The following is a 72,089-nucleotide window of genomic DNA, read 5'->3' as shown; positions in this document are numbered from 1 at the left end:
TGAAGACAGACTGATATGTCTGGATGAGAATCATTGAGGCCGTGACACTGGGAGATCAGATATTGTTTAGACGCTTTTGCTTATGAATGCGGTCTGATGGGTTCCTCTCAACTGAATACATCACATAAAATGAGGATTCAACGGTAATAGAGATGCATTTCATAATATAGGTGTGTATATAATAGATGGGGCACCAGCTTGTTCGTATTAAGAGGCAGGTTTGTTATAAAGTGTACTGACGAACAATACTTCTTCAACGTCTCATTTTCCTCTTACAGGGATGTCTAAAAGTGCGCTCGCATTCGAATACTAAAGTTAGACCAGAGTATCACAGCTTTTAGCTCATTTGTTTTAGAAATGTAGTTTCTTACTGTGTCGAACGTTTCTATGTCTCCCCAGTGAATTTTCCAAGGCAATGTTGATATTTCAATGAAGCAAAACTGAGAACACTATATGGGCCTCCGGAGCGACGCGAAAGACAAACCTCTGAGCTGTGACATTTACAAAAAAAGTCTGACATCAGATTCTCAGTGATGGAATTGTGACGTCGGGTGTCTATGATGTGGTCTTCTCTACCATCTTTGTAGGAGAGACTAGCCTGCAGTAGATTTGTCCTATGCTATTTGCCTTTAATGAAGTTTGATGTAATCTGCAAGAAAATAGCAACGCAATCCACTTATTCAAATCATGTGGCCCAGTAAATGGCTGTTTAGGGAAAAGGACACTCGGCGGTAAACAAACACAAAAACGTCCCGATGTAAACACAGCAAATCTACCAATCCGTGCCGATGGCGCATTTAATCATAAGCGCTAATAGCTTTTGGAATGACTTTGCTAATATGCATTTTACAACTCTGGAGGGAAACATTTTCAGCGGATTTAGTTTAAGGAGAGACGGAAAACTCACATATGTCAGATTTAAAGACGAAGCTTGAATGTGGTGATACAGTTCCTAAATTCCAGTTAGTATCTAAATGCTGAAACTCCAGAGGACCCAAAATAACAGCGGTTGGGTGGGATAGGATGGTAGCGTTTTGACTTCTCTTCTCTACCCCTCCTTCTCCTCCTGTGATCCAGGCAGTGTTTGTACTTGGCACGTTCTGACCGGCCCTGTTCCTTCTCTCTGTAATTGTGAGCATCTGTAATTGAAGCCAGTTGAGCTCAGCCGCCCGTAGTCCTCAGTTCTTCAACCACATCGGGCTCATGAAGGAACTGTGCAGCGCACAGCCGGAAAAAAGAAAAGCATGGAGAAATATCGGAGAAATACGCGAGAGCGGAGAGGGAAGATTGTAACATCCCAAAATGTGATAGCGTGCTTCTTGAAAGACGACGTTGTAAAGGGAAATCTTGAATATTTCAAGAGATGAAATGAAGAAAGTCATGGGGTTTAGAAAACACAAATGAACAGAACTATAAAAAGTAAATGAACTATAAAAGCAACTTTACGATAAAGCAACACATGTCAACAGTTGTCTCAGTTGTGTTCATTTCTTACAAGACATACAAGTTTGATACTTTCGTTTTTTCATTTCTCCTAAAAGAGCAACCACAGAGCAATTACATTTTTCTCCGGGTGTGCCGGCACACCTTTAATGTTTAACTATTAGTTTAATTGAGAAATCTGATATATTATCAGGTTTTTATCTTCTAACAGTGTCATTCATGTGATTCATTTCTTCCAAGTTTGGTCATGTTGACACGTTCCGCAATAGTGCTTCTGAACAGACTTCATTTTAAGACCCAGATTTTACCTTGGATATCACACGTAGAAGCAAAACAAAACAAAACAGAAATGTCCTTAATATCACACATTGGCATTTCTAAATATTACAGGTTTCAAGGGTAAAACCAGGTCATGCAATCTGTCCATGTTGGCAGCTCCAGCGTTTCTGGCTGCTTCTACCATGTGCCGGATGAATTTTCGCCAAAATACAGAACGTGGTTCGCCGAACGGCCTTTGAAGTCAACAACAAAACATGTGGGAAGCGTTTTCTACACCCTTTCAAATGTTTATATGCGTAATTACTTTGCCATCCTGACTATACGTGATGACATGGCCAGTTGCAGTTCATGCATTCAGAACAGAACAGGGGACCCCCATTTGAGACGCCTTCAATACAAAAACACATCATTATACATTTAAACAAAGAAAATTAATGAATCATTAAACATTTTTGGAACTGTTTCTAAACTTAGGTTTCAATTGAATGAATTAATTTGCGCGATGACCTCTCATTTAATGCCGCACGGCGGTATCAGGGGGAATAAAACAACTTTTCATCAAATGTGATGTCTGCTCCCTTTTTATCATGTCACACAGTCCCACGGTGAATCGTGATTTATTACAACTCCTCGGTTATTTGATTTTCCCAGTAAAACGTTTTTGCAGAAGGTCACGCGGCGTCTGAAGGTCGTGATGGGAGACCGGTGAAGCATATTTAAAAGATAACAGCGGAGAGATGCCACACTTACAGTCTATTTATGAGCTCGCCCGGGTCTCATTCAAACTTCATTAACCTTGAGAGGGAATCCTAATGCTTATTGGCGACCATTGTTGTGTCTCGGTTTCAAGTGTTAATTTATGTGAGTCGATTTTAACTCTGGCAAAGTCTTAAACGCTGCCGTAACTCTTTGTTTTATGTGCTGTGTTCTGTGAGATATTCTTCACATTTATGGCACGTTGCATGCCTTGAATGAAGTCATTTCAGTTATAATTGTGCACACATCTGTTCCCATCACTGCCCCCTGCTGGCCGGAGGAACATTATTTCATAACTCACACTCATGCTGCAGCATTAATGTACTGAGTGCATATGGCTGGGAAAACGCAGGGCTTTCAGGGTTTGTTTGTTTTTCATGTTAAACAGCAGCGTTTGCAATACTTCATCCGCTTTCAGAGAGCTAATAGACATTGAATGTGAAATGAGCAGCGCATGTCGAGAATTTATGAGTGTTTCACATTGTAAACTGAAATTGAAACAGAAAGAGGTTGAATCAATGCTTTAATATATACAACTCTTTATCATTTAATAGAAATGTTTCACGTTCTAAACACGCTCCCGGGATGATATTTATTGCATTTTGTTTAGCAAAATAAAAATCATCTTGTGACTCAGGTTTTTCCTAACAATACATAATTACAAAGGACTTACAGCACATGGTTTTTCTCCATAAACTCTTTCTTGTATCCTTGGACATATCATGCAAAACTACATAGAATTGCACATCAAAATAATAATTATATCACACTGTTGGCTTGTCAACAATAACAGCATCTTGTTATGATATTGAAAGTTTGCATTTTCGTATTGGCTTGTTTAAACTATTCGTGTTTTATTCTAACTGTCATTTTTATAACTGTATTTGTTGTCCAAGGTTTTTTTTAACCCAAAATCATGTTTTTTTTGCATTCCGGTTAATAATAAAGTAATCATAACTCTTACACAATAAAACATGATATCATTTTTTTAATATTTCTACTTGTAAACGTAGCTTTGCTGGCACTTTAGCACAAATTGTCAAATGTTCCCTTATTTGTAAAAAGAAAAACGCAACATTAATCTAAATTTTGCGTCAAAGTATGCACGATCTCTGATAAACCCATTATAGCAAAGTAGAGATTGTGATATTGCGCTGACATTTTCAAATAACTCAAGGTTGACTACGTGTATACAATCTAAGTACTATAATAACACACTTTTACGCCAGTCCAGTGTCGGGCGGTTTATTTTTGGGTACATTTCAGATTCCAAGTTTAAACAAAGTCCCCTTCTGCTATTTTTATACCGCCCCTCTTTAAAAGATGCCGTCGTCTAAGTGCCTTCCACATTCCCACCAAATAGGCCCAATGAATTCTGGGGGTGAAAGTAAAGAACACCATTCCAGGTCTGAATTGAACTCATAAAACAAGTGTAAATTTGAAAAGGTTCTCGGAACGACACACAAGCCGACACACAACCAGCCGCACATGGAGATATTCAGTCGCGGTGAACCCCGATGTGAAAATTGATGCCTACGTCCTTGTAATTTGCAGAAGTCACCATAAAAAGCAGGCAGCATGCATGACAATGGCTCTCTCTCTCATTTTACTGCAGGCCACTCGGGCCCCCTGACAAGGGACGCCTTTTTCACCCCAAACCGCTCCACTCGGCTTCCTTTCCACCCTCTTAGAATGCACATCTGGCCCTATAAGCCACTGCAGCTGTTAGCCAAATTATGTGTGCACTTTGGAGGGTCCGAACCGCAAGGAACCGGCGGTCTCTCCTGGCCTCGTGTCTGATGAAGGATCTTATTAAACGACCTTCATTTGCCTCTGTCGCTTATTTTGTATATTATTCCTCCTTTCATCTTCTGCTTGTATACCTAAGCACAGAACAACGTGCCAGGGATAATTAAAAAAAGATTGTTGTCATTGGAAACAAGAGTGGTTATCACTCATTCAAAACTAGCCATTGTGATTACAAGGTGTTGCAATCCTACTCAATTCAATTGGATTAAATGCACATTTTGCACCCGGTGAAAATTGTTATTGTGATCACTTCCCTCAACAAGCCACACGGTTTCAGGGATCATGCATGTCTGTACGACGAAAGAAAGCTCGAGCCGTAACACCGCGAGTAATAAAAGAGCAGAATGTGAAATCAATCAGCTACTGGATGGCGTATCGTCGCTGGTTTATTAGGCTGTAGTTTTCATGCGTGGCTTTATGGCTTTTTGCCATCCTGCGGAAAACATTTGTAAAACTTCGAAGTGCTGCTCAAACAGTTGCCAAGCAACAATTCTTTTTGTACAGTACCCGAACAGCAGGTTGCACAGCATTGTTGTCAGTGGGGTGGTCCTCTGGGAATTGCTTGGGAGCTCAATATTCCACAGAACATTAAAAGAAATACAGCAATAGTCTCGATAGGGTCCGTGAAGATCGGACCCCACTGTGAATTTGTTGCATTTACACATAAACCAAATGTACATCCTTTTTTTCATTAACAGGACTTAAAGTGAACATATTTCTAAATTCAATCGCAGAAAATGTCAATTTTAAAGATATTTTAGGAAAAATAGAATCCCATCAGTTGTGTATTATAATATAAGTATATTTAAATGTATATATTAAATATATTTATAGTATACGAATTGTTTACGTATAAGAATACAGTCTTTAGTTCAGTATCTTTCTTTTGCAATTAAAATGCATGTAATTTATCATATAATGCAATGCATTGTGAACTGCAACAATGCCCAAACATTAAAAAAATTCCTTAAAGCAACTTGAGATATAGACGCTTTCGTCGGATACATGCGCTGAACCAAAGATTGTGTTTGCTAATAGGCCTAATATAACCATTTATTTTATGTTTCATTCATATTCATGTTCATATTTTATGGTGTATCCATTGCATTAAAACCTTTCTTTGCGGAGGTCTACCGGAAGTTCACTTTTGGCCACATGACATGTGTTTATGCTGTTGCCACTGAAACAGTCTATAGTCTCTTGTAATATATGATTCCTATACACATGGCTTTTATATAAACATTAATTCATGAGACGGATACAAGCTTAAAAAGCAGAGACATGATATAACATCCTGCTTGTTGTAGAATTGGAACAACTGTTTTATGTGGCTTCTCTGCGCCCTTGTTAATTAAAACACATGCTGAAAATTACCTGTCACCTAGCAACCACCAGGAAGTCTATATTCAATGAAGTGAAAATAAATAATGCCAGATAAGAGGGCCGTCGTGGGGGCTTATGGGTAATCGGATCATGTGACACGCAGAGAAATGACACGTCAGTCACCGTCTCTAAATCTCGCAGTGTCAAAGGTGGAGCGCGCAACAGTGCCAAATACAGAGAACTGCGGCGTGGCAGAAGAGATTGGAACGCACACACGGAGTAAACAGTGTCAGCAGAATCCACAGTTATTGATTCCACCAGCAACAGCATAATAAGAAAGGACAAATACAATTGAAATAAAAGGTCTTCAGTGATGCTGGCAGCATCTTCCGATCGTCAAAATTGTTTCTCTGTGTTCATGTAACACAACTGGTTAACACCGCATTGGCACTGCAAAGGTTGAGGGTTAGAGAGAATAAACAATGAAGAATCCCATGAGAAAGAAAATCTGTTAATTCTTTCTCCTTGACATCAATGAGAATAAATGGAAAACAAATGATAGATATCTCAGATATTTCTCTTAAGAAACTCTATTAAGGAGATCTTGACAATGTAACTGAGCTCAGATCTGTCAAATCTGCAATGAAAAGTTAATATTATTGAAGATGATATATAATCTTATATACTTGACGACACAGCCGGGTCATTACTACAATTGAAATAACTTTTTTTTTTACTTTTGTACAATAAACATTTTTAATACCGTGTTGTCACTTCCATGTAAAATCTGTGTTCAATTGACAGCCCCATTTTCAGTACATGGTTCTCTTGAAATAAAACAAGATGAAAAAGTTCATTGTGAAACTCAGAAATGTTTCTCGTATGACATCAGGCCATAAACCCCGTTTCTAATTGGAATTTTCCTTTTTAAAATGCTGCATGCTGTTTTTCATCTGAGGTTACCGAAACACGAAAACGTTACAAAACTATTGAGCAAAACTCATGTTTGCGTTCATGTAAAATGACTTGCAGAAGGGGTCGTGGCCTTAAGCGCATGCTTTTGCTCCTAATGTTGTTTTCAAACCGGGTTTTTCTTCCCGTCCTCCGAGCAGCCTGCTTAAATCACACTCTGTCAGATAAACAGGAGACGATGTGAGTGTGAAAGTGTGCAGTAATGAAGTCGTTTGCACTTCTGTCAGTGTGGATGAGTACAGATGTCTGTTTCTGGAGCCATGGACATCTGTAAGGCAGAGAGAGAGAGAGAGAGAGAGAGACAGGAGAGAGAGAGAGAGAGAGAGACAGGAGAGAGAGAGAGAGAGAGAGAGACAGGAGAAAGAGAGAGAGAGAGAGAGAGAGAGAGAGAGAGAGAGAGAGAGAGAGAGAGAGAGAGAGAGAGAGAGAGGGTTGGCAGTGCCAGGTCCTGGCATCACTCTGTTGAGTCTGGCCTGACGCTTGGGCTTCTCTGAGAGCATCTGAATGGGAACAAGCTGCCTGCTGGAACTGAATGAAGCATTGCTTAAAACCCTGAGATCACCAGAAGGCCCTCTGGACTGAAAACGCTCAGATCGTTTTAATACTGATGTTTGATTTGAACAATCCCCTAAGTTTGAAGAAAAACAACAGATCGAATATCTTTAATATCTCAATTATTTCTCCTAGACATCGGTGAGATTAAATGGAGAGCAAATGGAAACAGTCATAAATATTTCAAATATCTCCTTTAGAGTTTCAGAAGAGATCTCAAAAATGTCTCAAACTGAGCTCAGATTTGTCAAGTCCGCAAATCAAAAGTCAATATTATTGAAGATCTCAATATGAACTCAAACATTTCTCATCACGTTTACCCAAATCCACATTATTTGACATCTACATTCATTTTACACCTCCACGCTCTTCATGTGTTTTAACAATTTGCTTTTTCCTCTCAGCAATTTCAGGAGAACAGAAACAAATTTGATTCTTAAAGTTGAACTTCTTTTGTGTTCTGCGGAAGAAAGAAAGTCACAAAGTCACATTTTTGGTTGAGCTACCTCTCCAAACGAAACAGTGAGAGACAACCCTCACATTTCCCCTAATGACTAACCTTCAAGTTATTTTACAGTAAACTGGGATTACGTATTTGAAGAATATAAACACGGGAGGATATAACCCAGCCCCCCGAAAAGTAAGACAAGAGCTGAGTGAGTTTAGAGATCTCAACTTCTACACCAGCTGCTGTTCCCACAAACACACACACATAAGCGCTCAGGCTTGTGGTCTGTCTTCCAACCCATTCAGCCAACACCCAGAGTTCAGCCCACGCCACGCAGCGTTCACGCTCACCGCCGGCAGCCCTCCCTCTGAGAGAGAGACATATGAGGTAGACGGGCTGCACAGTATACCGCTTGGCATCTCTATAGGGAGTATAATCTGTAGTTAACCACAGGTCTGAATACTCTCTCCATACTCTCATAACAGCCCATCTCTGACTCACAGTAGACACACTTCAGCCCTGCATGACCGAACAGCATGAGGGAAGGGCTTGATTTTCAACATTATAAAAGCACAAGAAAAGGAGCATGCATGCAATATATGAATGGATAGATGATAGATGGATAGATAGACAGACAGAGACAGAATGATAGACAGATAGATAGATATACAAACGGAAGGGCCTGCAGCCGGCCGGCCAGACAGACAGACAGACACATATAAGGACGGACGGACGGACAGAATGAAGGATGGATGGACGGACAGAATGAAGGATGGATGGATGGATGACGGACAGACAGACAGAATGAAGGACGGATGGATGACGGACAGACAGACAGAATGAAGGACGGATGGATGATGGACAGACAGACAGAATGAAGGACGGATGGATGGACGGACAGAATGAAGGATGGATGGATGGATGACGGACAGACAGACAGAATGAAGGACGGATGGATGGACGGACAGAATGAAGGATGGATGGACGGATGGACAGATAGATTAAACAGCACTGCACATTCAGATGAGGATTCACTCGAAACACTAAAGCAGAAGTCACATCAACAGAAGGATCATCACAGTCTCAGAAGTTTCTACTAAAATTGCTTAAGTGAAACAAAAATAGAAACAGGGAGAATTTTTTTTCAAGTCCATGAAGAGGATGACCTCCAAAATGACTCGTAAAATGACTGTTGATTGTAGAGGTCAAATAAACTGGATTTTGCTCAATTTGATGAGATGTTTGAGTTCATATTAAGATTTTTAATAATATTGACTTTTGATTGCAGATTTGACAAATCTGAGTTCAGTTTGAGACATTCTTGAGATCTCTTCTGAAACTCTAACGGAGACATTTGAGAGGTTTCTGACTCTTGTGTGAGACACAGGAGACATTTCCTGTGCATTTAATCTCATTCATGTTTTGGAGAAATGTAACTTTTGACATTTGTATGCGCGTTTCTGTTTTTCAAACACTCACAAAAAAGACTTTTGATATATTTACGGTTGGAAATTTACAAAATATCTGTATATCATGACCTTAACTTAATATCCTAATGATTTTAGCATAAAAGAAAATTCTATAATTTTGACCAATTCAATGTTTTGTTGGCAATTGTCACAAATATTCGTGTGCTACTTCAGTCTGGTTTTGTGGTCCATGGTCACAAACAATTAAGAGATTGGGATACAGATCCATTTAAATGCCTTTCATCTATTCCTTCCTTCATATTTATAACCGTACATGTAAACTCTTATTTCTGCCACAGTATCCTCTGAACTTAATAGAAGAATTCATCAGGAATCTTGAAGAACACATGTTTGTATGTTGAGCTGTCAGATGTAGCTCTGCAGTGTTGGAGATTTATGTTAAATGTCTGTGAATCTATTCATTCATTATCTGGGTTTCATTACGGTTACTGAACTCTCACTGCTGTGCGTCAGATCCAAACTACTGGGCCTTAAATACATCCTAATCAAAACCAGACTGAACCTCTGCCCTGCCTGTTTTACAGCAAACATGTCATCTCTTTAGACTGGCAACCTCCCTCCCTCCCTCTCTCCCTCTCTCCCTCTCTCTCTCTCTCTCTCGCTCTCCTTACACTTTTGGAAAAATGCACCCCATAAAGCAGCTCTCTCTAATCTGAGTCCAAAGAACTCATCAAAGCGTGTGGATGACCCGCTTCCCTCTCTTCTCTAAAGAGCCGGCAGTACCTAACACATTCACCAGGAATGAACAGTGTACACAATGAAGAATAAATCTTATATTCTGTTACATTTGATATAATAGTAATGTAATCTATTTGCTTTTTTTTGTAAAGCCCATTACGTCTTGAAGTCACCATGAAATCAAAAAGGAAAATTCTATGTGTTTTACACAGTGTTGCAGTGGTTATTATAAATGGTTTATCTGTGCACACCAAAATGTATTTGCCCTTGAAATCTTCTCTCAACAACAACTCAAACAAAAACCAAACAACCTGTTATGGATGTGGACAGAACCCAAGCGCAGGCAGACATGTGTCGAACAACAAGACTTTATTTCAAAACAAAGACCCTCGATGGGGAAAACATGAACAAACAAGACTGAAAACTAAAACTTCCCACAAGGGGGACAAACCAAACAAGGTCTTAAGAATAACAAACTGTAAATCCACAAACTGAGTCCAGGGAACAGGAACACGGGTAATCCAGACAGACTAGGAAGGGTAAATGTGCAAAGAGTGCAAAATGAACCGACAAGGGACAGAGGGGAAACTGGGGCTTGATAAAGGGAAACACTAACAAGGACTGATGACACAGGGAGAGTGGCCGCAGGTGACATGGATGAAACACTAAAGGAAAGCTAACAGGAGGATTGCACGAGGCAGGTGAGGGAACTGAAACACTAAGGGAAAGATGGACCAGGGCTGGAGACAACACTAACACTAATGGACCGCTAACCGGGGAAACAAGGGGGCGGGACTAAAGGACGTGACACCGGAGAGAGAGCATGGCTTCTCAAACCAAAACAATGCTCTTTCTCCACACAAAACACATGGGACTGACATGATCCTGCCACAAGACTCGAAAACCAAGACAAGGAGAGGCAGGATCATGACACAACCAAACAAAAAGGGAAAGGCTAAATAAAGCCCCGCCCTACGTTTCACATTTCAGAATATATTCTTTATTACATTTAAGTACGGCGATAATGTCAAATCTTATTGGTTCTTGTCTCGTGATAAAGCACAGTAAGACTTCACACGGACAAGTGAGAACCAATGAGATTTGATGTAATCGACATTGAATCCATATTAAACCCCATCTGTGTGTTACCATGGAAATGTGACATCCCTATCAGGCTAAAATATTAATAATATTCTCTCACAAATGTGTTTTTTTTCTTTAGAAGACATGCTGACATCCTCATAAGATACGAATTTATATCATATCATATAAAACTGAGAATATTATGGGGGAATTTTCATATTTGGGTGAACTATTCCTTTATTTTAAAGGCAGAGAGAGAGGATACGAATGATTATTAAAACATTTTGGGTGTCGGAAACTTTGGGGACTTTAAACATGGCTCATCTAATATTATTTATTCAACCTAACCACTTCATTATTATTGGCACACATTGTTGTCTATAAATTCACAATAAACAAATGTAAACATAATGTAGTAGTGTTTACAGTAACTCATGGGCAGTGACCTGTCTAGTTCAACCCTCAAACAAAATGGAAAAATAGTGCCCTGACCATTCCATTGTCAATAGATAGAATGGCCAAATAAATGCTCATGAATCTTGAAAAGGGTGAAAACCAACACTGTGTTGTTTGTTGCTGATGTCAAAGGTCGCGCATCCAATGAAACTCAATGATATTTTGGCACAACACATCTGTCGCTTGGTACACGGCAAAACAGAGACAGACCGGTGCCCACTTTCTCAAAAAAACACACACCGAGCTCGGTTAAAGCAAACAGGCACATCAAACCGGTTCACATGCGGTGTGTAAATATGATAAATAGTTTATGTTTGAATAAAAAATGAATTGTTCAAGTGTTGGGTTGCCATGTGCTCTCCAATTAAGCGTGTTAAGAACCAATCAATAAGATAAAGCCATATTCATATTCATCACAGTGGTTTTGTTTTCCTTAAAACAAAAGTTGCCCGATACTGTAATTCACTGGGATAAATGGATTTGTCTCCATGGAGACGTCTGGCGGGAGTCGTAGCGTAGAGGTATCGCAGCCTTCACCCAAACAGATGGGCGGTGAGACGGCGGGGAACAGATCAATATCCATGTGCTCTACTGAACACAGGCTTCTCTTGTCTGTGGGATCCAAAGCAGCCTGAGGGCCACAGACGCTCTGCTCCATCTCTCTGTGTTTCTCACACACACAACTAAAAGCCTTTGTCTTTATCAGAGATGACCATTTACTCACTGCGGACACGCTGGTGAAAGGGACGCTTATAATGGGGGTTATGAAGAGACCGGCGGTCCTCTTTAGCGGCCACTAAAGGCTTTTTAAAGTCGTGCCCTGATTAATAATCTGACTGATCACTGTGAAGTCGTCTTGAAACAACAATGAAGAACCATGAACGGTGTTAAGTGACTCCCCCCTTTGTGAGAGCTGGTAAATGTACCAACTGTTCTGCTTGTGCTATAGTGAAGTCCAAGATTCAACGCTGAATGTGACGGCAGTGTAAAAGCTGTGACAAGAATCAGATGACCAAAAATCTGATAATGATTATAAATGTGACAACACAAGAAAATTGTGTTTTCACAGTCTGGCTTTTCTCCAGTTTTGACATGAGCCCAATGACCACCAGTAAGCCACCAGTATAGCAACACACCACAATAATACAACTGCATCCAAATACCAGCAAACCCATTGTTATGTAACGCATTTGCATTTAAATGTTGCCATTTAGCTTCAAGATCTTCCAATAATCTTTTTTTTACGTTCATGCATTTAAAAAGGTAATAATAGCCTCAAAATCCACGCACCATAGACATGTATATGAAGGTTTTGGTTACAAGATTAGATGACTCAAAAATCATGTTTTTCATTGTGTTTTATTGTGCTAGTTAGCTGTATTTATTTCAGTTATTATGATTTTGTAAAAAAATCTCATTTTTTAACCAAACTCTATTATGTAGATCCCGCTTAAGCTGCAGTTTCTATGACCCTCTATACGCAAGTCATCCATCATATTGAAACAGTCAAAAGAGGTCTGAAAACACTCAGTGTGTGTCTGCAACCGTAGTTTTAAGCATGTATGAATATAAAATGCGCTTAACAAGGTTTGCTAAGATGTTTTCAACAAAACAACTCAAGATGCAAATATATTTATGAAGTTAGTTTGATACTACTTGAAGTCAAGTGACTGATGAAGCCTCAAAAACTAAAGGGATGTTTTTAAAACATTTTAAGTTTAATTCCTTACGGCGTAAGTTGCTAAACTAATACAACACAAAGGGACAATGGTGTTAGCTAACACGACATTAAAAGTAACTACAGTTTAAAAACCGGTCGTGTGATCAAAAGTACGCACAAATACAAATTCTGTCATCATTTGTCATTTCAAACCTGCATGATGTTTCTTCCACAGAACACAAAAGAAGATATTTTGAAAAATGTTGTTAACTGAGCACCATTCGCTTTCATTGGTTTTGTGTCCATGCAATACATTTACATTTAGTCATTTAGCAGACGCTTTTATCCAAAGCGATTTACAAAGAGTCCGGGAGCAATAAGCGATATGTCATACAAGTGAAGTGAATGGGGTCCGGTGCAGTTCGGTGACCAACTTTCTTCAAAATATCTTCTCTTGTGTTCTGCTGAAGAAAGTCATAAAAGTTCAAAAAGACAAGAGAGTGAGTAGATGATGACAGATTTTGCATTTTAGGATGAACTATCACTTTAATGCATATAAAAAAAACGAAAAGCAACACATTCTCACTTGTGATTGTGAAAGTTCATACTGTTTCTACAAGAATCTATCCAAGTGATTTTTTACTCATTGAAAACTCATTGATTTTTAATGTGAGTGACGGCAGCATCTAAAATGTAAACCATTCCAAGAAAAAAAATGGCGGACAGAGTGGTCAAACATGGCATCTATGTATACATATCACAAACAACTTTGTATTAGCACCTGTCGTACCATTGCTCTTGTATGAAATATCGCTTATCGCTCCCTGAACTCTTTGTAAGTCGCTTTGGATAAAAGCGTCTGCTAAAGGACTACATGTAAATATCAAGGGCTGAAAAGGGGGTCCTGGGAGTGAGGGATGATTTTCCTTATCTTTTATCCCAGACAAAGCCTCTAGATGCTGTGCATATTTCATACACACATTAAGTGTCATTTCATATTATATGTCCCCGACTGGAGTCCCCCCGTGAATCTTGGCCATTTCTACCACATCTAAGCCATGCACACTGACAAATATCAGAAATGCCCCAGCCAAACTTTGGCACACCCTTTTCTACCTATGGTCTGGTATACCCTAATATGAACTCATCCTCAGATACTACATAGGAGTGTGCAAATTTAGCAGCAGTCCTAAACGGTGTCTGTACTGTACTGTACTGTAGAATTGCAATAATACTTCACTTAAAGCGTACCGTCACACCCGTTCTGCAGCCATGATGTAGATAAGAGAGATTTTATGGAGGAGTTTGTTCACTAGTTTGCTTGTGTGGGGGCGTTCTTGGAGAGAGCGTCTATGGGTGAGATGTTGCTGTGAGATAGCTCCAGGCCTGGGTTGAAAAGCCATGGCAGAAGGTCATTAGATTCTGGTTTCACATTAGCATGTGCTGAATGGGATTACCCAGCAAGAGAAACTCAGAGGAGACCAACACACACATACGCACTCACAAACACACATTTACCCTACAGGCTTTGGTGCTAACAGAGCAGCCATTAGCAGAACACTAGCAAACGGTCTAGCTCTCCTCTCAGACTCTTATTTATTGGAATTTTTATTCTCGATTTCTCGGTTTCTTTGCGTCTGTGTGTCCTTAAACTCAGTCTCTCACAATTACTTTATCTACCCTTTCTGTCACAGACACACACACACACACTTTTGTGGAGTTGACGCATGGCTTGAATGTGAATGTTTTGGATAATATTCACCGCATGACTAAAAATGCGGTCACCGCTGACTGCAACACTTTCAGAGATATTCTCCCTAAGGCTTAAAAACACATTTTGACGTAATAATCATCTTGGTTACCTTTTGGCTGCTATTATGATCAAAAGCGTACTCAAAAGTACACATTGATTTATTTGTTATTATCAACTAATATTTGCTGTTATCAAACAAAGCGTTTTTACATATAATAAAAATGGCATATTGATGCTGACCTCAGATGTCCAAATTCGCTGTTTTTCAAGAAATGGAAACAGTGCACTTTCAAAGGATTGAATACATATTGCGATGTCAAAGTCTTTTTTATTGCTTAGATATTTGCGAAACCCAGTGTCAAGGGTGACTCGTAATAGATTTGTTGCAAAAAATAAAAGTCACAAAATATGCAATACTCCTTGGGTATCCAAACGTTTTAAAATCTTAGATTACCATCATTCACATCGCTAACTGTCTTGTACAAGAGCCCTAGATGTTGACCCTAAGTATTGCCCCCTTCAAGCAGCGCCCAACAGGTCATTTTGAATTAGATCCGTCTAATGCATACAGCACTGACCAATCAGCATTCAGAAAGAGAAAATCACTTTATGTCTTCCTGCTGCCGCCACTATAAAGCAATTTAACCCAAGCATGTGATATCTGTGTGATACGATGTAAACAACAGTGGAGCAGATCTGCATTATATTCCTGTTACCATACAGAAAGATTGATTCATCATCAAACACACATCCAGGATGACTGCCAACACACGGGGCATCTGGGAAAACACGGTTAGTGCTTTGAGCACAACTTAAGATTCCATTGATTTCATGACGGAAATAAAATCTCACCCGAGTTTAGAGGGCAAGCTTTACGGTTTCATCTGAGATGAGAACAGATTGCCTGAACTGAATATAAAAACACATCCTTACGGTCATTTATTCTTTACGTCGCAGTGGTTGATCAAAATGTTCCCCCTATTTTGTACTATTCATTTGTGTGAATTACTTTTAATGAGGAAAGATCCTGAGTGAACCTTCAAACATCAACATGGTCAATTCATGAAGAAGCTTCATGCGATGTGTCATCAAAATTTTAGTGTCTTTAAAAAAAGCGGCTGGTCACTCAGGTCACGCAAACAAAGTTATTAAAAGAGCCGAGATGAGAAACTCTACCTCAACACTGCCCTCTACTGACATCAACAGCACATCATAACAACATGCACTTTTGACCTAAACGGGTCCTAGTGAGAAATAATTTCCCCATATCTTATGAAATAAAGTTCATGTACAATGAAATCCTAAGAAAAAAAAACATTTATTAAACTAATCTGTGCCCAATCGACAACATTTACATGATGGCAGCTACAGAAGATTCAAGATTAAATAAGACAAATGACACACCAGCACACACTTTTTCCATTTTAAAAGATATCAGGTACAATTATTTATACAAATTTAAAACGTATATATGAAATGAGAGCTGAGGGTGACAGTCTTAAAACAGCTGTATCTAATGGACTAGCCCGTGTTGGAACAACCCTAAACCTGGGACCGTTTCATCTTTCTGCGCGGCTCCATTCGGCCGGAGGGTCTCGAGGGCCTTTGGGTTTCTTAACTCGGCTGTTGAAACCTGAAACGCAAGACAATGTTATAAATCACCTGACAATCCCAGAAACGCATAACAACACAACGCAGGTTGGGTGGATGAATGTTTTAGATCGAGATGGATCTCGTGTCAAGGTGATTCGTAAACAGAACTAAATACTTCAGATGTGTTTTGCACTCTTTGGTCTAAGTCATCTGGGGTTTTATCATAAACCACTTCTTTATAAGAAACTGTTTAACAAACATTTATTTAGCTCTATTTACTTCTTTTAGATTGAAATATAAGACATTTATATAAACTTGCTGTGGGTGTAAGACCGAGATATACTGTACAGATGACTATTTTAAAATTCAAAAGTTTTTCTGAATTTACTATTTGTAGGTGTGTTTAGGTAAAATGGTCATTTTTGTTTCATTCTGTGAACTAATACAAATATTTCTACCTAATTTCAAATACAAATATTGTTTTTTATTTGTAGAAAATGAAAACTGGAGAAACAGGTCAAAAACAGAAAACATACTCCGTATTTGTTCAGACCTCAAATACAACAGCAATATCTGTACATGTATTTCAAAAGTTCAAAAATGATACTTTTGTGTGATAACCTATTTTTTTATCTCATGTCTTATCATGCTGTCCGTCTTTCACGTTGCTGTTGGATGACTTCACGTCACTCCTGAGGTTAAATTGGGTTGAAATTCAACACACACCGGGCTGGAAGGGCCGCAATACATCCAGAAGTACCGATTAAATGACGTTTGAAATACTCTCTTATTTTTTCCACGGCTCTGTATATTGTGTTACCCACCCAGACTGCCGGGTGAAAACACGTTGCTGGTCTCCTTCACGTTGGCCGTCAAATATTCATAATCCTCATCTATAGAGGAATGACTCTCAGCTGAGAAAAGCAAAAAGTCAGAGGATAAACAACAGCAAAGAGATTTCGGCATACAGTTAAACACATCTGTCTAGAGCGTGTTTTCATAGAAAAACAATATAAACCTAGTTCAGCAGAATAGAAAAACGTCTTCTGTGTAAAATGTACAAACACCAACACAAAAGCGTGTTTTCAGAAATGCAGTTTGTACAGTAAATGAAACAAACTTACTTGCACTTGAAGATCTTGACAGATGATGGGGTGGCTAAGAAAAATAAACAATATTTGATTGATTTACATGCTTTGATGTGATTATCTGGGTTGGACAAAGGCAATGTGCATGAGTCAAAAGTAATAGGATTGGGTTGTTTTTAGTGCATTTATATGTGTTAAATCTTCTGAACGAAAGTGTGATCTCAGCCTCATATCACAGGAAGAGGCAACACTGTTTAAAGATTATGATGTCAATTCCACTATTTGTATATATTAAACAGCATCTAGTTCAATGACATTAGAAATAACTGTAATTCAATTACAGGAGAAATAAGAGTCGACCTTTACTTCATTTTTGAATGAAAAATGACTTCGTAACTAGTCACACCCAACGTGGCAAAACAATATGAGAATTACCAGCGAGTCTCTGTTCTTCAAACTTAACTCCCCTAAGAAAGAAAGAAAGAAAACAAAAAAATTATATAGAAATTATTGAAGTTTTGAATTAAAATGACAACTAATATAAATTGAAAAAATACAAAAAACGACAATGAATTATTATTTTATGTAATAATTATCTTTTATATCTACATTTTTTATATGTACAAGGTATTTCACTTCCCAAAGAGTTAAATCGGTAAAACACTGAAATGTTTCAAGTTACACAAACCAGAGAGCCTGTGAATATAAAGTCACAAAGCAGAACAAGCAAACAAAGAAAAGTGGGGTTTGTTTGTCCAAAATGATCACATGACAAAAGTCCTTTTTAATTTAAATAAGCTTTACCTGGCAATAGCTCATAACCGTCACTGTCAATCACATTGGGTGCCGCCCTTCCTCTCTGATTGGCTGTTGCTCCGTCATAGCCAGGTGTGGATGGTAAAGCGGTGGGTAAAGTCGATACAGGTCTGTTTTTAGGTTTCACTGTACTATAGAGAGCGTTGTTATTGCTCTTATCTGCATTAGCGTTGTCATAGTGATGAACGGTGGGCGGGTGCAGTTTGGGCTTGTTGACCACCGCGTAGGTGTTGTTCATGCTGGTCTGAGGAGGATAAGACAGTCGGGGCTTGAGAGCTGGATTTCTGAAAAGATAGATAGACAAGAAATGTAAATACGTTTTTGAAAATATCTCTTACCAAAGCAATGTCTATGTCGAGAAGAGAGATGGCCTTTTTTTCAGTGACCTAACAAATATGGAGCCCCCAAAAAAGTCCTGGCCGACTATTGTAGTAATAGCAAGTCCTATTTACTCACAAAAACGGGATGATTTATTATTTAAGCTGTTGGGTCCATTTTTGTGTGACTTTAACTTAACAGGGCCAAAGGTTAAAGGGGCGGTGAATTAAGACCTCAATTTAACCTGAGCTTTTGTTATATAAGAGGTGGTCGTATTCTAGCGAACATCCTTTAAGTGTCAGAACTGAAAACGTCAGAACTGAAAAAGATTCCTTTTGTCCGTCCGTTTAAACTTAATTTTAATAAGTTTCATTTTAAGGAAAAACACATTTTTAAAGTTGCTACGGCACATGCACAAAGGGTTGACACCATCCTTTCCAGAGCCCCTCCCACAAATAATTTATAGATTTTAATGACTGATTGATTATTGGTCCTTTTAACTGTAAGGCGGGATCTTTTTCACTGGAGCGTTAAACGTTGCACTTTTCCCCATTCATAGCATCTTGTTAAATGGATAGATCACCCAAAAATGAAAATTATTTCGTCGTTTATACGCCCCGATGTCTTCAAACCTGTATGACTCTTTCTTCTGCAGAACACAAAAGAAGATTTTGTGTAGATCGTTGGTAAACAAACAACATTGGGCCCCACTGCCTTCCATTTTGTGGACACAAAACCACGGAGACATTTCTCAAAATATCTTCTTTGTGTTCTACTAAAGAAAGAGCAACATACAGATTTTATGAAAGTGAATACACGAAGATCATTTTTCTTTAAGGGTGGCTTTAATATCAATGTGACATTTTGGTCAAAGATCAGACACTTGAAGGTCAGGCTTTTGAAACGGCAATTCTCAAGGGTCTAGCAAATGCATACAATAGCAACACGCTAAATATAGCTCGGAACAACACAGAAACTGTGTAGAAATGTCCTGGCAATCATTCCCCAGCACCACGGCGCCGAATTTAGCATCTAATAATATGCTGAACCATGATATTGTCCTTGTGTGCCCATTGCCGGATTAAAAGTACAGAAATGAGCATCTCATAACCAGACGGTCAAGAGATATCACCCTCCATGGCGTTTTATAAATCATGACTCCTTAACCACTTTCTGTAGTTTATCTAGTGGAATAAAGTGATTTTGCTGACACAAAGGAAACGGCGTATCTTGAACATTTTGCCGGGGGCGGGTTGAATACATTAGTGAAGTGTGGGACCATATCTACGTCAGTGTCTAATGACCAACTGTCACCCTTTGCTTTCAATGTTTCTCCTGAAATATGTTACTGACCCACGGGGAACTACAATGGCATAACACGGTGATTTAGGAATGATTAAATGCTTTGTTTGCTCGGTATAATCTCGGCATTAACATTCAAATATTTTGCTCAATCATCATTACAGAAGTCACATTCAGGTGTACGCAATACATAAACAAGCAAACGGCTGAATGCATTATCCCACAGCCAGAAATACAAATGAAGGCAGTACAAACATTATGACCCACACAAACCTTTCCAAAATGACACCAAGAACTCCTCACATTACCGATCGGATCAGATGAGGAAAGTTGAGATTGCTCCCTACAGTGTACGAGACTACATTATGACTACAACTACGCCCCTCACAACCATGAAATGCTAAAGCAAACAGTGTCCGTGTTGCCAGCGTCGGTCTTAACCACAAATGCTTCGAAAATGCACACAAGGTCTTACCTTGGTTTTGGAGATACGGCGACGCTTAGCGATCCTGATTTCTGAGGCTTTGGGGAAAGCGCATTGATGAAGGAGTCCGAAGTGTTTTGTTTAAACGATATAAAAATTAGAAGAAAAGGAAAAACATTAAACACATGCACAGTGTGTGAAGAAGGCAGTTAGACAGAGCGTCCGTGTTAAACTGTTAAACGGAGTGTTTTGCATAGAGGAAGCACACAGTAAGAGTGTTTCCTGCTGAAGTCCGATGCTGAATGTCTTGAGGAAGTAAACCATGATGAGTATAAATAGTCAAAGGCAGAGTTGTTTTAATCACAGATGCCTGCAGTCAAAGCGGAGTCTAATCTTCACACATTTAGACAGTATTTTTTTCAGTAATTGTGGTTACATTTAATGTCTTACCCAGAAAGTAAGACATTATTATGTTTGTTTCAGCAAACATTTACTATACTAGATCATGAATCTTTGATAGCAACAGTTTGTGTTATCATTTACATTTGACTTTTATTACTACAGTGGATCACAAGAGGCAGTTCTCTTTTCATGCAATAAAAGCAAATGGGGATTGTATAGCACTTCATATGCAGAACAACAAATGGACTCAGCTCAGTTTTATTATATGGAAAACTCCAGCATAAACACTTTAATTACATTTCATACGTATAAAGCTTTTTTCAATGTTTTCTCAATATAGGTTCTGAACCAATCGTCAAATCGACTGAATTGTTCAGTGTGATGTACAGTCAAAGTCTGTCGCTTCTTACTTATAGATAATTTTTCCACATGTTTCTATGGTATACTGGATATCTTTAAGGGCGGATGAATTAAGACATGCTTTTTAACCCGAGCTTTTGTTATACATTTACATTTATTCATTTGGCAGACGCTTTTATCCAAAGCGACTTACAAGTACTTGGGAAGAAAAGGATGTGGTACAAGATGTGGTCGGTATACAAGATGTCGGTATACAAGATGTGGTCGTATTCAAGCGAACATCCTTTAAGTGTCAGAACTGAAAACGCCCTTGTTACTCAAATAACAACTGTTATTGACAGCAGGCTCAGTGGAAGAACACAGTCGCTGCATCACAGTCCTTTGGATTCCGACATTAGGAATGCGTGGTTAAAGTTCCAGCACTGGATTTGCGGAGACTAAGATTAAAAAGCAGTGCTGTGCAGTCAATATTGCATTCGACAGGAATGGCGTAGCAATCTTTTGCGAGTAAAACATATCTGTACTGTGCGTCACTATTGCTTTGTTAGAGATCGCTGGATATGTCCTGATAATGTGCAACCTAACGTTACGAATTCACAGAACGCTTCAACTTAGTTTACTATCCAATCATAGCAGTGGGCGTTTACTTCCAAGTCTTCAATGCGGCACACCAATAAAACAGAGCGTTTGTCGAGTTGGCCTCAAAGCCGATTACTTATTGATTTTGATGTTTTTAAATGTAAAAACCACACGAACTTCATAAGTAGACCTCAGACAACAGTATAAAAATAATACAAATGGACAGTTCAGGACACTTAAGTAAGAGATAATGTACAGCCAGGGGGCTTGAATCACACCGAAGGGGCTTTTTGTGCGATAAAAGCCGGCTGCTTGTACTTTATCCCGCATATTACACGGCTACTTGCCACTTGAGAAAAGAAAATTGGACATGAAATGTGAATTTGAAATTGGATTAGCTCATTTTTACTTAATGCCGATCTTTCGTGAGGAAAAGTCGTTTACTTTCTGTCAAATGTCACGAACAAGCATTTTGGTTTAATCATTTGTAAATATAATGTGATATATGTTAATAAAAGACATTTATATTTAGTATTCAGTCAAAATGATCTGGGGAGTTGCTTTTGTGTTGCAATTAATTAAAATGCATCGGATCACTATGCATAATAATCTACAAACAATGTGAATGAACACAACAACAGCTTCAGCAGAAACTTCGCAAAACACAGAATTGATATCACTGCCAATACTTTTGGCCACGACTGTAGTGACGTCTTACCTTGGTGTCTTTGTTTTGCTTGTGCATGAACTTTTGAAACATCTGAGCCACTGTATGATAGACAAATTCATATTGTTCCTGTGGAAATTCACAAAGACCGGATGTATAAACATTGAAAAAAATAGGGAAATGAATGCGTGCATGCATGAGTTTTCATTATTCAAAAAATAGCTACAGTCTCAAATTAAACTTCAAGAACCCACAATGTTGTTTAAGATCATTATTTTGGCAGTAAAAACATGTTTAGACATTACCTTGGTCTGCACGGCTGAAGGTCTTTGTCTTCTGAGCTCTAACACAAGGTCCAAGATATTAAAATGCTCCTTGATTTGCTGAGGAAAAAGACAAAGATTATCATTACAATTTCTTGTATTTTCTTTTTCTCTCAACAGTCAATTTGAATATTAAGCTAAGAAAATTAAGCATTTTACACCAAAATATTTCACGTCTTTAAATATACATAGATCGATATTAGGGGTTTCACAATACAACCGTATTGATATTGTGACAACAACAACAGTTCTGTTAAATAAAAGTCAAAATATTCAGGTAGTGAAAATCTCACATTGTATTTATAAGAGTAAATAAACATTATGAAAAATATTTTCAACCAAATCATTCCAGTCTGGATGTGTATGTGTGCTTAATACCTCTGAAATTAGTAGATCTTTGACATAGTCAATAGCGCAAATGACCCCCGTTCTACCACAGCCGGCACTGAAAAAGCAGCACAAGAGATTTCCACATCATATGATGATCAATTCTCTCCTGAATCTCAGTTCAAAGGTTCAACGAGGGATTGTGGGCCATATTGTCGAGCAGAGCCTCTCTATAAAGAAAGGGTAATGAGTGAATTTGTGCCGAAGTCTGGAAGTTAACCGCTTCTCCAGCTCCACATCAGGTGCTGAATATTTAACATGTCTCGCTTCATCTAAATGGTGACATTAAAATGCATGGAACCGGAGCAACGCAGGCCGGCCCTGCTGCGCCCTACCAACACGGATGGACTCGACCTGATGAATTTTCATGGACAGATGGGTCATTTGTCAGAGGCGTGGAAAAACACAGAGGCAATCGCGGAATGGGGCGAGGGTGGGTGTGTGTGTGACACAGACCTGCAGTGGACGACAACAGGGTCCGTCTGGTCGCCCTGCTTCTGGCAAGCCAACTCCATCATTCCCAGAATGCCATCCGGCACGTCTGGAATTCCATGATCCGGCCAGGCGGTGTACTGGAAGTGAGAAACTTTGCGAGTTTCCTGTGTAGAAAAATGAATGATTTTGACCTCAGAACAGCTACGAGTGCACGTTTTGTAGGATTTCTTGAAACGCCTGACGCGAACTAAAAAGGGTTAAAGGACCAAAGTGAGATCATTCCAGGAGTTCCTTATTTCGGGACAATTGGGAATACACAGTTTTACAAGTACACAGAGTATTCATTTTGTGCTATTTTATCTTTTAAAAGCGGTGTGACGTGTTTTACAAAAGAAAGCAAATATGTCAAACACGATTGAAACTTGGCAACTTTGCTCTCTTATGGTATCAAACTCATTTGGTTTTAACTGAGCAACTGTCCATATCATATCCACTTCGAAAGCCACACACGGGAGACACTTACATCAGAATGTTGTACAACCAACGTCCGAACAATGATTTCGTCATTTGAACGGGACTCCTCGAGCTGCAGTAGAATAAATGTCAGTAATCAGTAGTTGAATCAGTAAACTTCCTCTTGTGAGATATAGCAACACGTACAAACTACACATGCACCAAATGGCGGACGTGAAACCGACAAAAAGATGCATTTTCATCAAATAGAACTGTTGTGCAAACGTGAATATCCTGTATGTGTCACGCACAGTGTTGAGCAAGTTACTCTGAAAAAGTAATGAAACACTAGTTACTAATTACATTTTCAATTAGATGTCAAAATGACTCTCTCCAAAAAGTATTTAATTATTTATTATTAATTACTTTCTATATCCTATATCAACCTTTATCAGTTTAGTGATTCAGGGATAGACATGAAACGGCTCTTTTAATTAATTCAAATAATTAATAAAACTACAAATAGTATTATTAATAACTGACCAGAGTATTACAAATGTGAGAATTACACATTAAAGCACGGATTTTTATATGAGACTTCTGATGTTAATTCCACTATTGCACACAGCAGCGCTCTAAAAGATCACAAACACTGTGCATAGATGTTTTGAGGAACACTGTAAACACTTACAGTTGAGACAGTAAAGGGGCCGAAGACGGACATCTCTGTGGTTGATGGCCAGTAGGCCTCACACTTTTTCTAGAAAGAAAAAACAAGGTTAAAGAACGCAGAAAGTATGCATTGTGTATAATATTTAGCGTATATGAAAACTGTTATCATCTCAGCTGTAGAAAAGTTAAAGAAGATTACCTTTCCCATCTCAAACTCCCTACAAGCCATGATTATGACCTGTCAGAATAACACAAACCAAAATGCAAAAAAGGCAATCTTTTAAATCCAACCATTCAACTTCATGACCTGATTTACGTAGGGCTGAGCAAGTAAACGCCGACAGTTTTATCGTGCATTAATGCTATTGATGATGAAATGGAAAGAAAGAAATAGCCTGCAGAATACAAACATTTCCCCGGCGAAGGTACAAAACAGCAACGATGGCGAATTGTGATGCGTGTGTTGCATGCAGTATGAGGCTAATGCAGAAAACATGTGTAACCATGCGCGTCTAAAGTCAGAGCGCAAACTACTAAACGGAGTTCTCTTTCACGTCTTCTTATTAGATCTACATAGAACGCTCTTAAAGGGGCAGCAGCATGGAAAAGATCTCGGTTTGTAATGTTCACTGAACAATAAAGGACAGGCCCAAATCTCAACAATGCGATTAGTCGTGATTAATCAGAGAAAAGTCATGCGAATAATGCAATTAAAACATTAATCGTTGCCCAGCACTACATTAAGCAATCCTGTTCTTATACCAATGAGGAATCTTTCTGCAATTATCAAAACAATAAAATCGGCTTGTAACAACACTAACCTTAACATTGTGTTGCCAAATCATACGCCAGAAGTCCACCACAGTGCTGCCCAGAGGACCTTGAGTAGCGATATATTTCCTGCCTCCAGACGCTCCCTAGAAAAGCAATTCATGCTTAATCGATACTGTATGTCATTAGATATGGAACACATGAAAACATCGTTTTTCTTATGACTTTCAATATTTCATTAGATATGACAAATATCTAAACATTGTTTTTGACTGGTCAGCATATTTATTCATAGTTTACCGGAATGGAACCGACTTCAAACATCTGCTCAAACCTTTATTACAGCAGTCAGTTTAACAACATTGATAAAATGTGATAAACGAATTGAATAGTGATGCTTAAACTATTCTCTGCATACATTTTCTATGTCACATGCACAGATAAACACAGGATACAACTTGCGGTGGTGTAGTCACATCACTATGCAGAGATTTTCTTTTTATTTCTATGTATAGTTGGGGTGTGGGATCGGGACGTGACCAGGGTCGGACACGAGCTCGGTCGACTCTGTGAGTCATATGCGTGTCTGCCACGCTAACCACAGGGCTACAGCTCAGACATGTTCTAAAGTTTCAAAAGGACACCGGAGAGGTGTCCAGGTTTATCACTTTCCCAAACACTCAGTTTAAAGTGAAAGCCGTTGCAGTACCTTGATGAAGCTGGCGTTAATGTAATCTGACTCATATTCAGACGTGGTTGGAGTCAAACACACTCGGGTCTGATCATCTGGTGTAGAAGAAAAGAGAAGACAAGCTTTAAGGAATGGCACGTTTATGATTCTCTCTTCAGGGGGATAAATCGCGGTCTTTCCGTATATTCATCCTATACATTTGGGAGGCCCAATTATTATTAGCTTACCTATTATTTTAATGCCACTGTTATAACACAAAACATGAAATATGGTCAAAACCAGTGTAGTAACCACAGGTGGCATGCTCTGACAGATTTGGTTTATTATGTCAAATAAGATTTCCAATGTGACAGAGAATCATGTAAAATAATCTTTTAAGCATTGAACCATACAGAGATCTGTGTCTACTGTTGATGCTAAAACACTAAGACACCAAGTACCATAAAACACCATTAATATGTTCAGCATATAGTTCTATATATATTCTTTATGATTTCTTCCAGTTATGTAAATCATTGGCATGTCAAACTTGTAATGTAAAATGATGATATTATCATCGGACACCACTGTGAAATACCATGGTACCACAAGGAAATCATTGCACAGTAGCCTATAAGAGTAGAGCAGTGACCATATTGAGTTTTTGTCTATACACGTACAGTAATGGGTTGTTGACCTGCCATGTCAAACAGTGACAGTAAATCTAAAATGTCTTCCATTCACATTAAATCTTACCAGGATCATTTAGGGAAAAATGAAAAACTAAACTACAACATAAAATCACCTTCCTTTACATAATGATGTCGGACAAACAGCCCATATTATCTGTAATATCCACAATCGCATTTCTTACAAATTACAAAGATCTTGTTTTAACTATGCACACAATTGTATTGAATTCAAATAGAAAAAAATATACATTGATTTTACGTCCACTGTACATAGAATCAATTTGGATAAAGGGAAAATCTTTATGTACCACGTACAGGGTAAAATATCCCTATAGCGGTTTTTCTTCACATTTTCTTTGATTCCTCCAGCCGCTGTGGTCAGGCCATAGTCTTCTTTTATTGACGTGGTCTTCTTTCGCACTAACTGCAGAAGTAGAGAGAAAGCACACGTGTAACATTAAACGCAAGAGAATGGTTTGTAAATACAACATCATTTCTCTCATTTTAGTGAAAGATGTGTGGGTGACATCCTCTGACCACAAGGTGGCGTCCTACTGCTTGCTTGCTTGCCTCTGCACACCACCATGGTTTCCTTAGCAGAGCAGAGCATGAAAGCAAAAATGAGGGCAGTCTGTTGTTATGAGATGTGGTTTGTGAAACATTTAAGCACGTACCCTAATAAATGCAATGTTGCGTTGCTATGATGAACACACATGTTCTATATACAGAAGTGTCATTGTAGGTCAAGCTAAATTTTGGTTTTCGATTCAAGCCTCTCAAAAAAGCATACAGGGAGGGAGTATTGAAGAGGTAAAAGTGCAAAGCCCATAGAGAAAACATACTGATAAAATGTAATATAAAGGAAATTCCATTTGAATGCATCCGGGAAATGTGTAAGTGTACAGTAAATGCAAAAATAGATGTAAATAGACTCAGTACAGAGAAGCAGGTATCGTTTTAGGACTACAGCTACTTTTACTTCCATTCTCAAAAAGCAGAACCGCTAACATGGTCTTAAGTTTATTCAGTACGATACTTGTTCTCGGTCAAACCAGCCACAGAACATCTCCAGACAGACACTTCTGTATCTTCACCACAAGCACTCTCTCTTGTGTACTACCAGAATACTGAGTTGAATACAAAACTGACACAACCCAACGAGGAACTCACATCCATCGTGTCACAAATGCTTTCTCACTTTCACTTATACATGCAAAAAACACTTCTACAAAACTGAGGCCTGGCCAAAGCAAAAGATAGAGAGAGCTGCCTGCTAGATCTGAGAAGATGATTTTGATATCATTACAATTCACAGACGGTCATTTAATATATCAGCCTGTTTATTAGCCTATATCCTTCCCGATGAGGTGTTGACCATGAAGAATACTGCATGATCCCTGTGACCAGTTTGAACACATCCCTTAAAGTCGGCATGAAACGGAAGTAGCGATTGTCTCTTTTTCCGTATCGTGACTATACCCAAGTGAAACGACTTCTAAAATGAGAAAAAATATGTAGGGCGGGACTTGATTTCTTCCACCAACAACTGTTTGGATAGTTTAAAGGTGAAAGATTTGCAATCGGTCAGTCATCGCAGCCCAGCATGACCAGAAGAGAGGTCATGTGGAGAGGGAAAGGAGGTTAACGTGTTTGATTTCAAGATTGCAAATTTTTCACTACTGTAAAAACAATAAGAATGATCATTTTTCATTTCATGCCGACAAGGGATAAAAAAACCTTCGTAATCTAAATCTATCCAGGTTGCACACTTAATTGCATTGACACACATCATGTAAATTAGACGACAAAACTAAAGCAACAAGCGTGTGAAAACCTTGTTAAAGTCATTTTTCATGAAAATGTGTAAAAAAGACTCATTTTTCATGAGTGTGCAACCTGGATAGATTTACATTACGAAGATTTTTTTTAACCTTTAAAGTCGGCATTAAATGAAAAATGATCACTCTAATTGTTTACAGTTTTCTACACGTTCTGTGATATCTTTAATATTGGCAAAGTAAGGTCATGTCACAGACTGAAAATTACTTTTAGTTGAACGATGGGCAGAATGTTAGTAACCCACCGCCTCCGTCACTGTTCATTTTTGTTGCATGCAAGCAAAAGCGCCAACAAGATTCTTCCACATTTGTTTGTTCGTTAACTATTTCATACATCCATTTGAGACCAAATGATTAAAAGTCGTGCAAAACAGCTCACAAAAGCTGTTTTGCATCAATTTTGGTTTGACGGTTTGTCATTTACAGTTTACACATTCAGACCTTTTAAAGTGTGGCTTTCAATTGCATCGAGTCATTTAGCAGACGCTTTTATCCAAAGCAACTTACAAATGAGGTAAACATGAACCTTCCAAATATTGTCTAGGGTCAACTTGCAGTAGGGACGCTATCAGATGACAATACCATGGTCAATACCTACTGTGCTAGGCTTTAATGGACTAGTTTGATGCACTTATGTATTTTGTTGCCTATGTTGTTATAATTGCTTCCAATGTTTCCTCATCTGTAAGTCTCTTTGGATAAAAGCGTCTGCTAAATGACTAAATGTAAATGTAAATGCATGGACCTTGTATAATATATAAACGGGTCAATCACAATTACACCATCATGGCGTCAAGATCAAGTGTTCAAAATCATACTTGTTAGGTAATGACACTAAAAAATGATGATGTTAGTCATTATACATCATAAACATATATAAAAGTAGGCCCACATAATGCTTATTATTGTTAGCCGGCGCGATGAAATGCTTGATTCTGATTGGCCAGTGGCGACATTTGCATTATTCCCAGATAACATCCGCTCAAAACGATTAACGCATCAAAACATTTGGACCGTTTTTTGCCTCATTAAATATAAATATGTATTTTAATCAAATACACGAAATTATATTTACAAACGATTAAGCCAAATGGCCTTTTCGTAACATTTAAACGTCGTTCCTTACCTTAAAACCGAAAGTTTACGGGTTTTCCTTGCGGAAAAACGTTTACATTTAGTCATTTAGCAGACGCTTCTACCCAAAGTTCGGGGAGCAATAAGCGATATTAATAGCTAATAAAATATTTTAAATGATCATTGTACGTTATTAATAAGCACTGCCGACACGGAATAAACTTATACGGATGGATAACTCACGGCGAACTCCTCGGTGATGAGATGATCTCCTGACAGACAGCGTACCCGCTCCACAAATCTCAACAGGTGCGTCTCCATCAGCAACTCTTCGCTTTCGTCATCAGCATTAACATACAGTCATCGGTTACAAACATACCGAATCTAAACAGGCTTTACTATAAATGTACAGCGCGTCTAACTACAAAAACACATCTATTTCCGTCTTGTCCGGGCAGCACAACAGACACAGGGAAGTTTCTCCCACTGATCTCTGATCATGTCCGTCAGTCGCTCACCTTGCGTCTCTATAGCGTGCGTGAAGTCCATCATCAGCCAAGGTCACGCCCACTCGCGCATTCCACCCAATCAGATGTCAGAATGTGGCGCTGCGCTGACCGATCGGGGTCTGACACTTAAGTACCGCGAGAGAACTGCCAATTACTCGTTCTCGCGGTACTTCGTTGTCAGCCATCAATCGGCCAGCGCATTTACGCAGGACTACGAGTTCGCCGTGAGTTATCCATCCATATAAGTTTATTCCGTTTCGGCAGTGCTTGTTAATATTAAAATGCGCTGTAAATTTAGCTGTTCGTGAACGTCAAAAAAGCTGCTCGCTACGGTGGCCGGATAGTGCAAAACAAAACAACAAATCGCAAAAGTAAAAGTAAATCCAAAAGCTAAACAAAAACCCCAAAATGACAAATCTGAAAACACATCGACAAATCAGAAAACACATCGACAAATCAGAAAACAAATCGACAAATCAGTCGAACCGGAAAAGGTAGGTGTTTTGTTGGAATGGGATAACTACTGCTGATTGGACGAAACTCCTGTCAAAATACAAGTTCCGAAACCACATCTTTATGACTTTACTTTATAATTTATATATCCCCGATATTATGCCTCTAAATGACCTCTTTCCTTGCATTTCCCTTACAGTAGCAACCCTATCAATTTTTTTTAAAATTAAAATAAAAAACTAACCTCACTATTTTTAGCTTTGTATACTGTGCTAGGCTTTAATGGACTAGTTTTGACGCACTTATGTATTTTGTTGCCTATGTTGTTATAATTGCTTCCAATGTTTCCTCATCTGTAAGTCGCTTTGGATAAAAGTGTCTGCTAAATTACTAAATGTAAAATGTAAATTTAACCCAGTATTTTGATAATTCATTGAAACTGAAAAATTAGCTGTTTATCTTTAAAAGAAGTACCACATTAAAACCTTGTGTTCAAATTAACTGCAGAGACACATTTTTGCACTTGTAAATTTAGCTTTCACAGTGACCGGATCGCCGACTTGTCTATTTCAGTTCTGTTTATATGCTTTTAGTTTGTAGTAACGAACATGCTTAAAGGAAATGTATCAGAGTAAAAGTAAAGATTTTGCTCACAAAATGTAGTGGGGAAAGTAAAACTCTGCAGAAATATAAAGTATAATATAAGTACTGTACTTAAGTATTTTTAGTTTGTTGCATTACAACACTGAAGATAAATGATCATATAACAAATCTTTATCTTTACAGAAAAAAACTATCAAATAACAGCCCAATGCAAATAATTCTAGGAAACCAAAATAAAAAAAACTGAAATAGTTTCTGGTTCCCAGAATGCTTTGCATGAGGCTGTTATTATAATTTTTTCTGTAAAGATAAAGACTTGTTAATGTTTAATATTAATTTATCTATAAACAAACTGTTTTCAATAAATTAGATGAATATAAATCTACAGTAGGTTACTGACAACTAGCATAACTACAGCATAAAACGTTTACAGTGTACGTTCAGGTCACTGCACTTAGGCGTTTTTAAAACTTACGCACTTCCTGTCGCGTGCAGGCGCTCTCGAATGGCCAATACCGCAAGTGGGGGAATTTGGATGTAGCCACAGCAGTTTTTAGTTTAAGAATTATTTTTAAAGCATTTTCAGAACTTACTAGTTTATCATCTTCAGACGAAGGTTTAAATCATGCTTTCATTGAGAATAGCTTTGGGACCAATCCTGTAGGCCCGGCTGATTCGGTGTTCAGTCTCTTGTCTTCGCATCAGAAATAACCCCTGTGTACTCAGATATAATCTATTTGTTATCTTATTGTTTTGAGCATGTGTTTACAGTGAACTGAATCTGATAAAGGCTGTTTTCAAATGACCTGTACACAAACAACTAAACTTAGACCCGGGGCTATCTAATACCCAAATCTGGTTATTTCTGATAATCTTTCTTCTAAATCATGTAAAGTAAACATGCATTGTAACCTCTCTGCAGTGAGCACAGCCACTGAGAAATAATGCTTTCAGTAAGAAATGAACCATCATGTTTATCCTATTACACAGTTTCAATCGCACTGTGATACCAGAGAATCATGTGATACCTCTATATTCCAGAATGAGATGTAATGGAGAGCCACAGTGATCCTTTGTGTAACATCAATAGAATAAAAGTTTGCACCCTTAAAAGAGCACCAACTCAAGTTTGGAGACATTGACAGACGTATATGAGACACTGGCAACATTCTCCTGATTGAGAAAAGAGGAAGCTGGGAGTTTCAATCTGAGCCTTCTACTGGTTTGACAAACCCCAATGGGCAGAAGGAGGACTGTACGGTCTGTCCTGTCAGGATGAGGACGTGATGACGTGACGTTGTTCTCCTTCATCCAAGCTGGAGGCAAAACGATCAAGTCTACCTTTTGAGGTGAAAACCACAAACTTAATTAAGAAGTTGATAGTTTCTTGACCAAAAAGGTTCCTGCAGCAAATAGCCGTGTAGACAGAAAAAATGGTCTAACAGAACCTGATTCATCTCAAAAGATGTGAAGCAATGAGACATAATAGCAAGTAATCCTGAGTTTTGTCATTCTCTTTCAGATGAGGGAACTATTGAATGATCTTCCTCCAGAAGGGACCGTAGGTGTTCGTATATGTATCCGCCCACCGGCAATCCGAACAGCAGCTCCAGAGCGAGCTGCTCCATGTTTGCCATCAAATCGTCAGCCTGCTTACCCAGGCCTGCATAAACCGCATCTTTGAACACAGCAAGAACTACGACCAGCGACAACCAACTATCCCATCACAACACAATTTGTCAGTTTTAAAGTTCATCCTTTTCTAAAATGGGCTGCAAATGACGTTCAATGTTTTCTTTGAAGTCTTGGAATTAACCAAGTTAATACATATAAAAACATAAAAAGCATTACACTTAAAAAAAGCACTACACTAAGACTGTTGAATCTTTAGTCATTTGGCTCATTCAAAGCCCCTTTAGTTCTTGTTTATCTGAATCAGTGATTCCTTTGCCATCAAAGACACCAGATGGGACTCTAATTCCTGACAAATGATGGCCTATTAGCCAGGATTTCCACATTCTGTGAAAGATTAAACCACAGTGCCATGAATTCTGCAACAGTAAGCGCTTGATTCGGCTAATCGCATGCCTGGAATATTTGCAAGATGTGAGGTCACTTATACGGATTAATATAAGCAAATGAACCCAACTAACTGATCAGATCAAAGCGATCTGATGAACCATCGAGCCATGTAATGTGTGAAAGAAGCCTTTGGTGAGCTGCAAGTCTATTTTAAGGACGACTGAAACAGCGCGGCGTGTTTATACAGGTTGGGTTCGCACTTACTATGTTTACACAGATGTAAGATGTGCATCGAGGTTGCAACCTGCTGTTATATTCAATGATGTAGAATGCAAGTAGGCTAAATGATGCTTTTCTCTGACACTTTGTTCAGTCCAGAGATGGAGATGCCGTACAGAAGCCAGGAGGAGAGGATCTTCTGGATCTGTTTTGATACATGCACAGGCGGATTCACAGTGTTTCACGGCCCATGAAACTAATTTACCATTCAACAGACAGAGAAACTGTGTTGACGTGGGAGTGTGCAATACAGACTATTTCAGTAGTTCATGAAAAGTAAATAAATAAGAGGAATGTCCCTTTACCTGTCCCCTGCCAAAATACTCCACCACCCCTCAAAGAGACAGTAGCTCACTGCCTTTATTATAGCCAACTGTAATCATAATATAATAAATATACAGTACATGGGCACAAACCCAGTGACTGTTTCAGTTCCATGTCGGGTGGGTTTGTGTCCTTATTTATCCTCTATGCTTGTGTTAGAGGAATTATGAGCTGACATGCAAATACCATTGTTTGAGAAAGTCATGTGTGAAAGTATTTGCTTTCCAGCTAAAGCAAATAACACGTAAAGATATATTCATACAGACATTTTTGTTCAGAGCATAGAACTCACAAATGTTAATATATTAATTTTGAGACAAAGAAAGCAAGAACATAGGGTAGTAGGCTAAACCATACTGAGGAAATACTGTGTTTATGGTAGAGTGAATTCGTAATGTGACATCTAAAGTTGATGTTTAATCTAACCATACAGTAAAAATGACTGCCTTAAAAAGATTAAATTCAGAATAAAATGTGTTTACTTCTTCAAGTTCCTACCAAACGCAAGAAAGTCAGACACTTTCATCCACAGAAGGGTCTTACAGGACACCAGATTAGTGCTTTACAGGACCACTGTGCTTATTTGTAGCGTAGCCGTAGCAGGATTTAAACATACAGTTTTCAACTACATTCCCATTGCATATTAAACAAATCCATCAAGTCTGCTGTATAACATCATTCAAATGGTTTCTTGTAAACTGCTGCATTTTTAATCGTTTCACCACAATAACACATTACACGTTGCCATACATCAGGAATGCTTAATATGTAAAACAGCAAAATATTAACCAGAAATATGTCATTTCAGAAATCCATCTCACTTAGCTCAAAATAAAGCAATGAATGTCTAATATCCAATAACAAATGATACATAACTATGTCTGTAATTATTAAAACGATTATGGAATTTACAAAGGCATCAAAAAAAGCATTTTACAGCATACATAAGCTGTCTGGCTGACCGGCTTACTACAATTTATACCTCATGGCCCGTATCACATGGCCAAGCAATACACGCCGCACTGCGCAGTGTCAGCGCGCCACCTGCAGGACAGGTGCACACATGAACGCGCTCCTGTCAACAAACCAAGACGTCGAGATGGGAAGTCAGGCAGCTGTAGCTTCAGTCTTCATTTTATCACAATGACACCTCTTGACACGCAGAGCTGTCAGAAAATACACTAATACTACACGGAGAGCGTGTTCATTTCGTCAGTCGGTGTTTTGCTGCGGGTGAAGAAGATGGCGCAAGCGTTATCTGAGGAGGAGTTTCATCGTATGCAGGTGCAAACGGCGTCATTTACGTGTTTTATGTTACTTATCATACAGATATGAGATTGTCAATGTGTTTAACGATCATTCTGCTTGTATATGTGTGTTCGCTTAGGGCTTGTAAGATGTGGATGGTCAGCTTAGCGGATAGATGCCCTGTTAGCTTTAGCCGCTAGCACGCCCAGCTGACTGTTTTCTTGACAGGAAAATGTACTTTATGGACGTTTTGGATGTCATTAATGAATGGAATAGTTTGGTTGACGAGGCGACCGCGTTGAGACGTGACATTGAGGGGTGTGTGATGTGTCATGTAGAGATGCGTGTTAGCCTGCTAGCGTGCTAATGTATCATTACTGACCATTAGCAGCGTTAGCTAAAAGCTGTTATATCTCTTTTTATGGGCCACCAAGTGACCGTTTTGGTCACATGTGATTACTTTTAAACACTTTTCTGTCAGTAAAATAACATTATTGTGTTCAGTCTTTTACATTTTTGCACTAGCATCATCTTGTTTACATCCAGTTTCATCTAATGTTCAGTTCCATAGCAACCAGACATAAGTACATGTTTCCATTACGTAAATGAATCATTTCTAGGTTGAAAATTACAATATTAAATGAATATGTTAAATGAATGTATTACTTGAACAGATACAGGGCTTGACCTTTTGTTTTGTTTGTGATGATGTGTAATATTCCTTTTAACGGATTTCCATCGCCTTACAGCATCTTATAATGAACATGTACAGTATAGTGATTTGTTAAATCTGTCTTTCGACATGTTTTCTCAGGCTCAACTCTTGGAGTTGAGAACACAAAACTACCAGTTATCCGATGAGCTGCGGAAAAATACTGCGGGTGAGGAAAGACCATAAACCCCAAACCTTTTTACTTATTCAAGACACTCAGACACAGAGTTTATTTGCTCAACAGACTGTAATTGACTTCTTTATAACCACATGTTAGATCATTGCTGTCACGTGTTTTGCCAAAGCAATGCACAGACGTCATTGTGGGGGGTGAAGGCTGTTGTTTACAAAACATGCCATCTGTTTATTAGCTGCTTATGTTTATTTGTCAGGTCTGCAGACGTGGTAAATTAATGTAAAACGTTACGTATAGTCCGTTAGTAAAGGCAGAATATTTTAATCAGGATCCTGTATCGCCTGATACGTCTTTGTATAATTATGTGTTGACATTATCTTGCTTGCTACACAGTCGCTTGCCAAAATAGGTGCATCTTAAATATTGATTTTAATTAAAGTAATTGTATCATGAGGGAATAAAGAGCGGGTGAGTTTTGGTTTTCTGGGAAAATCTTGTGGTTATAATATAAATTATTTTGACAACAGAGTGCAATTATTGAACAAAGTACATATTTCTTTATTAAAGTTATACTGTATTTTTTTAGTTAAAGGTGGGTGTCCGATTTCCAAATTACACTTGTTTAGACAAATTTGTAGCCAAGCAGCTGTAAGTTGTACAGTGGACAGGATAAATATTAGTCGAGCGCTGATGAAAGTGAAAGATGGGGGTTGGGGTGTGTTTGTTTTGGTTACGGCTAAGAGACATCCTTTAAACGTTATATTCTGTGTTCTAGAGCTAAACAGTGTTCGTCAGAAGATCTCGACTTTGGAGAAAGACTATGTCAAAGCACAGAAGGTAAAGTATGCTTAGATTTTCCAGCTATCCGATTTCATGAGATCACGGCCTGGCTTTGCTGCTGGCCTCTGTTTAAATGTATGGCCTTGGGGATGTGCCGTATGTGCGCTTTTCTCATATTTTTTTTCAATGGGCTCTTAGCAATTGACTGTGCAGGTTTATTTCAGTTTGCCCTTGTTTTTCTATTTCACACTTTTACATTGAGTGCTGTTACACAGAGAGTCTTGCGTTCGAGAGTTTCTGTGGGATTAGGTAGTGCGGTGTGTTAGCAACGCCATGGTCACAGATTTGAGACCTCAATACAGACATACTTTACATTTTGTGAAGTTCCACACTTTAACATCGCTATGGTATCTCCTCTAAAGTGCAAGTGGTCAATAAAAAAACGGAGAAGTTGCATCTATCATTGGATTTTCTGTGTCTTCTGCCTCCTAGCAGTATTTGGTTATTGCATTTAAATTGTGATTGATTTGATTGTAAGTTATGTATTTTCTTTACCCCCAGGCATTGAATAAAAGCAAGAAAGCACAGGTGAGTTTTTCTGCTGATTAAAATATTTGATTTGGGATTTCAGTGGGTCTGAATGTGGGATATCAAAAGAAGTATGGTAGGATGTATATGCCTGTTGTATATTGATCTTTCTGTGTCTGTTAAGGAGGTAGATGCCTTACTCAGTGAGAACAAGATGCTTCAGGGCAAGTTACACAGTCAGGAAGATGATTTTAGACTGCAAAACAGCACCCTAATGCAAGAGCTGTCCAAGGTGCTGAACACCCACCCACCACACACACCCCACACAACATACACACCTCGATTTTGGTCTTCACAGTGACAAGGGTCCCCACGAGTTGGTGTGCAATCAGGTTTTGGTCCCACTAACATATAAAAAACAAGTCACACACACAGAGGTGATAAAATGTTGTAAAAGAATGCTCCAAGTTTATTGGAAATTAAAACCAATGCGAAAATAATTTGTTTGCAAACACATTCTGACCTTGTTTGTCCAAAGTTCTTTCCTTCATTTTTTGATAACCACATAAAGCTGGTGAATCTTGTAAATAGCATTTAATGGGTAAGGAATTCCACAAAGAGTCTTTATATAAAAAATATACATCCTCTTGAATAACACCTGTAAAGCGTAACCAGGAGTTAATCAGCCTTTTCTAATCGGTTACCATGTTTCGTTTTAGTTATGTTCCCAGATCGAGCAGTTAGAGTTAGAAAATGGAGGATTGAGGGAGGGTCAAGGTCTGGAAAGATCTGTCTCTAGCCCCACCTCTGCTCCAGTGGATGCTGAGCTCCTGCGGCTCCAGGCTGAAAACTCCGCCCTGCAGAAGAAATTAACAGGTACGACAAGCTCATCCCTGTCAGGCATACATTCTTCAACCTGTTATTTAATTCATTTGCAATAACGTTTGCATGAGAAGCCTGAAGAGGCATTGATATAGTATTCTGTATGTATGTATGAAGCTCTTCAAGAACGCTTGGATGTCGTCATCGATGGAGCCGCCAACTCTAACGGTGTCCATTCAGATGCCAGCGGTCATACTGAGATCTCCGCTGTCCCAGGCAGTGATGAACCAGACCAGGTAACGGATCACGGGTATGAGTTGCGTAACACATTCACCACATGCACATTCAAGACCTTTAGACTTTTCCGACATATTTTCTGATATGATCATTTACCTGGAACATTATCCAAAAGGACAGTTTTGTGAAGGCTATGATAATTCTTCGCAGTAAAGTTCAATGCAGTTGAATCTTCGGCCGTTTTGTCTTATCTTACTGCTCTATTAGGATTGCATGAACCATGATGTTTGCTATGTAAATATTTGCTTTTCAGCTTGCCATAAAGCTGTTTTCTAAACTGGCTTGTAGTTTCCTAAAGATAAGAGCTTTGATAGTAGTTTGAGGATAGTGTTGATTCTACTCTCTTCTGTTGGAGTTCTTGGAGGTCATTTTTAATGCAGAGGCCACAGATGTTTTGTAAACTATGGGCAGACACAGCAGATACGCCACCATCAGCCTTTTTTGTGGCAACACTCCAGGAAATATAAAGGCAATGTTAGGACAGCTAACCAGTGAGCAGGGTCTGTGTTAGCATTAGCAACTGAAGAGCAATGATAAGTTTGACAACATAAAATAGTTGTAAACGGGGCATTTTAATTGGAATAATGTAATGCATTTCCAAGTGAAACTGAATATCCAGATGTAAAATAGGTATATGAGACGGGTCACGATTTTACCAGGATTTGATTGGATAGTGTTAATTTAGGCTGTAATGTTACTGCTTTATAATTTTGATTCTATTTCATTTAAATGAAATTGAACAATAAGCCCAAGTACATTTACGAAGAGCCTGAATATTGTCAGTTGTCTTCATTGCTAATACCATGTTAAATCAAACCTTTGTAAAAAGGGCAAAGATTAAAATAAATATATAGGGTTATAATAAATCCACTGCCCATTTAAATGTTTTGCCTGTTTATAGGAACATTGATTGCTCACTCTCTCTAAGTCTGTTGAGTGTTTTATGTCCTCCTGTCTTCTGCAGGCTGAAGTGCAGAATGTGAAAGAAGAACAGCGAGATAATGATCGGAGCGGTGAGTACTTTCTTTGTGGCAAAGTTTTAAAGTTGTGACATCATCAAACTCACAGAAATGACATTCGAGAAAACCCGCTGAAGGTTGTACTTTGGTTCTCTGAATAGCAGCACTTGTCATGACAGAACGTCATTTAAACACAGCCATGAGTGAAATGTGCGTAATATGTATTTATGTTGACTTTCAGAGGTGGAGTTGAAGCTCCAGACAGAGATGGAGGAGAAATGCTTACTGAGAGAGCAGCTCCAAACACTGGAGGTAAATTAGTGTTACCCTCTAAATACCCCGGCCTGCAGGAAACACACAAAAGGGCGTTTTAGAAACACCAGTGTTCAGATTGCTGATGAGTGTTTGTGTGATTTTACGCTTGCTGAGGCTGTTTTGGATATTCATTCTCACCTTGCACCAGAAAGAAACATTCACATCTATAATATTTTCAGCCGTGGAAAACATTAAGAGACCATTAAACATTTTAATTGAATCAGCATTTCTAGATGTATTATGTCCATTTCAGTCGAATTTCAAGAAAATCAAACCTCGGGAGAGACAAAGTCATCCAATAGCAATCTGACAGCACGACAAGACACATAAAAAAACATTTTGAACTTTTCCTCAATACATGTACAGATGTTACTGTTGTGTTGCTTAAATGTGAATGTGAAAATTAATATGATTTCAGGTCTGATAAAATACAGAACATATTTACTGTTATTTTGACCTGTTTCTCCAGAAATTTTCTGCAAATATAAACAATATTTTTACTTAAAATTTGGGAGAAAATTGTTAGTTGTTCAAAGAATGAAACCCATGGCTGTGTATACATTTTTTTCCTTGCTTTTAGTTGCATTTTTTGTTTAAGTTTTAAGTTTGTTTACCTAGTCATAATTATAGTAAAACTAGTTTTAAAATGTTATCATTTATATATTGCTGAATTTAATATTACACATTCTATTATTTGGATATGTCGTTTTTTAAAGGGCCTCAACCCAAATCTTGTCATTAACAATGATTTTCCTGGCTTTTCAGACATGTAAACAGACAGAAATGGCAAAACTACAAGAAGAAAATGCAAAAGTAAGTTTGACGTGTTATTTCTTTCAAAACGCATGCAAGCTTATTGTCTTGTTGTGCATGATTTAACAGTTCATAATGTTTCAATAAAAAATAGCTTGATGGTTATGATTGCTTATTATTCATATGTTTTTGTTTTTTTCATAGTTGACTGACAAATTGAAGAAAAAACAAGAGAGGTAAGTGCTAGTTACTTGGGTGTTCAAAACTCAGCTTTTGTTTCAAAATCTTTGTTCAAAAAACGCTTCGTTGAATTTTTGTTTATTTCGTCTTGCATTTGTTTTGCTGAATCCTACGTAATCAGCAGTGATTTGTTCAGAGAGACAGTGATAAAATGATTTACACACCAGCTGAGATATGGATCAAAGAATCACATTTTCAGGTTGTGCTAATGGTTGGTATTATATTTCAAACACATTACCTCCACAAGAAAAATCACTGTAATTTCTTCCACCAACTCCATTTGATTAGAGTTAATACATTATTGGAGACGCTTTCTTTGGATAAACCTCTCTTAGCCAATCTAAACTCAACTGAAAGGAATTTATTCACCCTCAAGTTTTAAATAAATGAATAAATATTTTGCTCTGATGAACACAGAGAAAGATATTTGGAAGAATTTATAAATATCTTGAACAACTGGAGGGTACGTTAATTTGAGACCGAATTTTTATTTTTGGTGAACTGTCCCATATTGGGTGCCGTGGTAACTCAGCTGGGGCCTGGAGACAGTCCTCGTGACACAGTAAAGATTCTCACGTGAACTCATGTTTGCTCCAGAATGCTGCCTAAGGCTTCTGGTCAACACATAGCTTGTTTTTCCTGATCTGAGATACTGGCTGTTATTTATTACTCTCTTGTCTCTTTATGCTCTCTTTCAGTTTTCAGCGGCTGCAGGTGGAAAAGGAAGCGCTTTACAATGACAGCAGGTGAGAGAAAAACCAGAAGGGTTCAGAAGTGACTACCCTTATCTTTTATTTTCTCCATAGGCATTTAAGAAATATAGGTTACAGTTCTAGGTCTTGAACCAAACCAGCTAGCATTTGATTTCAAGCAATAACTTGTATGAGAATGAAAAAGAACCCACATGTAGAAGGGGTTTTCTTATAAAACAATTGTGTGGTTTCATGCAACAAGGTCCCACAGCTAAATATAGTTTGGTAGCTAGCTAATATTATATAACTAGCCTACAGTTACAAAAAACACCACCACCGTGAGCTTATAAAAAAAAGTACCCTTACATGCTTCCTTTAACGAAATCTGAAGAATTTGACTGGCTTGTGTTTTAAACACACAATACAAAAACACTAGTTCTTTAAGGTCCAGTGTATGAAATTTAGCGGCATCTAGCGGTGAAGTTGCAAATTGCAAGCAACAGCTCACTCCACCTGCCCATTTCGAACACACACGTTTGCGCTTCTTTGCTGCAGGACATAACGTATTTACAAAACACGATCTGTAGAGCAGTTTGTCCATTTAGGTCTAGCTCATTCTAAGGTAATAAAAACATAACGCTTCACTATGTAGGTCTTTATACACATCTGAAGACATATTAATGTATATTGTATTGCATTTCTCTCAAAAATGACACACCAGCCTTAAAATGCTAGTTTTATTTTCTCTGGAACCCTGTTTTTTTTATATTAAATCTTGACATTACAGCATGTGCACGGCACCATACCGTTTATTTCCGTTGATTTTGCACTTTTATTTTGCCAATCATTTAGCAATGCCTGGAAACAGAGCTTCCACACATGAATCATATCAAGACCTTGATGGCATGTGATGTATTTGTTTCCACAGGACTAAAATTGATGAGATCCAGCAGAGGAAAGAGGAGGAGCTGAAATCCATAAACCTTCGCGTGCAAAAACTGCACACAGATTTAATGGCCGCCAACCAGGTGAGATCCGCTGGAGACCACCCTGCCAAATTCCATTCCATTACAGGCCATTTGTTGCAGGTATCGTTGGGCGATCGATGGATGGCCACTGAGGGAATATGATGGTAAACCCCTGAGAGTGCAGTCAGTGCTCAAGGAAGGAACTCTGGGATGTATCTGCAGAGATTAATGGGCCATAGACACTGTACTGCATCCATCACTGTCATACTAAAAATGCATTGAATCTTCCCGGCTGACGGGCGGCTCGCGTGTGTGTGATTTCAGAATGTTGCTGAGCTGAAGGAACAATTGCAGAGTAAACAGAAAGAGCATGAGATGGCCATCCACTTGCTCAAAGATCAGGTAGTCATCTTCCCCTTCCATCTACGCTTCCTTCTCTGCGTTATGTGTGATCTGCAGATATTCTGTATAGAAATAAAGCATACTATACAAACCCTTAATCCCACAGTGCAGTGTGCTTGAATTTGTTCATAAAGTTTTTCATTGCGTACTGCATATATTATTTTAAAGCAGTCGTTTCTAACGTTTCTAGTATACAGTTCTGAGCGCAGCCAAAGATACCTACGGGGAAAATACAGAAGTGGAAGAGCTAGTGAAAAAGTTCATTTCAACTTTAGTTTGATTGTTAAATGTTTATTTCATCACAGATGGTTGTTAGCACATCTCCAGAGAATTCATCCGCCGTTCCACGTCTGTCGGTTCGCTGTGTACTGACAGGCTTCTAAATGAAGCAGACGATTAATCTGCATAGCATTAGTGCTGTAATGATAATAGGTGTAATGGACGAAATTAAAATCTTTGTCTTATTGGTGCACAAATAAAGCACAGGAGGCTCATGTGGGGGTTGCTAGCAGTGTAGAACATAATTACAATTTTATAGTGCTGTATGCTTATAAGATCAAATAGGGAACATTGGAGCGTTCATTTAAATGTAGGATGCTTTTTTAAACTAAAAATGATCATATTCATTTCTATATTTAATAAATAGTCCACACTTCAAGTTTTAGATAATTGTTAATCCACTATAAGTGTATGAGCGTAAATAAAGTGCCTGTCCTTAATTGAAAAGATCCTGAAATATTCTGACTCTCTTTATGATGGGGAATAAAAGATGAAGAATGGTTAATTTTGGGTGAAATATTCCTTTAATATTCAGGAAGCATGCCATTTAACTCATCCGTTTTCCTCCTTATAGCAGACTCTCTCTCTCTCTCTGTCTGGCTTAAAGAGAAGTCTCTGAAGGTTATCAACACCCGGAGCTTGTTTAATGGAGCGTTTAAAAAGATGGTGCTTAAGATCATGTGAATAATGAAGGATTAGTGAGGCTCAGTGCAGGTGGCTTGGGGGGCACACACTGGCCCCTGAGGACTGGTCCTCCTTCATGAGGTCACACATGTTAATTAAGAAGCGAGAGATAAGCTGTTTTGGTGATGTAGAAAAGTGCTTGACTGCATCTCTAAAAACTTCTTCACCGTTTGACTTGAGTTTCTAATTCAGCCTGTTGTCTTCTGTCTTCTTTTGACTTTTTTGGGTTTGTTCCTTTGTTCCCACTAATGCACTCTTCCTGTTTTCATTATCACTCACTTCACATTCCCACGCTGCACACCAACACGTCTGTCTTGATTCAACCCACACATGCCTGCCGTATTTCCTTCTCTTTCCACTCCATACTTTCAATTATTTTTCTTTACTTCATCCTTTCTTTTGTCTGTTCTTTATCATTTCTTTCTTCCTTTCCTTTCATTTGTTTGCTCTTTTTTGTGTCTTTTCTTTCTTTTTGTCCCTTTTCTTTCTTCCTTTTCTGTCTGTTATTTCTTTGTCTTTTTAATTTTTCTCTCCCACTTTAATATATTTTTCTCTCTCTCATTTAATTATTTTTTTTGTTGCTTTGGTTGTTCGTTCTTTTGTTTGATGTTTGTTTGTTTGTTTCCTTTCTTCCTTCAATTTGTCTGTTCTTTTTTTTGTCATTCTTCCTGTCTTTTTCATTCTGTTTACTTATGTCTGGTCTTCTTTTCTTTCTCTATCACTTCCATACTCTCTCTCTCTCTCTCTCTCTCTCTCTCTCTTTCTCTGTCTGTTGCTGTTGGGCGGTGTTTGGGTGGAGCTGCAGGTAGCATGTCAGAGCGCGGTCAGTCAGGAGCAGGTGGAGGGTATGCTGAGTGAGAATGATGCTCTCAGGACAAATCTGGCTGCTCTAGAACAGGTACCTTCCCCTGATATGACATCACAACCTTCATCAGCCCCTGCATCGTCATCATTCTGCGTTAACTTCTTTTTAACATTACATTTCCACTACCCAGATACAGCTCTGGCATTTCAATGCTTCGTTCGTCTCTCATTTGCAGTCCCAACTGTAATCACTCAATATAAATATTTAAATGTATTCAAATAGTTATACATATTAAAATTTCTGCTCCGCATTCAATACAATACAAAATAGTGGAAAAACTCCAAGGCCATATTAATGTTTATTTCGCAATAGTAGACAAACTACTTCAGTGTGTCGACTACGACATTAGCTGTAAGCAGTACTTTAAAACTTACTTAGTTTTATTAAAACATGTCCACTACTTGTGTACTTTAGCAAGCCTGGATATATGCATACACTTTATATTAATGTTGCATGAAAGGTTATATTTAGCTTGAAAGCACTCATGGGTGCATTTATTTTGATATTGAATTCAGCTTTGTGCTGAATTGCACAGCCACCGTTGACAGCCATGCTTAAAGATCGGGAAACACACTCAGTTTCTGCCAATCTCATATTAATCTTGAGTACCTATACAGAAGTATTGCATACATCGTATCTTCGAAGTGTATTACGAAGAGTGATACGTCATACGTCCAACTAGTTTTTTAACAATCTGACCATGTTAAGCAAGTTAACTTTAACCTATACACTGGGGATTTTGGCATACTCAGTTTGTGAACTGATTTCCACATCCCACAAAGTGCAGAAGTAGGCATATTAGGACAGATGGTTTATTTGTCATGTTATCTGTTCACATTTTTTCTCTCATCCAGTAAGACTGAGTTCAGTGTTGTGTGAGTGTTTAACTTTATACCTGTTTTGTTTCTCAGATCCAAACTGTGAAGACTCAGGAACAGAATTTGCTGAGAGAGCAAAACATGGCACTTAACAGCGAGCTTCAGCAGAGACGCACTGAGCAGGAGAGCTTCCTGGCGCAAAGAGATGATCTGAACTCACAGCTACAGGTCAACATTCAGTTTTACTTACAAGCAGTTCTGACACTGTTCTTTATATCCACACAGCCTTGTTTATGTCCACAAATCTCTTTTTATTGAGTTTGAAATCATATTATATGATACTATACGTAGGGGTATCGCTCTTTCTTCAACATAGAAAAGCTGAATTACTTTAGTCGAACAAGTTTTCTAAGTTATCTGTTGTAGATTTCCATTTAAAAGGTCTGGCTCAGACTTCCGATACGCTTGATTCGACTGTCTCCTCTCATTTATCAACATTAAGTAAAGTAACGTAAAACAGATTGATGTTCGCTGGATAAGCGCGAGTCACTTTAAAGTGTTGCTGTGTATGTTGCAGTATAAGTAAATTCTTTAGACGGCTGTGTGTTATAAAAGATGTTGATTTATTTGTTTATGGATTTATGGAGCCATTGATGTTTTTCTCTTCAATGATTAGGAGTCAAACCGAGCAAACAGTCGACTCCTGGAGCAACTCACTGAAGTGGGACTAGATAAAGACAAATTACAGCAGGAGTTAGAAGAAGCCAGAAAGGTGATCACACACACAAGTTTGTTTGGGTATTTTTGTGGGGACTTGCCATAGACCTCTATTGTCTTTAGATTAACCTAATGGGGTTTTCTATCTCCTTACCCTATCTACACAACATAATCCAACCCTTTTTTGTTTGGTTTAATAGGTTAGTAAATGTACATAATTTACCATGTTTATTAATCAGTTTTCCTTAGGGGAACCACTGACCTCAAAATAGTATTTTGCTGATATATGTATAACACACACACACACACACACACACACACACACACACACACACACACACACACACCCTTCTGATGCTTTCTGAATTCAAACAGCAGAAGATCAAGCATTTTAACAATGACATTTTTAGCTTTGACTTTATTTAAGCTCCTGCTGTGAGTCCATCAGTACATATTCTGATCTTTTGACCATCATAAAGACTCTATTAATACAAAAGACACAATCCGATTTACACTTAAATGAGTTCTGGAAGATCACCTGTTTTTTATATTAATGGACTAATATCTTATACTTTTACATCATTTTATTTCTTTTCCTGAAGCCAGTTAAGGTCATTCGCACAAAAAGAGGTCAATTTAGTTTGACACCTTTTCTCTGATCCTTAATATTAAACTTGACCTTTAAATGTTTTTATGCTCATAAAAGACCTCTGTTATTTTGCTCTGCCAAAAAGAAAGTATTTTTCTTAAAGAACACGCAACATGCATATTGAGGCATTGTGACATAGTTTAACAATGGCTGACGGTTTGAAATCGCCAAATTTTCATTGTCAATGAATTATAACCAAACTGATGATTAATCAGAGACATGTGTGTTTCCTTGTTTTTACAGACCGCTGATAAGCGTAAGGTCATGTTGGATGAACTGGCCATCGAGACGGCTCAGGTGAAGTCTCGACACAAAGAGGAGCTCAGCGATGTGCGTCTCCAGCACGAGAAGGAGGTGCTGGGCATCAGGGCGCGCTACGAGAAGGAGCTCCGCGGCCTCCACGAGGACAAGAACCGGACGGAAGAAGAGCTCCGCTCACAGCTGCGGGATGAGAGGGTGAGGAATGCAACCGCAGGACACTGCACACACAAGTCTACATATAACTCCGAGATTAATCGAAATAATTTTCTTTTAAATTCAACATATTCTTCAGAAGCAGCAATTGAAATGTTGTTGGTTCGAACCCCTCAGGATTGATCTTTAAACTACGGCATCGCAAGGCACTTAACCTCAACTTACTCCAGAGTTATTGACAGTGTAATGGGCACTTCAGCAAATAAAAAGCTTTTAAACGTCTTGCTTATTTTCAGGCACGTAACAAAGAGCTGGAGGGACTTCAGCCGTACGTGGAGGAGCTAAAAGCTCAGGTTCAGTCGATGGAGGGAACGAAGGGCTGGTTTGAACGCAGACTCAAGGAAGCAGAGGTACAGTGTGTTATACTGCAGATGTGTGAGGATTGAAACTGATGTTTACATCAGAGAATCAATCTGACCACTTGATGTCAGTGTTGTTTTTTAGGTCTCACAGAACTTCAAAAGTTTGAATGGCTAAACTTAACATGATTTTTGCATGTATAAGAAATGTCTAGCATATCATTGGCATGTCCAAAGTGACAGTTTATGTGGTGGTGTGTGTGTCTGAGCAGGAGACCATGGAGAAGAAAGTTCTGGAGCACGCAGAGGAGATTCAGAGACTGCATAGAGAACACACAGTTCAGCTGGAGGTACACAAACCGCACAACAGGTGTATGACAACACTTGTCTGAATACAGTCGGCTAACAGTATTCGTATTTCAGCAGAGTGTTATCTTCAGCAGATCTTAAGGGCCGGAGTTTATGATGCATGTGTTGTGATACATATTTATAATCTCGCACCGGAGGGTTGTAATGGATCCGTGCTCGACATAAAATCCGGAATAATGTGGTTTCCTGTAGCTCAGTGGTAAGAGCGTTACGTTAACAACGCAAGGTTGTGGGTTCGATCCCAGGGGATTGCAGATACCTATTTAAAATGTATAGGTTAATGCGATGGAAGTCGCTTTGGATAAAGGCGTCTGCCAAATGCCTGAATGTAAATTTAATGTAAATGCAGTAAATATTCAAGTACGTTTAACATTAATAATATGCCATGTCCACGTGAATCTGGGGTCAGAGACGTGGCTCTGCGGGTAGCACATGTACTCCAGGATGTTGGACTCGCGGTTATGTGTGGGCGACATGCATTCGATTTCTGCTCGGGTCAGGTCCTGATCTTCCCGCATGCTTTCTTCTCCATATTCTGGGCTGTCAAAAAGAGGCAAAAATCCATAAAAATAATAAACCGTGTTCAGTGGGCGATCACGAAAGGCAGGATTTGAACACAAACTTGGTTGTTACATCAGCAAGAATGAAAAGTTATTTAAGGATCAGTTATTACATTTTGAAATCATCAAAAGCTAGTTTTTAGGGAGTAAATATGGTTCCATTTTAATTTTGTCGTCTTCAACCCTCTATGGTTTTAGTATTGTAGTATACATATCAGTTAAGTCGCATTTATGTACTGAAAGCAAATCCTTTGAAATAATGAAGAACGTGATTTCGCGTCTTTCATTCAGGCTAAAGCTGGAGAGGTGGATGCAGTCAAACAGCAAGTGACGGAGATGGAGAAGGAAAGAGAAGATCTCAACAACACAATCGGCAAACTAAAACAGGTGTGTGAGCAGAAATGTATCCTCTCTCTGCCGGTTTCCTCGTGGCTCTGCTGGAGCGTCTGGTGCTCAGTGTGATGAGAAAGCATGTGCTTTAAGATGCTAAATAAAGCAGCGTTCAAATGGAGGATATTATGGGGGTGCGATTGTTGGAGCTCACTAGTAATTTCAGATGCAACTCAAGAACGATGCGTGACTCAACAGTGGGATGATGTGATTGTTCTGTTTGTGTGTGTCTGAATTCGTTGCTCATCGGGCATGTAATATTGTTAAGAGCAACAAAGATGGTGTTTCATTTCAAGCAGCTATAAGGGTTTTAGTATATCTGACCTTTTACGTGATGTTACTGGTCTGATCGTTTTCATGTATGAAACCTAACACGAACAACTGTTGATTTAACCTTTTTCTAAAGAAGTTAAATGAAACTTTATTTCAAAGTTATCTTAACTGAAACTAAATGAAAAGGTGTAGGTGGGTTTCTCTTATACCACATTAAAGATGCATTGTTCTGGTACTTAAAAGATCTTATCTATTTACTTAAATAATATGACCATGTTCTGTTCCTACGATAACCAATCTGAAACTAAAAATATAGACCACTTTCCAAGATGTAAACACTGGTCCAGTAGCAGTTCCGGTTTTATTTTTTATTTATTCATTTTGTTTATCTTACTTTTATAATTTGTTTTTACATTTTAAATTGGTTATGTATGTTCTGTTGATTGTATTTTGTTCAAAAGTTTGTGTAGTGTTAAAGAACTGAAACTGGAGGTTATTCTGGACCAGCTTTGATCCAACGTTGTTTACGTCATCCACAGAGGTCTACACAGAATAAAACACACGTTGAACTGAACAAAACCTCGAGACAAAAGTAAAGTTGCAGTAACATATCTGTGTGTTTTCCAGGAAATGAAAGACGTAGTGGATGGACAGAGAATCCTGGAGAAAAAAGGCAGTTCGGCGGTAAGGCCATGCAAACTCTTAACAGCTAGGAAAATTGATGAGTCAGGACTTTCCCTCTCTCCATTTCCAGAAAGTGAATTAAAATAGTTTCAGGCGATAGGCAGCACACCTCCTACAGACCTGAAACAAGACCTCCCATCTGCTTTCATCAACGCTCTGTCCTGTACCGTCATCACTGTCAATCTGCTTTGACACTTAATCCATAGTGTGTGTGCGGCTGTTTCCAGCTACAGAAGCTCGATAAATAAAGATTTATTGATGGCAAGTTTATCATTTTGTTTTGGCAACATTTATTAGTCAGGTTATAAATCCTGTCTTCAAGTCCTCTTGGGAAGTTCATAATTCGGACATAATCCTTATGGAAAGTGCTCTCCTGTGGCTCAGTGATTAGAGCATGGCGTTAATAAGGCCAAGGTCATGGGTTTGATCCCAGGGATTGCACATACTTAGAAACAAAAATGTATAGTACAATGCAAGTCGCTTTGGATAAAAAATACCAAATGCATGAATGTAAATGTGAAGGGATTTTTGTGGACATTTAGAGCTGTTTTCACGGTGAAATAACCCTTTACAACCTACTCGTTCAGACAACCCACATCCTAGTCGGTTTTAAAAGTGAGTCTGCACATCCACGAAGCTCATTTCTCGGGAACTTATGTAATGTGTACCTTAAACGCACTGTGAGATGCTAAAAGCACCTGCCGATTGCTTCAAAAGGACCTTTCCATTCCGATGTTCCCACACAAAAACCAGAGGGAAGAGGAAATGTATTTTTGCCACACAAGCCTGCCGTCTTATCATCTGGTTAAATGAGTCATATTTACTGGAAGGCTTTTGTGGCTGTTTTTCATCTACTGTACAAAAAATGCCTGCAAAACTAATTGTAAAGTCAACTTTCAACTACTAAGTCGTTTTCGCAATTACGTCTTGAATTGAGACGCCACCAGCGTGATCCAAATATCATTAAGATCACACGTGAATATGATCATCGCAACGTGACATGGGCTAACAAATGTATATATTTACAAATCCCTCTTGTGTTTCGTAGCTGAAGGACTTGAAAAGGCAACTTCATTTGGAGAGAAAGCGAGCGGATAAACTTCAGGAGCGCCTGCAGGAGATTCTAACCAACACTAAAACCCGCACAGGTAAACTTCTCTTATTACACTTGAGAATTAGTATTAGAAACGTGTCTGTTTTAATGTGGTAGATCAGCGCTTTTAGTTACTGTTACATCACACATGGACAACATCAAACATTTAAAGCAGATATGTAAAAATGCAGAGCTAAGCATAGACACGGAAGCAGATAAAGTCAGTCGCGTCCTGTGATGCGAGACAAAATCTAATAAATTTAAGCTTTTAATAAAACTCAGAAATTATAAGTTGCGATGCTTTGTCAAATACCTCAAACCTGATGTGAACTCAACATAAGACTTCACTTTCTAGTGTTTCTAGGTATTTATGTTCAACGTTGACTCAAAAACGGACACGGAATATCCATTCTTAAAAAGAAGTTCGATGGGACATTTGGTAATTTGCCCCTTCAAATCGGTATCTCCTGTGGGGGCGAACCACACACATAAGCAGCCAAAGGGCAGGGGGCTTAAATATTTCATGGAGCCCCCCTCTAAAAAAAGAGCTACGGATCCATGTATACGTGCATTCGCTCTCTGTAGGGCACTCCTCTTCTGAGCCATTTATAATTCAAACGACTCTAAATGTTTAATGGTTGCTTTACAGAAAGTTTAGAATCAGACATTTTAAAGTAGGAGCTTTATCTTTGTCAAGGTGCCAGAAGGATTTGAAGTACAAACTTACACACACGCATATATCACCTTTGGAACACCATGTGTTTTAACTGAGAGGCTCTTACACGAACAAGAGATGAAAGTCTGCTAAAAAATCTGCTTTCATTTTTGTAATTTTACGTGTTTCAAACATGCATGGGCACCAAAGACACAGAAAAACACATATTTGTGCCAGATGGCTCCTTTCCTATTTCAAAATCTGCAATCTAATCTATATTCAGCATCCTACTTGGACTTTAGCCTCTTATTGGGATAGATCACCCAAAAATGCCAATTCTCTCATCATTTCAAACCTGTATGACTTTCTTACTTCTGCAGAACACAAAAGAAGATATTTTGAGGAATGTTGGTAACCAAACTACACAGGCCCCCGTTGACTTCCATTTGTATGAACACAAAACCACAGAGACATGACTGATAACGCAAACTTTTGAAAACGGGATTCAAAGTGCAGGTTTTTAAAAACCACGGAGTTCTCATTTCCAAGAATGAGAAAACGACACAAGAATGAGAAAACGACACCGTGCGCATGCGTATTAGGTGTGGGGTGTGGTAGGGCTGGGCGATATGGCTTAAAAAAAATCTCCCATTTTTTCACACCAAACCCGATTTTCGATTTTAATCGATTTGTTTTTTCTATTTAAAAACAAACTACAACTGACAAAGAAATTGCTCAAAACAAATGTACTCTTTATTTTGTTCTGATTTTCCTTTATGCAGTTTAATCTAAATTTCCCATTGGGGCATAAGTGTAACAGGAAACAAGCCTTAAAACATGCTTGTAAACGAGATGGCAGGCCCTGCCATTGTAAACAGTGAAAATGTAGCTTATCCTCAAACATACAGTGACACAATGCACCTTTCAAAATAACTTAAAATATAAATAAATAATTTAAGTGTGTGTCCCTTTTTGGTCAAATAAATGTGGCAAAAATGACAAAATTTGATTGTACAAAAATACATACAGCAGTGGTATTCATAAAGTGCAAACAAAACTTTAAACAGTTTTCCCGAATCCCTGAAATTGTAAACAAAATGAAACATCTACATCCATTTCTTTAGATTCAACATTCTTCATTTACAAATTTTTAGCCAGGAAGACAAGCCTGTCTACTACCCCTGGCTTGAGGCATGCCCGGTTACATGTAACAATGTGATGGGGCACTTGTCGCAGAGACAAACAAGTGTTTTTTGGCCTGATTACTGAGCCTTGGGAAGTTTGGTTCGTGACGCTTCCACCACTGAAGTGGATCGGTGTCTGGGTGTGCCGCTACCCTCTCAACAAAATCCATGTCGCAATTAGACGAGAGCCGCTTGCAAGAAGCCCCTCCCATGGCGCGAATTACACGCGTGAATGAAGCGAGTAAACTCAAAATGTTTAAGCGTCCAACTACTCGCGAATAGCGCGTTTTATTCGCGCAACTCGCGTTTTGTGTGAACACTCAGGAGCGTCGGTCGTAGAAGTTAAAGAGAAAACCGATTGTCATTAAAAAAATCGCCCTAAACGTCAAATTCGAGTTAATCGATAAAATCGATTTATCGCCCAGCCCTATGGTGTGGTATGCAATAAATACATCAATGGTGGATTACATGGTTTTTTTTTGCACTGCGCAATAGTTTGTTAACGCTTTTTTAGATATAAAAAATTTTAGATTTAGATTTACTACACCAGTAGTATAACCACCAGCGGAGCCAACATTTTATCTACGGCAAAATCTTAACACTCATTCACGGTGATGAAGGGTTTTTAAAAGGCGCTTTTGGATCAGACCCGGGAGGACGAGTAGAGCTTCAATGGAAGAACCTTTCGAATGTCCAAACTTTTCGCCATCTTGTTTGTTTGTTTATGTGCGCACGCTTCAAGTCACTATGAATGAGGAGAAATGCAGCGCTCTGTATAATGTTCTCTTTAGCGACGGAAGTCTGCCTTCCAATAAACCGTCAATCAATCGTCAGGGATTTTTTCTTTACAAACTGATGTCGTAACACAGCATTTTATCCATTTTTGCGGATCTGTGTAAACGCAGATTGTTTTAATAACGGTGTCGTGTGTACGTGAAACTTTTCAAAACCGCAAAAGAAACACTTTTCAGTTTTTCATCGTGTAAACGTGGCCTAACTTTGTTTCAATCATTTCCCTTTTAGATTGTCTGTCCATCACAGCAGGTTTTAATAGTGATGTTATTCTAAGTAGCCTGTGTTAGAATGCTCTGCTGTAGCGTGTAGTGTGGACTGCTCAGTAGTGTTTACTTGTAATGTATTTGTTGTAGACTGCAAATGCAGTTGCACTGTTATCTGGTTTTAATGGATTGTGTGCAGTAGAAATATCCAAGGTGTAAATTGTATTATTAGGCTGTTTTCGCTCTAGACTCGAGTCTGCTTCAGTTCAGTTCAAGCGATAACCAAATGGTATGAAAGCTATGCAGTCACAGTCACAAAAGCAAACCTTTTGACCAATCATTTCCTTACATGCAAAAAGCATGAAGCAAACTACACTTTCTATTTTAGGGACCTTCTCTCTGTTACCAAGATACAGTTGGAGTTTGGAGCAGCTTTAAAAGTAAAAACAGCTTTTTATACTTTTTCCCCACTTAAATTTAACTTTATACGTTACGTCTCTAAATAACTTGATTTTAGCAACAGAACATACAGAGTGATAACCAACACCACATGGAATCAACAAGCTCAACAGAACCTGCGTGTGTTCATATTTGTTATGAAGATGATTCATTTTGAAAAAAGTGCAGTACTTTTTGTCACGTTTCTCTCCAGCCCGCAGGGTTGCACCATGTTTCCCACAAAAATCATCGCAGGACATTTACATTTACATTTAGTCATTTGAAATGTGATGATGCAGGAGAGGCAGAGAGCGCCTGTAGATTCCATCTGAGTCTGAAGAAAACCCACTTGCACATCTCATCTGTTAAAATCTTGCTGTCTGTTTGCAGGTCTGGAGGAGCTGGTGTTGTCAGAAATCAGTTCCCCGAGCCGTACGCAGCAGACCGGCGACAGCAGCAGCGTTTCCTCCTTCAGCTACAGGGAGATCATGAAAGACGGAGCGTCAGCACCCCACACCAATAAGGTACAGCCGCCCGCTGGGATCTCGTGACCCGTACAAGTTCCATCTCTACAGTTAACACTTTTCTCCTAGGGCGACCACTGCTTTGATGTCCTCTGGAAGCTATTAATAATCTTTCAAACAGTGTAAATTCCTAAATTAACAGGAGAGAGAAAAATGTTTGTCGTGACATGCTGGGAGTAACTTGAGGCACGTGAGTGTGGTCTAGGGCATTTTTATTGTAAAACAAAACTGATGATTTGTCCTTTGAGATGAGAACATTTTGCTCATTTCTGGTGCATGCCACAAAGCATTTGGCCATAGTTAGAGATCCTGAATGTTATATATTACGTTTAGTATATAAATCATCCTGGGTTGTTTGTGCAAGATGCTTCACTGCCTCTTGACTCTTCAGCAAGTTAATTTTGAGCAATTTGTTATTTAAACTAAGGAAAAACAAAGAAAGAAAGATCCCAGACCCTCAAGGCAGAGCGAGTATTCAATAATACATAAAACATTAAGAGACTATTCAAAATATTCATTTCATCAGCATTTCTAGATGTACCGTGGCCATTCCACTCCAGTGTCCATTGACTTTGAAAACAATCAAACCTTTAGCAGTGACATAATGGGCCCGATCACACACTGGAGTGTTTTTGGCTAATTTTAGCTCAATGCAGTTTTCATTTTCACGTCCTGCGCCATGTTTGAGATGAGAGACCGGTTGGTTTACTGCACGTTTGCCCAAAACACACGTCTCATTAAGAGAATAGGGACAACCTGTCCATTTTCCCATCCTTTAACTAGCAATAGTGGATTCGGACACGCCCCAAGTGCACTTGCGCCCTGCGCTTTAGAGCATTCAAATAGGGCCCAATGTCATCCGACAGCATGACAAGACACATGAACGCTTTGATTTAAAATCAAGATTATCACATAAAAACAAATAGTTGTGACGTTTTTCTAAATACATGTACAAATATTATTGCTGTATTGCTTAAAAGTAAATATCAACTCAAATTTATTTGAAGTTTAGTAGAAATATTGTTAGTTCACAGAGTGAAACAAAAATTATTTAACATTAACACAAACCTGTAAATAATACATTCAGAACAACTTTAACTCATTTTAAAATGGCCTAAAATGTTTTTTTCTGCGGATTTATATTTAATATATAAAGTTTATGACATTTATTAATGATTTGTTTGCTTCAATAATGTGATTCCTTTGAATTATCTGCATTTGGGGGATTTTCTCTGCAAATATTAATATATGCTGCCAATTGTGATTCATAATCGGCGTATAATGGCATAATTAGATGACTTTTTCTAGGCAGTCGACAACCATAGTCAAAATCTAATAGACTTTAAGAAGCATTTATCAAAAGCACTGGATTGTCAAAGCTCCTGATTTCAGCCATCAATTTAAAACATAATGGAGCCAAACAGAGTGACTTGAAAGTTGTATTTAACTGTCATCATCCTTCAAGTAGGAAAAGCTCATTTATAAAGGGACAGCGAGTCTCAAGAGACCGAGAGCAAACACACACGGGACGTTTGAGGGGTCACCTTCTGCTTGGATGTTCTCCAGATCCTTGAAATGGTCTGAAAGGAACAAACCTTGGAATAGAAATGGGTCCTGTGACTTATTAAGTGGCACCCAGAGACAGTGTTTCAGAGATTAAACTCTGGTTTGTTAGTTTAGTGTGGCTTCTTATACACACTTAAACGTATGGTCTTTTTCTTCAAGTTAGAATCAGAGAAGATCATTAAGCATGAACTTTTGCTTTCTCTCTTTCCGCAGTCTAATACCAGCAGTCCTCAATCTCAAAGACCTGATCTTTCAGACGACGAGGTCAGCGAGCTCTTCCAGAGACTCGCGGAGGTCCAGCAGGAGAAATGGATGCTGGAGGAGAAGGTATGACATTTGGGTTAACCAATCCCAGTCTCGTGTTACTAAGAAAAAAGTCGACTGTCGTAGAGCAGTGAAGGTTTACACCCTGTATACTGCAGCAGCGTCCGGGCAGATCTGCAGTGTGCTCCGTGGGGGTTTGTAAGTGCAGAATTGTGTCTTTGAATCATGAAATATGCATGCAGATATTGACGTTTGCACATTTTAATCGATCTGCCTTGTTCAGTAACTATTGGGATGGAATTGTGTTGTTAGCTTTGACAAGTTACATCACTTCTGCTTTGAAAGAGACGTCCAAACACGTCAATGTCAGTCTGTGTGTTACAGGGCTTGACATTAAGCATTGCAATGTCATTCACTTGTCCGAGTACAAATACTACTTTATTTGATGTGTCAATATAATTGTTTCGGATCCTGATCGGTAAAGTTTGCTCTTTTACCGAGTGTCCACTGCGGTCACCGTAATGTGTTAATACACTTCATGATTGCTATAGAACAAAGGCAAGCAGTAGTCATGATCAGTGTCAGGGCTGTACGTTAAAGTTGTTTTGAACACAGCACTGGTGCTACATAGGCCAAACAGTTTACATTTTTTGTAAAAAAATCACTTGTTCATTACATGAATAGGTAAGTAACTGACAAATGATATTAATGTTAAATACAGATGTAGGGCTATATCATTATAATTTTACCTAAATTTGTTCTGTGTATTTCCTTTTTTTACAACATAATGTATATTTGTCCACATAAATGACTGTAGTATACTTTAGTATCTGGGAATTTTACTGCAGTTTACTATAGTAAATAAATATAAAGTGTTTTTAACCTTACTAAAGTATAGTACAGTGATAACTACAGTTTTATCAATTTACTACAAGGTTTCTACAATTTCCCAATACTACAGTATTTGTTCATCTGAGTGCTCAAGTTAGCCGGACTTTTATTTTGACGGGCCGCCGGGAAGACGCTTGAGTTTTAGTGTGTGGTTGACGATAGCTGTACTCAAATAGTAAAATGCTGAAAAAGTAAACTCTCAGAGATGAAGATCATGTGTTTATATCTTCATACAGTGCAGATGCAGACAAATCCTCGACCATCACTCGTGTAGTATGTTAATCTGTGCACCTCATTCACTCAGTATGCAGAATAGCTTTATTTTATATCTACAGTTTCGCACAAACAGTTTATTGCTATGGTAATAATTATGAGAGATTAATAATTAATTGAATTCATAAAATAATCAGATATTAACCAGCGAGCAATGTTAAGATTGCCGGGAGTGATCACACCTGCCATTTCACAGGTTTGTGTCGCTGTGACGTCGTGCAGCAGATCTAATCTATGTTTTCTGTGTTCAGGTGAAGCACTTGGAGGTCAGCTGTGCATCAATGGCCGATGACATCTGTAAAAAGAGCGCCATCATCGAGACATACGTCATGGACAGCCGGAGAGGTAAGCTTCTCTCTCTCTTCATCTCCGCTGTTGTTATTGTCTTTGAGTACGCTTGTTTTCTGAACGCAAACAGAGTAATGGTGTAGCGATGAGGTCGGCTGATATCTGCATCTATTCTTGATTTTACTCAAAAGAAAGCTGACAGATAATCGATGGGGCTGTCGCCTTGGTCCTTATGTCCCCTTTGAAGAGCCCTACGTTTTAATTTAGAGGATATTCACAGAATGTTAGATTTATGTACATTTTAAATATATTAAATAAACAAATGTTGCTTTTTGGTATATTAACGAGATTTGCTCTGCTTGCTGAATATTTTATGTGAACTTAACCATGTTAAAATTGCAACTAATCTAACTTCATTTCTACAGCTGGATTTTGGGGTTATGCAGAGAGCTTGCATTTATACTCCAGGTTTAATAAAGGTTTTTTTGTGTGTGTTTCTATTTTAGCATGTGAACTCATGTCTTTGCACAATCTCATATAATGTCCCTATAAATGTTTAATTGCTCCTATTTATAATGCTGCTATTTTGGTGCCACTGTTCTCAGGTGCACTTGAAAAGCACTTTGCAGTAGAAAAAACAAGAGCTAATAAACTTGTGAATGTTACATGATCTTCAGTTATAACAAGGTTTGTTGATCGGGGATTTATAGTCTCAACCTCAGACGGCACATGCATGGACCACCCACAGTCCATTCACTATCCGCATGATGCACATTGCATGTGAAACTGGAAAAACATTCTCCAAACATTAAGCTCTTATCTGATTTGCTGATTTAAGGGTTTGTGTCGTGTTTACGGTCTCTACATATGCTTCGCTATTTTTATGGTGTTTTTAAGTGCCGTGGCATCAAGTCATTTCAGTTGCTGGGCAGAGGTTTTGCAGATGAAGGTCTGACTTTGTGAGGTTAGTGGTTGTGGGACTGCAATGAGTTATGTTTCATATGAAGCTCTGGGTTTCCTCTTTATCTCGGTCACATTTGCTCTTCTCTCTGTTACAGTGGGTGTTAGTTCTGTAATAAAAATGAGTGACGGATCAATATATATCTGCCGGGGCGATTAATGGACTGATATTTGCCCATTTTGAAACGATTCAATTTGACTCTTTACCACTTGACTTATTAGCAGAGTGACCTCTCTTTTCTCATTCTCTCATTTTTTAAACAGAATTCATTTGACCACAACTTTGTCGATGCATAATGGTTAAAGCATGAACATTGCAAACAATTATTAGTAGTGTCTTTCCGCATATAGGACCATTGTAAGTTCATTGTTAACACAAAGGCATCTTTATATATATCGTGCTTTTTGCAAAACAGATTGCGTCCTAAAAGCCTTACGTATGGTATACTTTATTTGATTTTCAAAGGACAACGCAGATAGGAAAAAGTTGAAATAACCTTTGCTCAACTGCGCTTTGGGGCGACCTGACTTCCGGCTTCAACCCGCTCTACAACTTCACTGTTAAAATATAGGTCAAAAATAATTAGGCGTCTTCTCTCGAGCGTCTGAAACGTCTTTGGGCCAGCACCTGGATTCGTTTGGCCAACAGGAATCAAGATAACAGCATCGACTTTTACCCTTGAAAAGCATTTCTGAAAGGCAAAGTTTAAGCATTATATATTGCATATCTGTCAATAGACCACCCCCCCCCCAGAAAATGCACAGAACATCTTTAATCTATGAAACTGTCATTTACGTCATGTGACCATTCATTTAGAAAGGATTATTGTTTTTTTCATATTTTTTTCGTATTTCCGCTTCTGTGTGGGATACTGCAGATGCTTTTTCTTAAAATGTAAGTTTTGTCTCGATTGTCATTGCTATAAAGGCAACTTTAGTAAAAAGCCGACACTCGTGATTATCATTTCAAACGCTCCATTTAAATCAATGCTACTCTTGTGTTTCCCGGAGAACAATGACGGCAGCAGTAATGTTGCATCATCTTTGTCTGTCCCCCACCTCCCATGTGTTCTTCTGTTTTAATTTCATGACTGACTGATTTAACATTTACTTCCAGACTAGCTTCCATTAAGGCTGGAGTCGTTATAAATATTGTCCTATAAAAGTTTAAGATCTCTGCTCCTTTGGGGTGGTGAGAGAGAATTATTTACCCTTATGCTTTGTTTAACTTGTATGCTGTTGCTTTTTCTTGCAAGTATGACAGTCAAAAACGAAGCAGTAAAATAACGCAGGGTCTCGTCTTCTGTGCTGTGAGATGACTGGCAAAGGAATGTGTACACCGTTACCAAACATTTGTCACTTAATGTTTGGGCATTTAAATATGAATTAACACCTTCTCTTTAAATGCACATAGTCCAGTACTTAGACTGTATCATACAAAAATAAGTAAATAAAGTAAAATAACCAAACAACCATTGCAGTTCATTGGCGATGCAAGTTCATTGGCGATACAAGTTCATTGGCGATGCAAGTTCATTGGCGATGCAAGGTCATTGGCGATGCAAGGTCATTGGCGATGCAAGTTTTGGCTTATTTCGTTGCACCCTAAACCACAGCGTGCGCTAGATGAGACACGTCTGATACGAATATCAATCAACTATAGGCAAGACTTGACAATTCTGATTCGACTATGTAAATCCTTAGTGGGGGACACCCCTAGAAAGCACAATGTTTGCACAGGGAAGCGTGCCCCACAACCCCATATCATCCCTGACTGTGAAAGAATTTGTACAATCACATAACCCAATTTTATTGTTTATCTGAAGCTATCTGAAACGCTGCGATCTTTAATGTAGCACATCAGTTTCGTGTTTAACGACCGGAAGACTTTTCCAATAGCGATAGACACCGTCCTGCAGTACACCAGTTGGGGATAGACCTGGGGAGATGAGAAAATTAGGAAGAAGAGGTGAAAACTTGAAGAAAGGATTGCAGAAGGTAGCAATACTAGATGAGAGCTGACATTAGCAGGATGTAAATGATTCAGAATGCCGACATGCTTCAGTGAGCCCAACGCTCATCCTCAATAATGCAGCAGAAAGACTGAGCACCTCTTGTCTCCTCCGTCCTTTCCCCTCCCCTCTGCTTTATCCTCACCCTGCCGCGCTTCCCCCGTAAATTCATGCCAGTGATATAACAGATGAAACAGTGCAACGTTTTATCGAAGACGAAGCCTTTTGAGTCGGGAACTGTTTCCGCTGTCACCGGGAACCGTGAGGAAATGAAAGCCAGGAAACATTTCACCGGCCATAAAAGAGAAGCCAGATGTGCAGGTCTCTAGATGGAGAATTGTTGACCACTCAGTGTTTTAAATTCAGATGCAGTTTTGCTCTTTCATAGCTCAGGAGATTCGATGGAGTTCCCAGTTGTATTTTATTGAAGGATCAACTTAAGAAGAAATAAAAACAGAAACTGAGACATTAGAAATGTAGATTGTAGAAGTAAAGTAATCTGGATTTGGGTCAATTGGATGAGAAATGTTTGCGTTCAGATTGAGATCTTCACTAATATTGACCTTTGATTGCAGATTAGACAAATCCGAGGTCAGTTTGAGGAGACTTTGTAGAGATCTCTTCTGAAACTTCTGAAACGTGTCATTTGCGACGTGTGAGTTTCTGAATCTTTTTCTAAGAGAAATAATTGCGATATTAAAGAGATATGTGCTGGAAACCCTTTGCAATATTTCATAAAGCATACATGTAACTGTTTGATATTTTTGTATCTCTAGTTGTGTTCATTACATGTTTCCTGTAAGACAAATACAGAAAAAGTGAGCCGCTATGCAGCGGTACGTGATTATGTATGAATGGGAATCTGACGAGCCCGGCCTGTGATGTAAAACAGCTGCGGGACCAACCGTCTCAGCGTGACCGAGTGTTGAGAGTAGCACGACGTCAGCTCATCAGCCATTCAACATGCTGCAGTCATGTGTGGACAGTCTTCACTCTGGCTGAGTGTTCCTCACTGCTGAACCAGTCAGCCGGGGAGTGATGCTCGGGCACTGCCGCAGTCTGGAAACCCTTGTGCCCTGTTAGGCCTCTACTGATGCGTGAAGTGAGATAACCTTTCAGTGTACTCCAACCCGTCCTGCATCATTTAATGGAGAAACTATCCTTATCCTCTGCCCTATCGCTCCAGAATCCACTGAGATGATGGGAAAGCATCCCAGTCGAGAATGATTATTATTTCCTCTGAAAGCAGGTTCGTCCCAGTTTAGAGAGAATTAGACCGCTGGGAGTGTGTGCTAATGGGCATTAGCTAACAACAGGCCTTTCATCCATTGAGATTCCTAGAAATATGTGCAGAGAAAAACATTCATTCGGAATATAGAAGTCTAGGTCTAATGGGAAATCCAGAATCCTATTTGCCCTCGGAAAGGGTTTAGATCTTGTCGTCTCTCCTGTGTGAAGTCGTAAACGCTGTGTAAATTATACTGGCTTAGGGTCTGATTTGAGATTCACAATGAGGCTTTCGAAGATGTCCGTTGGTCTCGTCTCTGCAGACTTCTAGTTCAGTCAAATGGTGCATGCAAGGAAAGTATTTTTGCTGTTATCTTTAAACTTGCGTTGGTCTGAAGGGGACACCCTTCAAGGACAAATGCTGCTTGACATCACTGTCGTTCTTGTTGTCTTCTCATTCAGTAGGGACTTCACTTTCTCCTCTGTTAAGCCCCAGGTCGTTTTTCGTGGACGTGACCTCAACGGCGGTCTGCAGTAACCCAGCCGAGCGTGTGATCAGGGCTCCCCCGAGTCGTGAGTTAGGAACATCTCCTGCGTGTCTTTAGCGCCTCCCTTCCCATCTCCGTTAACTTTCTCTCGGTGGCTTCTCTCCCGCTGTTCCTACGGTGGATCTCCGATTGCATGAGCACCTGGCAACGTTCCACAACTTTGAAAGGCATCGCCTCTACACTTTTACCAGCCATTAGAGCCCTCGTTGTAAATCTGCTTTGTGGATGTATCCGTGCATCTCCGTCCAGGGCCAACACCCAGTTCCTGCCAATTAGAAATAATGCTGTTGATCAGTATGGAAGAAATAGCGGTTACAGACAGGTGCGCTGTTTTCCATTCACATTGTCATTTGCATGGACGATGATGTAGCCGGCGAAGGATTCGTTCGCCAAAGATCATCAACAGTATTTCCTGATGGGAGGTGGTGAAATGTCGGGATGCATTCTGATGTGATTTCACTACCGCTGATGTTTATAGAATTCTGAAGAAAAGATGTTGCAAAGCTGGGAATTTTCACTGGGCATTGTCTTCATTTTATAGTTCTGTGGTAAGCTGACAAGATCATTTATCTCAGTCCAGATAAAGAGCAAAGAGTGCATTTTGTACCTTGTGCTGTTTACTGTAAGGCTTTGTGGCCAATGCAAATGTCATTCATGGCCTTGAATCCATGCATTCAAAGGTTGAACAGACCTCAGGGGGGTGAGGACAACATCTCAACTAACATCGATGTGTCACGTTCTACTTCATTCTTGTGCTTTCGAGCCACGGGACCGTCTAGCAGTGACCGACAATGCATTATGGACTTGAATATGAGTGATGCTCTGCTGTTAGCCAGACGCGAGTCCACTCTTACGCCAATCTAATAAGGTTAAAGAGGCGTGAGATTGCTTGCACTTAGCTTAATATACTGTGATGTAATAATGCATTAAACTCTTCTGCTAACCGTGACATGGTATGTCATGAGAACAGCTTTTGATGTTTTAAAAAGTATGACGTTTAAAATGCTTGCCATGCTTGTCTATGATTTAGGATGTTTGTGAAACGTGGGTAAATATGTATCATGAATATAAAACAGGGGAAATAATCTTAGACCTGGATTGAGGAGGGTTGTGACGCATATTTGGCAATCGAATATCACAGTAACTTGTTTTTTGTCTAGTAAACAAGTGTAATAGCAAACACCATTAATGCAAAAAAATGTAAAGCTATATAGTTACATCTTAAATAAATCAAATCTAATAAGATTTTATTTGATACGTCCCTGAGACCCCACAGGAAGTAGCACATTTCCCCCGTAATCAGATTTCAGGTGTAAGACGTTACTTGACAGCACCATTTAGGAAGGCAGCGCTCGGCCGACCTTGACTGTCTCTGCTCACCCAGATGAAGTGAAAACCGAGAAAGAAGCAGCCCGATCGAACTTATTGCTTTTGCCCTTGACACGCTGAGACTGGCCCGCTCGATTCTCTGCTCTCCCTCGGAGGAAAAACTCCACTAAAGTATCTGACAGTTCAACAGCAACCTGACCAACACTTTGGTAACCGACCTGTAAGAAAAAGCATTAGGTTGCTGATGTCCTTCCATTCACTCTTTCCTCTTTGCCCTCTGTTATTTATCTATTAATCAACATGTTTCGTTTTTCAACAAGCCACCTCGTTCAGTTTCAAACCCTTCGTATGGGGTGTTGTTTTCATGTGAACCATGTCATCAGACCTTGCTGTCACAGTCGGGCTCATTTTGGGGTTTGTGTTACGGTTCAGGGTTTGAATTCGTCCATGGCAGACGGAATGGTTCTTATTAACGCAGTAAAGTGAAGTGACGTTTATTAACCAATTCTGAAACGTGTTGATGTCAAACCTGCTGGTGGTTGCACTCCAGTCGCTCGTAAAAGTTGCTGTTTGTAATGTATGAGGCGAGTCTTCAGACACTAATGGCCTCCTGATAGGAATCATCTTTGAGGCATTGCCGGTGAAAAGAACACAAGCTGCTGTAAAAGAATGTTTACCATCTTTCTCTCTCTCGCAGATGTGTCAGGTGGAGTTGGCATGGCTCATGGTGCTCAGGGAGAGCGGGGAGGTTTGAGCTCCGTGTTGAGGGACCTGGTGAAACCCGGAGACGAGAACCTGCGTGAGATGAACAAAAAACTGCAGAACATGCTGGAAGAGCAATTGACCAAGAACATGCACCTCCAGAAGGTAAAACCAGTTGATGTGGGGTAACAAACAAACCTGTTTGAAGACCTCCGGTCGGTTCAGGTCGACAAATCTTACGCTTTTAACAATTCAACAGGGCTGTGCAGCAATGTATTACTTTTATTCTTCTTTGTTTTCATTTTTAATAATCCCCAATTTTCTGCAGTTAATGCAACCTTTTAATGTACAAAATCTATGCAACCTTTTGTCATGTTGGTAAAGTCTTTGTCTTGTGTATTTTATAGGCCTCATATTTCAAATGTAGGATTCACGTTTGATAAACTGTTTTAACGGCGTGATGGTATAATCAGCACTCAACTAACCAGAATTGTTTAAGGTGCAATAGGCAGTTTCTGAGAAACTTTGATGTTGGTTGAAATCGAACCCAGAATCAAACCTCAGCCTTTTGCTCCACCCTCAAAATAACATGCGCTTGTTCATTCTCTCTCCTTTTCTGTTTTGATCGTATTCCAATTTCTGATTGGCTCACGGGAATGTTTTTGATGTCCAATTAGTTTTTCTCTTACTTGCACAGCCAGGACTATTCACATTTCTATAACACACACAGAACAGAACTGTAATGCTAAAGCTTCAAAATACAGGCGGTACTAGTTCTTAACAGTACAGAATTGTTGTTTTGTTCCTAAATGAATCCATGTTCTGAATGATTCGTGTGACTCCATGAATCAGTGAGTCATTTGCTTTGCTTTTGAACGAATCAGCCGAAGTAAGTCTAACACTTTTTTTACATTTTCCCAAACATAACTGTGTAGATGAAATCTGTTGAATTAGTTTCCACATAAACATTGTGTACACTTTATTTATTTAAGTTAACTAGTAGAATTCTGAGTGTTTTTGAGTCTTACCATAGTAAACATTAAAGTATATTACAGTTACTTAGTATCCAGTTACTATAGTAAATGCTACTTTAATTGTATATAATGTGGTTTCATGCTATTTGTAGGATTGGTCTTTAGTTTTTGTATAACGGTTTCATTTTTTTCGTTTTTTTAAATCTTACATATAGAAATAAATCTTAAAAATATTTAGTTTTATGTTCAAATGTTTGTGTAGTGCTAAAAAACTGAAACGGGAAGTTCTTCTGGACCAGCGTTGTATACATTTTTCTAAGTGGTCTATAGCTAGTTATTAATTCCCATTATTAAGAATTCAAAATTTGGGCTTTTTATTGGGATCTATGACATTTTGGTAAATTTTTATGTTTGAAATATAAATTACTACAACATTGCAAAGTTTTGTGATACTATTTGACATCTGGATACTTCAGCTAATGTCGTATCGACAGATACGTTTGCATTGGAGCTTCACAGAAAGAACATTTACACTAGAGCAAACAGAAAAGACAAAAGGAGAACCGCAAACTGTTAAGACGGGTTTCATGGTTACCTGCATCCTTGACCAAAGAGTCATTTCAAAAAGTAAAGTTTGCACTTGAGAATCTAGAGAGAAGAAATAACAGGTTTGTGTAGAGCTGTGACTCATTCAGGTGAGCAGAGGTGAGCTGACCATAAAAGCTGCTTTCATCCACCTGCTGGAGGAAGAATCTCACCGGCCGTGTGATGGGCAGAGCGTGCCATTGCGCGTGTGTGTAGGTGGCTCACTGTCATGCAGTCCTGTGAACTCTTATTCACCGGCAGCCAGAGGGTGGGTGTGTTTTTAACGGTAAAGCGTTCCCGCGAGCAGGAATAGAAATCACGCGTCAGGCGGTCTGCGGGGGGGGGGGGACGTTTGATGAGATAACACATCAAACAGATTGACTAATGACAATTAACCTCTCACACCCCTCTTGATGTTTTCATTACAGCGGTAATGGCAGGCTCGTTGCCGCGGTGCAGATTCTCTCTCACCTCACAGTCTGTCGTTGTTTATCGAATTGAAAGGAATAAATGGTTGCTTTGCACTCGGATGTAAGAAGTTACGTTCGTATGGAAGGAAGCACATGTTTTCGCACGCTAGTGTGAAAATGCGCTCTGTTGCGTGTACATGAATAAAATGTTTAGTGAGGGGGCGTCAGAGCTGATGGAGACTGTCTGAGTGTTACCTGTGTGTGGGTTTGGTTTGGATGTTGCCCAGGGGGAGATGTAGATTACAAAAAACCCTGCTGTAACCTTGGCAAAGGCCAACCATGCAAACTAAGACCAAGAGAAAATGACTAAGTTTGCACAAACTTCTCAAGGGTCAAACCTGATCAAAAGGAGTGGATTGTAATAATCATGAACGTCTGCAGTTTGGATGTTTATAAAACTTAATGGAATCTGATTTGGCACGCGCATTATTTGTGTTTTGCCTGTCAAGTTGAATGCGTTGGATCTTCTTCATGCTTTAAATGACATGCAACTGAAACAGAATTGAACTGTTTGCACATTGGTGTGTGGATGATGTTTGATGTACAGCAATAATCCCGCAGGCAGCAGCGATGATGTCTTAATCATGTTAACAGCAGATTAAACCTTCATTTGTCCTGTAGACAAGAAGAGATAAATGTGCCGCTGATGAATTCTAGCTACAGCAAGTGAAGATTTCAGAGTTGACAAACCTCATTTCTGTTGCATCTGTAGGAGTGGAGGTGACCCGAGGGCCTGGGCCGGGGTGAAACACACGAATGAGAATATAAAGGCATCTCTCTCGCTTTTAGAGGAATCTCATAATTTCATCAAAACTCAAGTCCAAGTGTATTTCAAGTTTCTTGAGTTGTGAAATAGGAAATCAAGCTGTGAGGACATCCCGTGAGAGGTAAAGATTTTGCCACAGAAGCAATAAGTAAAACCAGAGGAACATGGCCGCTGTATGCTTTGGTGGGCTTTAGACGCACGCCTCCGTCTAATCCCGCTTTACCAGCATGGAACCATCTCATGAATATTTACTGCCTGTTGGAGCAGTCAGCCCTGAAACAAACAGCCCGGTTAATATTTGATGGCTTTTTTGCTTTAGAGCGAGCATAGGGCACATGCTGTGTGGACGTGTGTTAAATCGCAGTTAAACTCGAGCCTTGACCGCCTTTTATGTTGAATTTACAAGAAAATATTTGTATTAGCATATTGACTCGTCTCTTGGTTTTTAATAACGCATTTCATTTGACTCTACATTCGTTTGTTCTTCATTCCTGTTTTACATTTTAATTTCCTTTCTATTACAGATTGAACGGCATATAGGCATGAAGTAAACAAACGTAAACGCAGTAGTTTATAGTAAGCAGTAAAAGCATTTACAATGCAAGCAACATTGCACATAAATATTTGTGTTTGTTTGGACAGCATAACCGTATCTTTTAAGCATTACACGTGTTAGATCGAGGTGTGATCGAATCGTTTATAGTACCATTCGTGTCTGTTCAAAATATACCAGCTCATGTTATTTATAGTACTCATGCACTCATTGCATGTGCTAAAATTCAGAGTAAATTACAAAACAAAGACTAAATATATGTTAATGTGTATAAAATGGTACACAAAGGTCACCTCACGTCTCTAAAACTCAGAATCAGTACAACCACCTAGAGTTGATGATAATCCCACTTTTTTAAATTGTTTAAAGTTTAAAGCTTAAATATCAAAATTGCTCGATTTAAGAATTAATGTAAGTGATTGGCAGATGTAGGCTCATATTTTTATGTATTTTTATGTATTTACTGTAAACGCCCTTTCTTGTGTTCACACTCAGAACTATGTTGAAATGGTTTTCTGTAACGAACAGCATGGTTAATTTTGTTCCTTTCCGAGTTCAAAGCAGAAAGGAAATAGAGAGAGTTTTTTTCTGAACTCTCGGTTTGTTGTCTTGCAGGATCTGGAGGTTTTGTCTCAGGAGATCGTTCATCGGAGTACCCCTGGGGAAAGCTCCAAAGCCACCGGTTAAACCGGACGTCCCATGATTCAGTAGCCCCCAATCTCTCACTCTTTCTCATCTCTTCACGGCTACCAGGAGGAAGAAGACCCATAATTAACAAGACCTCACCTCCAGCTGGACTCTCAGATGTGCAGGAGCACGAGGCTCCGAACAGATCGTGTTCATCTGTGATTTACATACTACTGAATGTAATCTAACACTTTGTTTATCCTTGACTGGAAAGAACTGGTGACACGGGGGATGTCGTACCGTCCCCTGCTGCTTGATACGTGTGATTGGACAGGGGCGTGGCCTCGTGGTCCGGACGGACCTCTCCACTAAAATCCCCATTGAGGAGATTGTCTGATGTCTAACGGTTCAGCGTGTGCTTTCTGCTGTCAATGTAATGCCTGTTTTGTATATTTGTTTTTGCTGAAGAAGCTTATTTTGTGTGTGAATGTGTGTGGGGCAAAGAACAGATCCAATCGTCAAAATCTATTTATTCATGCCAGAAAATCCAACTTAGTCTTAGTCTTAGTCTTTGCCACGGCATGTGACTTTTCTTGACAGTTTTTTGGGCCTCGTTATATCTATACGTTCAGAAAGTTTTCTGGTTTGAGAACATAAAAACGGAAAGATGACATTTTCAGCTATGTAAGCATTTTAAATTCAGACACAGATTGATAACAGTGTTTTATTTTCGAGATCGTCCCATCATTTAATTAAAGGGACGCTACAGTCCAAATGCAACGGTGCACAGAGATTATAAAAAAGAAACTTGTGTGTCTAGACTTTTCCAATTGTTAACCAGCGCACAATGGACCTTGGTCAGCGTAGACACCACATTCAGTTTGATGTTAATGAAGCTTAAGTTGAGTAAGGATGGATGTCTTGTTACCTTGGTGTAGATCTTAAGGTTTACAAGATGTTAAAAACGCATACAATTAATATAAAAAATAACATGGATGGAGTTGAGCAAAGATCTGACAGGAACCGTTGAACAGACTATCTTTCACTGACTTGTTTTGTTTTGTATCAAATGAAATGTGCTGTCTACCCTGAATTAGGTTCTCTAATATTTTAGATGCGATGAATAAAGACCAAACAGCTTTGAGAAGTGCTTGTTAGTTTAGTGCGTTAGTATATTTTGTGACATGGGATTATACAGTAGATGCCAGGTCCACCCATTTCATTAAAGTTTCTGTATTAATTTAGAGAAATCCATGCACAGCTAAATAGCCAGTGTTAAAAAGGTCAAATGAACTCTTCACAGTGTATATACAGTATAATCCACACTTCAAGAGTGTGGATTATATATACACTGTGAGTGTTAATTTGACTTTTTAACACTGGCGATTTTACTGTGTCATTATTTCAGCAAAATGAGATTTTATGATTCGTGAGATGCAAGCAGATCTCACTGTGTTTTTCAGACCCTTGTTAAGTTAATGTGATGCTTTAAACTTCAGGACAACGGTTACTGGAAGGTGTAACGCTTATAACGCTTGTGCATGGTGTGTAATATGCGTGTTGGATCTGGCTTCCAAAGTAAATCCTGACTGAATGTTTTTCTATAGTTTTCCCGTCTTTCACACACCTCACATGATTTCTTACATTCACAGGTGGGAAAACTGTGTTGTTTTATTATCGCTGTTGAGGAAACTGACATTCCAGTAATGATTCACTTACTATAGATAATCACGCTCACACAGGATGAAGGTGATGATATTTGCCTTTGAAGCTCAGATTGTTTCATTTTTTGCCTTCCTAGTCTTAAATAATAACATCTGCCAAATTTAGCTTTTCTTCAGGATCATCACTTATACGTGAAAATAAACGATTTAATCCCTGATCAACCCCTACCTGCTCTAAAATTCATATTTATTTATGTGCATTTGTCATGTTGAGTAACAAGACTTTCCTAACTTGCAGTGATAATAAAGAATGGCTGGAAAACCTTCATTTGTGGGCCTGTTTTTTTCGCTCAGAATTTGGATTTGGATTCTTTAAGCATTGCGGATTTGATTTATTTGATAAATAACATGAAGCGAGTTGTGCTGAGTTAATAAAGCAGTTACTTACTTCCACATTCTTTCTTATTCACTAATCCTCATGTCGTACAAACCCCCCATGACTGTAATTTAGAAGGAAAATTAAGTGTTGTTTTGGGTTTTTAATAGGAGAGGATTGTGACCCCCTTCTCAAGCTTCATGGGATGCAAAAGCATTCATTCCACACGACCCGTGCCGTATATTGTAAGTATCCCGAAGGCATACCAAAATGTTGTATGAAAGGTTGAAAGAAAAGTTACATTTTGTCCATTATTTGATGAGTCTTGAAATTGACATTTTGGTTCCGTAGATCAAACAAGAAGGGTGAATAAAGAATGACAACTTTTGTTGGATGAACTGACCCTTTTATACACGTTTCGGTGCAAATAACCAAAAAATGATTGCAATGAAGTGTAATGCCTGTAAATGGGTTTTTAATACTGAAGAGCTGAACAACTCTTATCCTCTTCATTGAGTTTCAGGTAACTAGAAACTACTTTCTAGTGATTTACTGACCCCACACCAGTTTGTATTTACAATTTACTGAATTTGTGGTATAAATTTGTGAGTTTTCATACGATCTGCTTTTGCATCAGTAATGGTTGTATTTAGTTTGGATGGATCTTCACGCTTTTTTACATTTTGTTTTCACATTATATGAATTTATACTACATCGTCACAGTGTAAAATAGTTAAGAAGTGCATTAGGTATTGTTAAATATTTCCTCTAACAATGGGATTATTTAACGGAGTAGTTCACTTCAAAATGTTCCCCCATTGACTTTCCATAGTAGGAATAAAAATGACTACTTCCAAATAAATTGGGATCATTTGTATTGCAATTAATTGAAATATTCTTCAAAACTGTAATCAGGTATAATTGATCTAGTTTTTATAATTTATCTAAAAAAAATCATAAGCAGCCTGGAGAAAGCTACTGTTTCTTATCGATGGTTTTACAGGGAACACCATAATCCAATGTTACTGCGCCTGCATGCCTTTGTTGGCCAAACTTAACTTCCGGTACACATTCGCAAAGAATCCCTGTAGATGATTTATAATATTTCAAGATTATATTCTAACACGAATATTAATGAAATATTATAAAATTGTTATATTATTCAATAATATTAACAACTAGCCAGACCGATAAGCAAATACAGACCGGAAGTTAACTTTGGGCCAGGTGCATGAAACCCTAAGTACTCAATCATAATGTAGTTTATTTAATAGCAAAATATGCAGTCTATGTGTCCATACATAATAAACAAAAGAGTTGTTCAGGACAGAAAAGCGCCACGGAGAGATATTCAGACATTACTTGAAGTTGCTGGCTTTATATGAGCGACGGGGTGCACTTCAATACTTTCAATGACATGATTAAAAACATTGATCCACACCCTAAGGATTTG

General features: G+C 38.8%; 2 protein-coding genes across 4 annotated transcripts; one reads left to right on the top strand and one right to left on the bottom strand.

The window, feature by feature from the left end:
- Window positions 1-16,001: 16,001 nt before the first annotated feature.
- ptpn18 (protein tyrosine phosphatase non-receptor type 18) lies at window positions 16,002-30,525 on the bottom strand. Of its 2 annotated transcripts, XM_079467672.1 has the most exons (18): window positions 30,085-30,525; window positions 29,810-29,900; window positions 26,970-27,078; window positions 26,002-26,078; window positions 25,343-25,438; window positions 24,721-24,759; window positions 24,541-24,609; window positions 23,920-23,982; window positions 23,418-23,560; window positions 22,953-23,019; window positions 22,557-22,634; window positions 22,303-22,380; window positions 20,295-20,341; window positions 18,188-18,483; window positions 17,819-17,850; window positions 17,420-17,453; window positions 17,120-17,209; window positions 16,002-16,335 (listed from the first exon to the last, which is right to left on the bottom strand). In XM_079467672.1, the coding sequence occupies exons 2-18, from the start codon at window positions 29,885-29,887 to the stop codon at window positions 16,262-16,264; spliced, it is 1,470 nt and encodes a 489-aa protein (XP_079323798.1). In that variant the 5' UTR covers window positions 29,888-29,900; window positions 30,085-30,525; the 3' UTR covers window positions 16,002-16,261. The 2 variants fall into 2 exon arrangements, with proteins under 2 accessions (XP_079323798.1, XP_079323797.1); XM_079467671.1 differs by having other exon boundaries at window positions 29,810-30,102.
- Window positions 30,526-34,761: 4,236 nt separating this feature from the next.
- gripap1 (GRIP1 associated protein 1) lies at window positions 34,762-70,584 on the top strand. 2 transcript variants are annotated; one of them, XM_079468248.1, is made up of 28 exons: window positions 34,778-35,040; window positions 35,819-35,885; window positions 36,628-36,689; window positions 37,194-37,220; window positions 37,345-37,452; window positions 37,880-38,036; window positions 38,160-38,278; window positions 39,244-39,292; window positions 39,480-39,550; window positions 40,319-40,366; window positions 40,511-40,542; window positions 41,245-41,292; window positions 42,167-42,266; window positions 42,531-42,608; window positions 44,377-44,469; window positions 45,348-45,482; window positions 45,931-46,026; window positions 46,864-47,076; window positions 47,331-47,444; window positions 47,666-47,743; window positions 48,614-48,709; window positions 49,613-49,669; window positions 50,718-50,817; window positions 54,428-54,561; window positions 56,341-56,454; window positions 57,807-57,900; window positions 64,617-64,786; window positions 68,585-70,584. In XM_079468248.1, exons 1-28 carry the CDS (start codon window positions 34,999-35,001, stop codon window positions 68,654-68,656), a joined length of 2,574 nt encoding a protein of 857 aa, XP_079324374.1. In that variant the 5' UTR covers window positions 34,778-34,998; the 3' UTR covers window positions 68,657-70,584. The 2 variants fall into 2 exon arrangements, with proteins under 2 accessions (XP_079324375.1, XP_079324374.1); XM_079468249.1 differs by lacking the exon at window positions 44,377-44,469 and having other exon boundaries at window positions 34,762-35,040.
- The last annotated feature ends 1,505 nt before the right edge of the window (window positions 70,585-72,089 follow it).

This window comes from Barbatula barbatula (genome assembly GCF_947034865.1).
Source record: "Barbatula barbatula genome assembly, chromosome: 11".
NCBI lineage: Eukaryota > Metazoa > Chordata > Actinopteri > Cypriniformes > Nemacheilidae > Barbatula > Barbatula barbatula.
This window is presented reverse-complemented; position numbering and strand designations above follow the sequence as displayed.

Excerpts from the sequence above, each read along its gene's own strand:
- ptpn18 (XM_079467672.1), bottom strand. The coding sequence starts at position 29,887 with ATGGAGACGCACCTGTTGAGATTTGTGGAGCGGGTACGCTGTCTGTCA. Across the intron at positions 23,561-23,919 it reads TGGTTGTACAACATTCTGAT|GAAACTCGCAAAGTTTCTCA; the intron begins GTAAGTGTCTCC and ends TTTTCTACACAG. Across the intron at positions 23,020-23,417 it reads CCTGTTGTCGTCCACTGCAG|TGCCGGCTGTGGTAGAACGG; the intron begins GTCTGTGTCACA and ends CTGCTTTTTCAG.
- gripap1 (XM_079468248.1), top strand. The coding sequence starts at position 34,999 with ATGGCGCAAGCGTTATCTGAGGAGGAGTTTCATCGTATGCAG. Across the intron at positions 39,551-40,318 it reads AGCAGCTCCAAACACTGGAG|ACATGTAAACAGACAGAAAT; the intron begins GTAAATTAGTGT and ends CTGGCTTTTCAG. Across the intron at positions 45,483-45,930 it reads ATCTGAACTCACAGCTACAG|GAGTCAAACCGAGCAAACAG; the intron begins GTCAACATTCAG and ends TTCAATGATTAG.